Source organism: Eptesicus fuscus, chromosome 4, assembly GCF_027574615.1.
Source record: "Eptesicus fuscus isolate TK198812 chromosome 4, DD_ASM_mEF_20220401, whole genome shotgun sequence".
Lineage (NCBI taxonomy): Eukaryota > Metazoa > Chordata > Mammalia > Chiroptera > Vespertilionidae > Eptesicus > Eptesicus fuscus.
In genome coordinates, this window is record NC_072476.1 from 12,955,513 (window position 1) to 13,009,611 (window position 54,099).

General features: G+C 43.8%; 2 protein-coding genes and 1 long non-coding RNA gene across 11 annotated transcripts; 2 read left to right on the plus strand and 1 right to left on the minus strand.

Annotated features, from left to right (window-relative positions):
* Positions 1-662: 662 nt before the first annotated feature.
* On the minus strand, positions 663-7,873 carry LOC114231584 (uncharacterized). Of its 2 annotated transcripts, none has more exons than XR_008555771.1 (3): positions 7,476-7,873; positions 7,261-7,340; positions 663-1,024 (listed from the first exon to the last, which is right to left on the minus strand). It is a non-coding gene; the product is annotated as an uncharacterized LOC114231584 (long non-coding RNA). The 2 variants fall into 2 exon arrangements; XR_008555772.1 differs by lacking the exon at positions 663-1,024 and adding an exon at positions 4,841-5,176.
* Positions 7,874-7,925: 52 nt separating this feature from the next.
* ZNF75A (zinc finger protein 75A) lies at positions 7,926-31,212 on the plus strand. 8 transcript variants are annotated; one of them, XR_008555770.1, is made up of 10 exons: positions 7,926-8,155; positions 9,595-10,105; positions 12,029-12,221; positions 12,916-13,007; positions 13,300-13,426; positions 14,552-14,643; positions 14,922-15,048; positions 17,696-17,806; positions 17,985-18,825; positions 30,913-30,972. XR_008555770.1 is itself a non-coding variant. In XM_054714654.1 (10 exons), the coding sequence occupies exons 2-10, from the start codon at positions 9,695-9,697 to the stop codon at positions 30,984-30,986; spliced, it is 1,824 nt and encodes a 607-aa protein (XP_054570629.1). In that variant the 5' UTR covers positions 7,926-8,155; positions 9,595-9,694; the 3' UTR covers positions 30,987-31,212. The 8 variants fall into 8 exon arrangements, 7 of the variants coding, with proteins under 7 accessions (XP_054570629.1, XP_054570631.1, XP_054570628.1 ...); XM_054714654.1 differs by having other exon boundaries at positions 17,985-18,581; positions 30,913-31,212; XM_054714656.1 differs by lacking the exon at positions 17,985-18,825 and having other exon boundaries at positions 30,913-31,212.
* An 8,054-nt stretch (positions 31,213-39,266) lies between these two features.
* Positions 39,267-50,473, plus strand: LOC129148799 (zinc finger protein 75A-like). The gene is given in 7 exon segments (XM_054714660.1): positions 39,267-39,547; positions 42,476-42,588; positions 44,450-44,642; positions 46,578-46,669; positions 47,162-47,288; positions 49,445-50,036; positions 50,038-50,473. Coding segments are annotated over 6 exon segments (1,167 nt in total). The 5' UTR covers positions 39,267-39,547; positions 42,476-42,582; the 3' UTR covers positions 50,195-50,473.
* Positions 50,474-54,099: the final 3,626 nt, after the last annotated feature.

The following is a 54,099-nucleotide window of genomic DNA, read 5'->3' on the forward strand; positions in this document are numbered from 1 at the left end:
ATTTTATTGATTTTTTACAGAGAGGAAGGGAGTGGGATAGAGTTAGAAACATCGATCAGCTGCCTCCTGCACACCTCCTACTGGGGATGTGCCCGCAGCCAAGGTACATGCCCTTGACCGGAATCGAACCTGGGACCTTTCAGTCCACAGGCCGATGCTCTATCCACTGAGCCAAACCGGTTAGGGCTCTGGATCTATTCTTGTTTATCAAATTATGTTTATCATTATATCCCACATATGAGTGAGATCATGTGATATTTATCTTTCTCTGACTGGCTTATTTCGTTTAGCATAATGCTCTCCAGTTCCATCCATGCTGTTGCAAATGGTAAAAGTTCCTTCTTTTTTATAGCAGCATAGTATTCCATTGTGTAGATGTACCTTGATTATTTCTTGTTGCATCTCTTTCAGTGTGAAATGGAACCTTTGAAACTCAGGTGCGGTGTCCCAAGGAGATCCCGGGAAAGGATCTGGGGTGTTTGTTTAAGGCGTCCCTTGAGATAAACTTTAACTGTGCAGGTGTGGGACATTCAAGTAGTTGCTAGCGAAGAGATTGCTCTTATGCAAGCAGGACCAGAGTGGCAGGCTTAGGACCAAAAAGACCAAAGGCTTTAATTTAAATTTTAAGCGTACGCAAATTAATTAAATTAACTGCCGGAGGAATCACACCACATGAAGCATATGCAGTTGCAAATCACACAGCTTTTTATTACTCACACAAATTCCTGAGCTGCAGGTACTAGCTTAGTTAGGGATCCCCGTGGTGTTGTTCTCTGTGGTGGGGCAGCTGGGCTGGGCTGGTCCGGGTGCAGGGGCCGGCGTTCTTCTCCCAAGAGCTCGGTCCCGTCTCCATTGGGGATTACTGGCCGTTCTTCTGTCATCTGGCAGGAAGAGGAGCATGGAGCGGCTTCGCATGTCAGACCAACAAAGGGACGGGCCTTTGTAATGTCTCGACAAGACGAGCATCGTTGGCTGGCAGGGGTCCATATTTAAGGCTTGTTCGTACCCGCAGCAGCTCAGGTGGCTATCAATTATTTACATCAATGCACATTATGTTCATCTTAAACACGGCAAGGGGGCTAAGGAAAGTACGTCACTCAGGCAAGGGTTTATCTTGACACAAGTCACTTTGCGTCAGTTCAAGTCCTTATCTCGGGTACACACGCTTCAGGGCAGTGGGAAATGTATCTTTAATATCAGACTTTAAGTTTTAAGGAAAGTTAATTCAAACATTTTTAACTTTTCTCACATTCTTTAAGCATTTAAACATTTCTATATTTTACTATGACATGCGGCATCAACAAAGTCAAGAAGTAGTCCAAATTCTTTCTTACAATAGACGACTTAAATTCAGCACTATGCTCTTGAGCTCCTCTTCCTTTTTTAACAAATTCCTTTGTCATCCGATTTTTTTATTTTGGGGGACTACCCTTTTCATCATCATACCCACACCCTATCACAACCTAGCTTTGTTTCCAACTTCCCACATTTTTTGAGACTTTATAATCCCCATCTTCTAATCCTTGAAGGTCATATTCAGGTTCCTTTCTGTAAAGATTTTCCCACGCATTTGCTATGGTTATTTGTTCTACTTCATCCCAATTCTTTGCCCAATTAAAAACTGCACTTTCTATATTGTAGATTTTAATCTTGGAAATTCCTTTCTCTCCTTTATCTTGCTCATCATCACTTTCTTCAAAAATTACTAGACTCTCTTCAAGTTGCTTCCACCTATAAGGTTGTTTGCAACTTAAGATAATACCTTGCTTCATTAGTTGAATCAAGGTTGAAGTGTTGTGGGGAAAGAACATGCATTTTACTTAACCATCCTCACTAGTTAGTGGTTCAGCAGAAGGGTGAACTGGGGAATTGTCCAGAAGTAACAGGCCCCAACATCCTCTTCATGGAATCTTAAAGTTAAGTTGAAAATGCTTGACCTCGGGAACAAAATTTTGAAAGAACCATTCTGAAAATAATTCTCTGGTGAACCAAACATCTTTACTAGGTTTATATATAACAGGTAACGTACTTGTGTCCTCTTTCACACTTTTGGGCAGCTTTGATTTCCCAATAATGAGACTTTAATTTATGAGTTCCATCTGCATTTGCACATAAGAGAGCAGATAACCGTTTTCTGTGTATTTTCCTTCCAGGCAGGCAGCCATCTTTTCTACTTGCCTGAGTGTTCTCTGGCATTGATTTCCAAAAGAGGTCAGTCTCACCCCCACTGTATAGTTGAGCTAGACACAATTTCTCCTCTTTGATAAGCATGGACAATTTTTGTTGAAATGGCTCAAGTTTCTGAAACTGAACCTAGGACTTGCTCCACTCATATTTTTTGGTTTCCAATTGCATGCTGATTTCAAAATCGAAAAAGCCAATGGGGGAGGGGGAGGGGGTAAGGAGCGGACTGGAGGGGGTGGAGGGGGAGAAGGAAAGGGGGATATATGTAATACTTTCAACAATAAAAAAATAAATGATAAAAAGCCAACCAGTACTAGCTTTCAAGTCTGTTTGCCCAAAACACTGTGCAAATCTCTCTGCAGCAGTCTGAAGCTCCACACCTCTAACAGGGACACTAGCTGAGTGTTTCTGTTGATACCATATGTAGACGGCATTGTCCACATCACCACATTTGGTTCCTGTTGGCTTCTTTCTCTTCTCAGCCCAACTAATGGCATGCCCTGCTTCAGTACAAAGTCCAAAATAAATTCCTTATTCTTTTTAATGTCATAAAATGTTGATTTACTGCCCTGGCTGGTTTGGCTCAGTGAATAGAGCATCCGCCTGGCGACTGAAAGGTCCCGGGTTTGATTCTGGTCAAGGACATATACGTGGGTTGTGCGCTTGATCCCCAGTGCGGGGAGTGCAAGAGGCAGCCAGTCAATGATTCTCTCTCATCATTGATGTTTCTATCTCTCTCCCTCTTTCTCTCTGAAATTAATAAAAAAAATATTTTAAAAAAAGTTGATTTACTGATTCCAAATTCATCCTTTATACTTTTAAGAGATCGTCCAGCTTTAATCCTGCGTAGAATCTTCATTTTTATCCTCCAAATTCAATTCTGTATATTTTCCTCTCTTATTCATACTGAGTTTGGTTTTAAATAACCAACAGGAGAAAAGGTAGAAACCTTACTGAATTGGGGGGAAAAAAAATTCAAACAAAACAAAAAACCCAAAACTAGCTTAATGTCCTAGAAGGCACAGGCATTTGTATGGAAGGGTAATGAGCTAAAGGGATAAGGGCTCATAATTGAAGTGTTAGTCTAGAGGTAAAGGTACTATGAACTCAGAAAGCTGCCACTGCTAAAGTCCTCTCTTGCTTTCACTCCGGCAAGACATGGATGATCAGTTTTCAGAACCTCCCTGCTCCTCTGCTCCCTTGACAGATAGAGCAGAACTAGTCAGGAGTAACAGGAATACTTGCATACTATGTAAGTCAACACAGAAAAAGACACAAGGAAGAGAGAAGACAAATTGTGCTCACAAGTAAAGACCCAGGTGAGGTAAGTCTCAATAAAAAGTGGTGCTCATTCTGGCTAGTGTGCTCAGTGGTTAGAGCATCAGCTTGCGCACTGAAGGGTCATGGGTTTGATTCCTGGCCAAAGGCATATATCTGGGTTGCAGGTTCAATCCCCAGTGGTCAGGGTGCATGAAACCAATTGACATGCCTCTCGCACATGGATGTTTCTTCCTCTCTTGTTCTTCCCCTTCCCCCTTCCCTTCCACTTTCTCTAAAAATCAATGGAAAAAATATCTTCAGATTAGGATTAACAACAACCAAAAAAGTGCTTGAGGTGCTGGCCGGGTAGCTGAGCTGGTTAGAGCATCATCCCAATATGCCAAGGTTGTGGATTCCATCCCGTCAGGGCATATACAAGAATCAACCAATAAGTGTGTAAGTGGGACAACAAATCGATGTTTCTCTCTCTCCCTTCCTCTTTTATTAAAAATCAGTTAATAAATAAAACTTCTATTTTAGCCCTGACCGGTTTGGCTCAGTGGATAGAGCGTCGGTCTGCAGACTCAAGGGTCCCAGGTTCAATTCCGATCAAGGGCAGGTACCTTGGTTGCAGGCACATGCCCAGTGGGGAGTGTGCAGGAGGCGGCTGATCGATGTTTCTCTCTCATCAATGTTTCTAACTCTCTATCCCTCTCCCTTCCTCTCTGTAAAAAATCAATAAAATATATTTAAAAACAAAACAAACCTTTTTTTTTAAATGGTGCTTGAGAACATGGGAATGTGGAAGCTTCAAAGGCAAGGACAGAGTAATCTTATGTAGCAGAGATGCAGTAAGGCTCCTCCTCTTCCAAAAGTACCTGATCTTACCTCACTGCCAGAAAAGAAAATGGTGTTCATATTGCTCTGTATGTAGTGTTCACTGGGCAGCAGCCCATCCACCTGGATAGATTCCAAGCTTACCCTGACATTGGGATGTCTAGAGAGCTAGAATTCAGTAACGGTTATAAATATCTTTAAGTGAAAAAGAAAGTTAGTAGTTTCTGCTGTCCATATGAATAAAATCCAACTTTGATTACATTCAATATAACATTCTTAGACTGATCTTTAACAAAGTCATCTGTAAGAAGGTAAATAATTTATTTGTTACTGGCACCTTTCCACTTCTCAGATCTTCTTTGTGTACATCTAGTGTATTCGTAAGTATTATTTTTCAATGAAACTGTTTCATATGTGGGATATTAGCAAGTTTCAGAATCCTGGCAATTCTTAGAGGTGAGTATAATAGTTTTATAAATATTTCACCATAATTAAAAAGTTAAAAATTTTTTAAAGATCCATGTTTTGTTTTGTTTTTCCTAAATTTACATTAGGGTTTTAAATAATACACATTTTATATTTGAGACTTTATTTGGTTTCTCTTCAGTGTAGATTTTGTTTAATTTGAACCAAGACTCAATTTTTCCACTGTTGAAAAATTTAAAAAAGTTTCTCTACTGGTATTTCTGATCAATTGATTCCCATAAATCCTTCTGCTGGCAAAGTCTTCTGTAGCTCACCTCCCTCAAGTAGTCCATTCAGGTCCTCTTGGTGCTGCTCAATTCCATTTATTTCTTAGAAATGTCCTACTCTAGATTAATTTCATGGTTCTCATTCCAGATACAGAACTTCCTGGGAAGTAACAAAAACTACCACTTTTTTTCCATTCCAGGTGCTATGAAGAAAAAAAAAGTGTCAGAGAAATGATAAAAATGATTGGTATTTCCGTTATTTTCCCACTCCTTTAGGGAAGAGCCTGACTGGCTTTCAGGCATTCCTCAACTAACAGAATTCTCACAAACCGTTTATCTAGGAGTCCAGAGGAGCCTAACCTTTAGTTTTCCTCTAACATTGGTTGCAAGAAGTGCCAACTGGTTTATGGAGCACTAAGAAGACCATGAAAGAATATCATAGTTAATAGGGTGTGGAGGTAGTTGCAGGCTAAGAACAAGCCACCTTGTAAAAGAGGCAGCTATAACTAAGGCAATACTAAAAAAAAAAAAGATTTTCGCCAACAGTAGCACTATTAAGTCCAGCCAATTACCCAGCAAAAATACTCAGCCTGCTATGGCAGTTGGGTGGTATCTCAAAATAAACTCCATGTATTTGCTTTCATTGCTTCCCACCTGTGCATTCATCACTTTCTCAAACCACGCTCAGGTAGGAGAAGGTGAAATCAAAGGGAAGACTCGGAACTTTTATGGGCTCCACAGCAAGAAATAACTATGGCCTTAAATTTCAACCAGCGGTAATCATCAGTGGCCCTTATTCACTGTTCACCATTTTGTGCCTTGTTTTGTCTTCTTTCTTTCTCAGGGTCTCTTCTCCCACTTCCCTAACCAACTCCCTACTCATGCTAGGAATCAAGTCTGCCAATGACATCAAAAGGCACTGCTAATATAAGCATAAACAATGGACGTAAAACTCTGGGGGGGGAGGGCATGTGTGGGTGTGGGGTGGGGGGGGTAATGGTAAGATATGTACACATATAATACCTCAATAAAAAATTTAAAAAAAAAAAAAAAAAGGCACTGCTAGAAGAACTTCATTTATTCAATTCAGTAAGTTCCAATCATATGTTCAGCTTTGGGACAGCTGATGAGGATCTCAATGCTAAAAGCATCATTGTCCACTGGTTCTGAGAGACTGGAAACAATAATGACTTTTGAAGAAACTAAGTCCCAACCTGGCAGATACTAAGGAAATGGAAATGTTTTGAAACATGCAAGTGACTTAGGCAGATGTCTATAGTTATCACCTGTTTAATCTTTTTCTCACTCAACAAGGATCAAGATCTATGCCTCAGAGGAGTGTAACACTATTCTATCTAAAAGCAAATTAGCATAGTGGCCTGGTTAGTGGTCTCTTATTTTCATTTCCACCTTAAACTTACCTCCAGATGAACACCCTAGAAAGAAGCTCCCTCAAAAACCTTCAAATGATGCTCTGGTATATGCTCTATTAAAAGCATTTCTCTTCACTTCCATTAAAAGCACACAGATCTACATGAACTTATTTCCTTTCTTTCCCTAAATGTAGCAGTTACATTTAGTAAAAATACTAAAAATTTCACACACTAATCTCTGGCTTTTCAAGGCTATGCTTTTATGTTACCTCACTAATTTTCAACCTTTTTAATCTCACAGCACACTTAACTAATCACTAAAATCCTACAGCACACCAAAAAATGTATTATATTTATTTTTTTGCTAATCTGAAAAAATATTTCTCTGTCTTGGAGAATGAATTTTGACTCATTCACATTGGATGGCTCTTGTGTTGGCTGTTGTCATCTTTTTATTTGACAATGTAAGGGAAAACAGGTCAGGTCGATGCCCCTGACTAAATAGTCAGGTATTGGCAGATTTTAAAATTCTTGCAGCACATTGGCTGAAAATCGGTGCCTTACCTTCTGCTCACTCCCATCTGCTGGCAAATCCCTCAAGGTCTTCTATAATTTTCCCCAACCAAAAATCAACATCCATTTCCTTGGAATTTCTGCAGCATTCACCTAAGTCCTCCCCTTTCCTACCCTGTGATACTGATATTCATGAAATTGTCTGAGTACTTCTGCCAGATTCCTTCATTTAAAGACATTGTTCTATGAACTTTGTAAGACTGACTACACCTGGTAGACTTAAATAATTCTTTGACTGGTATAGACTAGTACTACGAAAACACTAGTAATTAGAACACAACCAAAACGAAATACTCAGATTCCTTTGAATATGATTTAGTAAATATTTGTGGAATGCACACCTTAATCAGGTAATTCGGCCAGGCACTGCAGGAAATACAAGATAAAAAGAAGGTTCCCATTCTACAGGAAGCACGCTGTCCTGAAAAAGGACAACAGGGAAACTAGATTACAGTCTAGGAGCTGCCAATGGTAAGTTATGTGACCCTCGCAAGTCACTTCTTAGCTCTCAATTTCTCTGTCATGGAGAACTAGAAATGTAACCTATTCCACATACCTCACAAGAAAAAACAATTGTGATGTGCACAGCCCAAAACGGGGTATCCTCAGGTCCGTTGATCCTGAACGGAACAAAAAGGCTTCGGGTACGGCCAGCTGGGCCAGGAAGGCCGAGGACCCTGCGAGGTCAGCGGGCGGCGACCTCTACCCGGCGGGGCTCCAGATAACGGCCGCAGGCCTCCTGAAGGGGGTTTAGGAACCACCCCGACGCTCTCCGCCTCACAGAGCCAGGCCGCGAGACAGCGACACCCACGCGCCAAGCAGCGCGCAGGGTCCTTCTAGGCTCCACAACCTGGAGACTGGAGCATTAACTCTTCCGGGCACCAGGGCTGAACCCCACAGGGGTTAGGTTCCTTCCGCGAAGCCTGGAGCCCCAGCGCAGGCCGGCTGACTCAGCTCGGCGGCAGAGCCAGTCGGGAAGTGCGCCACTTCCGCTTCCGGTGGGAGCGCGGGTTTCAGACACTTGCGTAGAATCGGCCCCAGGTGGGCGAGGCGTCCCGTAGGTCCGTCGGCCCTGTCAGGCCTGTGACCTAGAATCCGCACATCTCGGGTCTCTGGACCCCCTTTGAGTGTCGAGGAGCCGATAGCTGCGGTCCTTGAGAAGCAGCCGGAAGTGCGGCGACGTGCGGTTGAGCCGGAGGCTGAGGGAGCGGCCCTCAGGAAACTCAGCTGTCTGAGGTAACTAAGAATCGATTCCCCTTCGGCGTCGGCTGCGGAGCCTCAGAGACCTGCCGGCCTCTGCTCGAGGCCACTGCAAGGTGGTTGGAGGCGAGACGCTATTTCTCGTAGCCCAGCGACGAGAGCCTGTCTCGGGCGAGGCTGGCCATCAGGCTCCGGAGGTCACTCTTTCTGCCCTTTGCGCAGATAACGCCGGGGCCCGCGGCGGCAGCACGCTCGTACGCTGCCCGCTTGCACAGTGCTCACGAATCCCGAATGCCCTCCAGAAATGTCTACGTTCCCGCCTCTGCTGGCGTGGGTTTTGGTGTTTTTTTTTTTTTGTTTTTTTTTGGCCGGGGGGTGGGGTGGGGGAGAGCTTGGGGGCCATTACTGCTGATGTTAACCGCCAGAGAGCCGCAGTTCAGCCTAAGAGATCACTTTCTCCTGAGGCCAAAGTCCCCGGGCCTCCTGAGCCGGGGTGGACCGCGAGGAGCCGGCCATTCATTTGTGAATACCGTGGCATCCTGTACAGAATCTTGGTGCCGGTTCTGCTGCATCACCTCTGGGAGAGGGAGGCTTATGAAACTCCATAGGCTCCTTAGAAGTCTAAAAGACGCTTGAAACGTAAAGTCAGCAGAAGGGTCAGCTTAATCATCACCAACTGCCATTCTCACCCTTTTCATGACTTGGTATTTGGACATACATTTTGTAAAGAAAGGTCGGCTGTGATTTTTCCTAGTGGAAGTAAACAGACATTTTAAAATACAGGTATAAATCTTCTGCATAGTGCCCTTAATACGTCTTACAAAGAAGTGCCAAAAAAGAATGTTGAGCATCTCAGTTACTTAATTGGGGGATGTTTTCTGAGAAGAAAAGGCTACTTTTTCCCTAATTGTTTTCCTTCTACTCTGGTCTCACTGTCTCAGTCTCCTGCCAGTATTCATGCAAGTAAAGGAGTCTCAAATGTTCCACGAAATGAAGGCTTCAATCATCACAAGAGGATGGAGGGTCATAGAAGTTGTACCTCTTATTAAAAGCAGAAGGCTAGGGTGACATATTAAAATTTAAGAGAAACTCAGAATGTTTTCATAATCTTTTTTTTCTTTTTTTTTTTTTTTTACATGGTGAAGATATGATAGGAAGCACATCAATGAACTCTTTGGATAATCCCCAAACTCTTTGGAGTCATTGGGTGCCAACTTTCTCACCCACCAGTTTTCACCGATTTATTATTTTTTTAAAGGCAAAGTCATCAATTGACATTTGTCTTTTATGAGCTGTCTTATAGATCAACTGAATAATATAAAGAAAAGAAGAGAAACCAAGGGTCTGCCTGGCAGTTGATTTTAAAGAGAAGGCAAAGCAGGATGTTTTCATTTTTCTCTCACAATAAGTAGCAAGTAGTAAAGTTCATGTGATTTTCTTATTGACCTGCTTTTTTTCTGTCCTCGGTGCCTTAGGAAGAAGATTCTTTTATTGATTTTATTCCAGACCAGACTGGGCCTTAGTTGTCAGAGGTGGTACTGGTGGTGTGCCCACAGGAACAACTGTTCCAGCAGAATGATGATGGTAGATCTGAAAGTGGCTGAGTACCTGAACCCTCAGATCAGGGCTCTGTGGGAGACCAAGGAACCTGTGACAGAGAGCTCCTCTCAGAGTGAAAAATATACTGCACAAACGGACAGTCTCAGTCCTGAGAGCTTTCGCCAACACTTCCGGAATTTCCACTATCATGAAGCAGCTGGACCCCGTGTGGCTGTTGGCCAACTTCAGGAATTATGCCGTCAATGGCTGAGGCCAGATATACACTCAAAAGAAGAGATCTTGGATCTGCTGGTACTAGAACAGTTCCTGACCATTCTGCCCAGGGATACTCAGACCCAGATAAAGAAGCACCACCTACAGAGCATTGAAGAGGTTGTGGCCTTGGTAGACCACTTGCAGAGTGAATCTGGCCAAACGAAGAATGGGGTGAGAAGATTCCTGATTAACATACAGTGATATAGGATGAAAATGGATAAATGGGGTTAGGGGCAGTTAACTGAGAAGTAAGATGAATTAGATCAATGATCTGTTATTGCTTTAGGCCATCTAAGGCAGGACCTGAAACCACTGATCTGTAGCAATAGTCATTCCACAGGTTTTGGAGATTCTGGCAGAGACTTCTTTGGCCATAGAGAGAGTTGCATTTTTCCCTCTTTGGAGCCAGAATGTATTGAGAGTAATAAGCTTAGTCTGGCTTGGTGTAGGAGATGGGTCTTAAGTTCTAAGAAACAAAGGGCAACAAGAAATTGGAGAAGAAGGGGCAGATCAAAAAAAGGGAGAACATAAAGATGAAAGGAAAGGACAGCAAAAAGAAAGAGAGAAACAGCAGAGACCTTCCCCAAAAAGTTAGTAGGGAAGACTGCAGAGGAAGAAAGGATAAATTTAAAAAAATGGAAACAAAGATTTGGAAATCCCAACAGAGTGACAGAGAAGAAAGACAGAGAGATAGTGTCCTTCCTACAATAGACAAGAGCCTCCACTGCCCTCCCTTAGTGGTTGATCCTTGGCTCTGCTGGTTAGTGGGAATCCAGGGTATGCCCTTGGGCAGGTGGCAGCATATCAACTGGCTTTAGGCCTACTGTCAAGAATACAGGGCAGGGCATATGTTTGGTGTCAAGATCATCTGGAGAGAGGTTGAAGTCAGAATTATTCTTTCCCCTTTCTTCTCCATTTTATCCACATTCTCTGTAAAACCTTTCCTGGCCATGGAGAAAATCTGGTTGATAGGACAGTTAAATTTTTTAATCTTTTGAGGAAAGTATAAGACAAGAAATCCAGGAAGGATCTAAGTGAAGAGAGAGATGCTGTCAAGACAGCATGAGAATAGGCGGCCTGCACAACCCTGCTAGAGGTCTGAGCTGGGCTTTATATAGAGGAGTGGAGACTACTCTGATGGAGGGGTGGCAGTAGCCATATCTTTTTCCTTTTATCCTGACTTTCCCACATTTGTGGATAGTTTTTTTTTTTTAATCTTCACCCAAGGATATTTTTCCATTGATTTTTTTTTTTAAGAGAGTGGAAGAGAGAGGGAAAGATAGAAATATTGGTGTGAGAGAAACATCGATTGGTTGCCTCCTGCACACCCCCTGACCAGGGCCCGGAAAGAGCCTGCAACCAAGGTATGTGCCCTTGATCGTAATCAAATCCAAGACTCTTAGGTCTGCAGTCTGACGCTCAATCCACTGAGCCAGACCAGCTAGATAGCTCTTCGTGAAAAATTTGTGGCCCGTTATCTCTTTGTTTTTTAAGGGTTTTTTTGTTTGTTTGTTTGTTTGTTTAAAAATATATTTTATTGATTTTTTACAGAGAGGAAGGGAGAGGGATAGAGAGCTAGAAACATCAATGAGAGAGAAACATCGATCAGCTGCCTCCTGCACACTCCCCACTGGGGATGTGCCCACAACCAAGGTACATACCCTTGACCGGAATCAAACCTGGGACCTTTCAGTCCGCAGACTGATGCTCTATCCACTGTGCCAAACCGGCTTCGGCAAGGTTTTTTTAAAATATATTTTTTTATTGATGCCAGAGAGAAAAGGGGGAGGGAGAGAGAAGCATCAGTGATGTGAGAGAATCATTGATTGGCTGCCTCCTGCATGCCCCCCTATTGGGGATCGAGCCCACAACCTGGGCATGTTCCCTGACAGGGAATCAACTGTGACCTCCTGGTTCATAGGTCGATGCTCAACCACTGAGCCATGCCGCCTAGCCCATTATCTCTTAAAGTCCTTTTGTCATTTCCTTTAGTGTCTCATACTTTCCACAATCTGGACTCTGCTTTCTCCTCCCTCTTCCACAAGCCCCAAGCCTCAAGTAAGTTCTGGTAACATGGATGGGAATTATTTCTAGGTTGCAGTCCATGTGCTGGGAAAGGAGGCAGTGCTCTTGGGAGAAACAGCAGAGACCTCAGGCTTCAAACTGAAGCCAGCAGAGTCCCAGCCAGTGGGCAGGTCCCAGGATGAAGAATTTTGGAATGAATATCAGGATCTACAACAGCTGAGCAGGAATACTCATAAAGAAACTGAGCCTATGTGTGAGAGGGGTAAGGAGCTTCATGATAATTTCTTTCTGCTGGGAGCTGTGATCGTAATTTGTCCAGCCAGAACATTGTGGGCACTTTCTGGGTTCCCAGCTTTGTGGATGTGCAGATGTAGTCATGTTAGCAATTATGATTACCCCTAGCCCTCCCCTCACAGATGGCCTTAGAATAGACCAGTTGTGAAGGTGGGGATTGGCCTAAGGTACAGAAATATCCAATCCAGAGGACCCTGGTAATAACACCATGAACACTGTTCCTTAGAAAAGTGGAGGATTGGGCCACCCCATCCTTAAAACACAGAAGGAATTGGGATCACAAATGGGCTGTCAGTGGCAGTATGTGAACTATAATTGTGTACCATGAAAAATAAATAAATGATAAATAATACATCTCCTACTGTACACTGGAGTCCATGAGTATTTCATTTTCAAATCCGTTAAAATTTTCTTAACTCCTTAACTCGGAACTATTTATGTCATGAGAGAATGTTAATAGTTTTTGTTTTATTAATTTCACTCGTGAAAACTGGGCAACCTGTTCTGGGGGTTGATAGATACTTAGTTCTTACAATGATAAGGCCACTTCACACTTATAAAGGTTTCCCATCTACTGAAAGAATCAAGATTTTATTTTAGAAATGAGCACAAGATGTGTATAGAAGTGAGAGAAATTTCTGATGGCTCTTTTCCACCCTTAGCTGTGCCTACTCACCAGATCCTAGACTTTCCTGAGCAGACAAACATCAAAGACTGGACAGTGGCTCCTGAGCTCATCTTACCTGAGTGCCAGGTGAGCTGTGCTTTTGAGCTCTTTAGGGCTGCCTTTCCCTGCTGCCCATGACCCACACTGCCCAGCAGGTGCTTAGAGGCATTTAGCCCAGATGTTCTCCCTGGGTAATTGGACACCTCCCAGACAGTTTGCTGATCCCTTGCCTCCTTCCTTTCTGCCTTTTCACTTGAAAAAAAAAAATCATATATTGTTTATTCCTTCAGTGCCTGGCCTACCATGCAGTTTGTGGGCTGAATGTTAGGGCTGCTTCTGGAGTGGCCAGTACTGAGCTAAAGCCCATTCTCTTCTTTAGAGCTTATTGACATTTGAAGAAGTGGCCGTGTATTTTTCCCAGGAAGAATGGGAATTACTGGATATCAGTCAGAAGACTCTCTACAATGATGTAATGCAGGAAAACTATGAGACTGTCATCTCTCTAGGTAAAGATTCTTTCTGCCCTTTGTGTAGAAGTTGAGTAGTCTAATGTTCTTAGCTTACTGGGAATGCACTCTGGTTCCAGTTGCTAGTTGGTTCTCAACTTGATGGTGTGGGCAGGGAAAAGTGTATCCAGATCATCTCAAGCTTTTTACAAAGTTCATATGCTCATTCCTTATCCTAAAATTCTCCACTCTCCCCTACTCTTCACTCTTGCTTACAAATCTGCTCTTTTATCTTGCCATTTCCATAAATGCCACCACCATTTACCCAATATTTCAGGCCAGAACACCTGGGTCATCCTTTAGTCCAAGCATGTCAAACTTGCAGCCAATAGGCTGCATGCCTCATTTATGGCATGTGGCTCACCAGCCGCGAGTTTGACATGCTTGCTTTAGTCTGAACTTGCTATTCATATTCCACTACTCATGCATCACTAGATCTCTTGGCTCCACCTTTGCATCATAGCCTGAGTCCAACCATGTCTCATTGTCTTGCCCTGTTAGCATTCTGATCTAAGCCAGTGGCTTCTCTAACCAGTTTTGTAACTGATGCCCTGGCACCACTCTTACCTTTCCACGGTCTGTTTTCCACAAAGCAGTCAGAGTCTTTAAAAAAACCTGATGAGATATGACAGTTCTCTGCTTCAAAACCTTATGATAACTTTTCACATTCAGAATAATATCTAAACTCCTTATGAGGTATGTAGACCCCTCCAAGATCTAGCTCCTACTCACCTACCTGCCACTTGTACCCTGGCTCCGTCCACTTTTGCCACACTGGTCTTGCTGTTTCCTGAACTTGCTATGCTCATTTTTACCTTCCTCCTTCCTTTACTTGACACACTGGACTCTCCTACTTTTTCAGACACCTAATTTTTGCCCAACTCAGAATAATTTAGGTAATATAAGGAAAAAATGAGACTTCCTTTTATTGACTTCAGTCATGAAAACTGAGGACAGTCAATTTGGGAACTGGTTGTAGGGCTGATAGCCACTTCTAGTTACCACATAACACTTGTAAAGGAGTCCCATCTCTACTGAAAGAATCAGATCTTGTATATTTTAGGAATGTGCCCAGAATGTTCATAGAAGCAAGAGAAATTTCCTATGGCTCTTTTCCATCCACAGCTGTGCCTACTCACCAGATCCTAGACTTTCCTGAGCAGACAAACATCAAAGCCTGGACAGTGGCACCTGAGCTCATCTTACCTGAGTGCCAGGTGAGCTATGCTTTTGAGCTCTTTAGGGCTGCCTTTCCCTGCTGCCCATGACCCACACTGCCCAGCAGGTGCTCAGAGGCATGTTAGCCCAGATGATCTCCCTAGGGAACTAGACACCTCCCAGACTGTTTGCTGATCCCTTTCCTCCTTCCTTTCTGCCTTCTCACTTAAAAAAATTAATTCCTTCAGTGCCTTGCCTACTATTAATTTCATGGGCCAGATGTTAGAGTTACTTCGGGAATGGCAGGTACTGAGCTGAAGCCCATTCTCTTCTTTAGAGCTTATTGACATTTGAAGAGGTGGCCGTGTTTTTTTCCCAAGAAGAATGGGAATTACTGGATCCGGGTCAGAAGGCCCTATACAATGATGTAATGCAGGAAAACTATGAGACTGTCATCTCTCTAGGTAAATATTCTCCCCTTCCCTTTGTATAGAAGCTGAGTAATCTGTCATGTTCTCATCTTACTGTGAATAGTCCCCTGAGGGACAGTCTGTTCCAGTAGTTAGTTGGTTCTCAACTTGATGTTGTTTGCAGAGAAAAGGTGTGTGTCCAGATCACCTGGGAGCTTTTTCCAAGTACACATTCCTTATCCTACATAGAATTCTGGGTCTCTTTTCCTTAAACCTGCTCTTCTCATAACTTTTTCATCTCAGTAAAGATCAACTTTGTTCACTCAGTAGCTCAGAGCAAGACACATAGTCATTCTTTCCCATTATCTTGTCATCATACTCCACTACTAATACATAACTATTCTCTTGGTTCCATCTTCACAGTATATCCTAAGTCCAACTATGTCTCATCCTCTTCCCTTATTAGCATCCTGGTCTAAATCAGTATCATCTCAAACCAGGCCCATCTTAGTAGCTTTTTAACTGGCTGATGCTGCCAACACTCTTGCCCTCCAATAGTCTATTTTTTATGCAGCAGCCAGTCTTTAAAATCTGATCAGATTATGATATTTTCGTATTTCAAAATCTTATTATGACTTCTCACCATATTCAGAATAAAATTAAAACTTTTCCTTATCAAAGTTCTCAGGACCCTTCAAAATCTGATGTCTCTTCTCCTTTCTGCCTTCATCTTCTACAACTTGTGCCCCTTGTTCAGTTCTCTTTAGCCACACTGGTTTTCTTGGCAGCTGTTTGGTTTTCTGTTGTTGTTTTTTTTTAATGTATTTATTTTAGAAAGAGAGAAGAGGGGAGAAAGGGAAAGACCAGTTTGTTGTTCCGCTTATTTATGCATTCATTGGTTGATTCTTGTATGTTCCCTGACCGGGGATCAAACCTGCAACCTTGGCTTATTGGGATGATGTTCTAACCAACTGAGCTACCGGCCAGGGTTTCTTGCTGTTTTTTTAAATAACCATGCTCATTTCTACTTTCCCCTTGCTTCTACTTGACATACTTTTCTGCTATATGACAAAACTTGCACCTTTTGTTATGCTCAAATATCACTTTCTCAAAGAAGTCTTCCACATAGCCGTATCTCAAATAGCTTCACAGAAACAATCTTTTTATTTTTTATTTATTTATTTTTTAATATATTTTATTGATTTTTTACAGAGAGGAAGGGAGAGGGATAGAGAGTTAGGAACATCGATGAGAGAGAAACATCATCGATCAGCTTCCTCCTGCACACCCCCTACTGGGGATGTGCCCACAACCAAGGTACATGCCCTTGACCGGAATCGAACCCAGGACCTTTCAGTCTGCAGGCTGACGCTCTATCCACTGAGCCAAACCAGTTTCGGCAGAAACAATCTTTTTTTTCTTTTTTCTTTTTTTTTTGGTTTTGTTAATCCTCACCCGAGGATATTTTTCCATTGATTTTTAGGGAGAGTGGAAGAGAGAGGGAAAGAAAGAGAGAAACATCGATATGAGAGAAATACATCTATTGGTTGCCTCCAAACAGGGCTAGGGCCTGAGGAGATGGCAACCAAGGTACATGCCCTTGACTGGAATCGAACCCAGAACCCTTTGGTCTGCAGGTCAATGTTCTATCCACTGAGCCAAACCAGCTAGGGTAGAAATAGAATCTTAAATGCTCTCTTATCCTGCTTCAGTTTTTTTTTTAAAAAAATATGTATCATTTCCTGCCCTGGCTGGTGTTTCTAAGTGGTTAGCATCGACTCATGCACTGAAAGGTCATGGGTTGTTCCTGGCCCAGTCAGGGCTCATATGGGAGTCAATGTATCTCTCTCATATCGATGTTTCTCTCTCTGTCACCCTTTTTTCCCTTCCACTATCTAAAAGCGACGTGAAAATACCCTTGGGTGGGGATTAAAAAAACACATAGAAACATTTATTACTTCTTGATATTTCCTTTTGTCCGTTTTTTTTATGTTTGATTACCTCAGTTTCCCACTAGAAGATAAGTTCTATGAGATCAGGGGATTTTGGCTTATTTACCACTATATTCCTATTTCATAGAAAGTGTTTGGCATGCCATAGCCAGTTAATACATATTTGTTGAAATATTGAACGATGAATACTTCCCATCCTTGGAAATTTGTATGTATAAAAAGTCCACTAAATGATGCTGATCTGTTTTGTCCAATTGGATATGAACCAGTGAGCTGCAGGAGTGGTAGAAACCTTTCCTAGTGCAGTTTCTGGTGCTCAAGAGCGAAAGAAAAGGCTACTATAATTATGGCAGGAATCACTTGTGCATATGATTCATAATCCACTGACCTTCACATTGGCTCTACTACGCCTGTCTTATTCAGGTGACTCTTAAAGAGTTAATATGACTCTGACATCTCTGGAGTTTTAGTCCAACTTGGTCAAGTGTGCAGTTATTGATGGCAGAAGAGGGGAATATGCACAGAATTCCCATGACTATGTCCTTTCTATCGACCAACTAATCTCCACTTTGCATATCAACCTAACAAATGCAGTGTAGTATAAAACTAATAGCTGATATGAGAGTCTAACCATTTAACCATTTGGGGATAACAAATTGTAAATGTTCCTTACTCTTACTGAAATAATCTTGAATTAGTAAACCATTGTTAAGTTAGTGATCCTTGACCTTAGTTTTTTCATTTCACAGCCATATTTGTGCTCCCCAAACCTAAAGTCATCTCCTGTCTAGAACAAGGGAAAGAGCCATGGGTTCAAGGATCCACAGAGATCATGGACAGTCCTGGAGAGCTGCCTATAGGTAAATACACTATGGGAAGAGGAGAAATGTGCCTTAATAGGAATCTTTGCAAGGAATTAACATTTTAAGATTCTACTTATTACTACAAATCAGTGATCTTTGATTTATTTCCCTCTCTATTCCTGTGGTTTTCTTGCTGTGCCATTCAGTAGGTTGATTGTCATATTAATTCCAACAGGGTTAAAGCTCAAAAATGACACTGAAAATCACCAGCCTATATGTCCTTCTGACTTAAAAATACAAGCTCCTGGAGACATAATACCAAAAAAGGCCAGAGTGAAAGTTCCCCAGAAAACAGCAGTCAAAGAAAATCATGGTGATATACACAGGGTAAATATACACAGGCACCAAGACTTTACAGTGAAGAAAAGAAAGAAACTTTCAACCTGGAAACAAGAGCTGCTGAAACTTATGGATCGTCACAAGAAAGAACGTGCAGGAGAAAAGCCTTTTAAATGCCAGGAATGTGGGAAAAACTTCAGAGTTAGCTCTGACCTTATTAAGCACCAAAGAGTTCACACTGAAGAGAAACCGTATAAATGTCCACAGTGTGATAAGAGGTTTAGATGGAGTTCAGATCTTAATAAACACTTAACAACACACCAAGGGATAAAACCATATAAATGCTCGTGGTGTGGGAAAAGCTTCAGTCAAAATACAAATCTACACACACACCAAAGAATTCACACTGGAGAGAAGCCCTTTACATGTCATGAATGTGGGAAAAAATTCAGTCAGAATTCCCACCTTATTAAACATCGGAGAACCCACACAGGTGAGCAACCTTATTCCTGTAACGTATGCAGGAGAAACTTCAGCAGGCGGTCAAGCCTTCTTAGGCACCAGAAACTCCACCAGTGAAGGGAAGATCATCCAGTGTCCTCAGTCTGAACAAATTCACCAAGAGGAGTTCGACACTAAAGTTTATGAAAAAATAGAAAATTATGAAGCATGATTTTTTATCAGTGGGATATTGCACAAAAAGGAATTAAGTCCGACTCCGCATGGGATGAATTAAGGTTGTACTACTTACTGTGTTTACTTATAACCTACAGGGAATTCCATAGCAAGATTGGTGTTCTAGGAACATTCTAAAAATGGAAAAAACTGTTTTAGGATTGTACCTGCCAAAATATCAAATTCAGCTTCAGATAGCAGATGAAGTCATAAAATCAGTCTTCTGTGGTCATAGAGGTAAATAGTGTTGGTTTTTTATTGATCTGCCCAGCCACTCCTAAACACTTGTGATAGAAACATTTGTAGCATGGTCTTCCAAAACAAAAAGCAATAATATGCTTGTTTAATTGCATACCATTGTCTTCAAGGTAGCAAGCTTAAAAATTTCATTAGTTTCATGGGATAGAAATGAATTCTAATGTAAAGTTTCCTAAGAACCTAATTGGATTTTCTTCCTCTCTCATCATTGGACTTTGTGTGAGTTTTTTCTTGAACTTTTTAGAAACTTTAGCTCTTGAATCATATTAGCACAAATTTTACTTTGATGAAATCATAATTTACTTCACCACTAGGGAAACTGCCAGATAACTAATAATGCACTATCTTATGCATCTCATTGGTGGTATTTGAAAAAAAGAAAATCATTTCTAATGAGATTATATGTAAACTAGTGGCCTGGTGCATGAAATTCATGCACATTAAAAGGGGATTAATTAGAGGAAATATTTTAATATTGCTATTTGCCCTTTCTCTGTAATAGAAGTGTCAGAGATGAAAGAAAATTAGTAAATTGTATCTGAAAATCCTCCTGTCAGAGTCTGGGACACACCACAGGACCCAGAGTCAAGTCCCTGCCCACCCACGTGCACCTCAAAATCGTGCAAGACCCAAAACCCGGCCACCCCCCCCCCCCCCACCTTGTGCTAGATCCAGACCCAGCTGGTCCCACCGTTGTCAAGCCCCGCCAGGCAGGGGCACAGCCTTAGGTTCCCTGTCCTGGCGCCGGGGTAAGGGGTGTGGCCTGAGGTCCCCCAGCCCAGGCCGGGGCGGGGGCACACCTTGAGGTCCCCTGTCAAGCTCCACTGGGCAGGGGGTGTGGCCTGAGGTCCCCCAGCCCAGGCCAGGGCGGGGGCGCACCTTGAGGTCCCCTGTCAAGCTCCACTGGGCGGGGGATGTGGCCTGAGGTCCCCCAGCCTAGCACTGAGGCGGGGGGGTGCACCTTGAGGTCCCCAGTCAAGCCCTGCCAGGTGGGGGGCACGACCTTAGGTCCCCCGGCCTGGCGCCAGGGCGGGGGGTGCGGCCTCAGGTCCCCTGTCCTGGTGCCGGGGCTGGGGGGCATGGCCTGAGGTCCCCCATCAAGCCCCATTGAGCAGGGGCACAGCCTGAGGTCCCCCGGCCCAGCACTGAGGCGGAGGGGTGCATCTTGAGGTCCCCTGTCAAGCCCCACCAGGCAGGGGGTGCGGCCTAAGGTCTGTCAAGCCCTGCCAGGCGGGGAGCATGGCCTCAGGTCCCCTGGCCCAGTGCCAGGGTGGAGGGGTGCAGCTTCAGGTCCCCTGGCCTGGTGCCGTGAGGCGGGCAGGGGACGTGGCCTGAGGTTCCCTGTCAAGCCCCACGGGGGGTGGGGGGATTGGCATGCAGCCTTGGGTCCTGCTGATTGCTCACTAAGGCTTGTTACGGGAACTCAGCCTCTGCTGTGGGTGCAGCCATCTTGTGTTACAGAAACCCCACCTCCACTGTGGGCGCTGCCATCTTTGTGGCAGAGTGATGGCCAATTTGCATATTCCCTCTTTATTATATAGGATGGGTTGGAATTTCTAGCCATGGACTAATATATTAGATGTAAAGAAAAATTTTCTGCAATAATAGAAACTAGATTGTTTCCTCATAATGTCAATAGGATAATATAGCCATAAAAATTAGCACTTTCCTGAGGCCTAAAAGAAATGGGAGTCCTGGGTTCACTTCTCAGGATTTTGTTTGTTTTCTTTTTCATTTGGCTTTTGTTACTAAGAATCAGGAGAGATTCGTGTGTCTGGGAACTGGAACATGTGCTGCAGGCAGGATCCTGTGGTTTACTGTACATGGTGACCTAGGGATCCATTCAGCAGGGTACCAGGTTTCCAAAAGGATAGTTTTGGGAACTGATGCAGAGTGGTTGGCAAAAGTGAGCTAATCCATATCCATATTGGTTGTCTTACACTGTAAACTATTAGGCAGGGTCTACCTGTATCTGTTTTCTTCAGCATTTAACAGTAGTCTTGGTTGATGCTTAATAGACTGCTAAAAACCTATAGGCAGTAGATATTATAACTCATGCTTTATCTATTTTTACCTTTGATTCAGATGTGTTCTTGTTAGAGCTTGTAGGTAGTATCAGGAAAGGGGTTAAATTATCTCTTCCAAATCTATTAGTTTAAAAATGAGGAAGTTAAAGCACAAAGAGATACAGGGACTTATTCAAGGACCCATAGCTAGTGGGTCTTTGGGCTTTCACTTGGCTTCTTCAGTCAGGCCTGAAGGCAGGATTATCAGGACTTTGTATGTTATCCCTGTGGAGCCAGCCTAGATAACATTGTATTATATCTATTTTCATCTTATGAAACATTTTTGTTTCTTGATTGGTTATTGAAACACTCTTAAGTCTCCATTTTCTCTCTTTTTAAAAAATGTTTTAATGACATAATTGCAGAGGTCCCCCTTTTCCCCACCTCCACCCACCCCTGCCTTCACCAAACTTTGTCCATATCCGTGGGGTATGTATATATGTTCTTTGTTCCCCCACCCCCCTCCCCTGAGGCACCAGCCAGTCTCCATTTTCTCTCTGTATAGAAAAACACTCACCTCAGGGTTGATCTGGGGATTACAGGGATTGATGAAAGAAAAGCACCTACCAGCCTGGCCAACAGTAGATGCTTAATGTGCATTTCTTTCCCTTTCTTCTGCTTCCCAGATATATTGGGTGGACTGACTACATTTAAGGATAGATGCATTTGTGGCTCTTGCAGCTTCTTTCAGGAGTTGAGCACTGATTGTGGTAGTTATGCTGAATTAATTTGGTTCGTGGCTTTGGGTATTTTTTTTGTATATATCACCTGAGCTTTGGTCTGGCTTCTTCAGTGGGAATTATTTTCTTCCAAAAGTTGAACTACACCAAGTATTTTTTTTTTTTAATGATCATTTTTTTAAAAATATGTTTTTTTAATTGATTTTAGAGAGGAATGGAGAGGGAGAGAGAGCTAGAAACATCAATGATGAAAATCATCAATTGGCTGCCTCCTACTTGCCCCCTACTGGGGATTGAGGCTACAACCCAGGCATGCGCTCTGACCAGGAATCGAACCATAACCTCCTGGTTCATAGGTCCACACTTATCCACTGAGCTATACTGGCCAGGCCACCAAGAATTATTTCTTAAGCATGGCCAGCTCTGAAGCTTTAGTCTGAGTAGCTCTTACTCAACACCCTCAGCTTTAGACCCCTGGGACTCATCTCTTCTCTAAAGATACATGTGAATTTTTTGTTGGTAGTACATTCATTCATTTACTTAATTTAATGATGGCCTATTATGCACCTAGAGCAGTTCTAGACCAAGGATATAATAGTGAACAAGAGGGAAAAAAATGCATACCCACATGGAGCTTGTATTCTAGTGAACAGTAAAAAAGGAGAAAGGTTATGCTTTTCTCCTTGTAGTTAGACAAGGTCATCAGGTCATTTTTGTTCAATGGGTTGCTAGCAGAAGCTCACTTCTGGGCTGAAGCATTTATTTGTTGGTACAAGACTCTCTAGTGCTCTGCTCTCCTTTCTTACCTCAATCATGGAAGCGCATATAGAGAGAGGTGCCATGAGATCAAACCAGTCTAGAATGTTGAGTCCCTTACATGGTGGATCATCTGTTCTGTGAGTCCCCTAGGCCTATAATGGGCTTTGTGGGAACAAGAAATAAACGTTTGTGTTTAACTACTGAGATGTTGTGTGCTGTGTGTTTCTGCAGTATTACCTGGCCTGTTTTAATAGAAGTGGCTCTTATATTAGAGCTTTGAAATTTTTGGTTTGCCATTCTATTTGGCCTTTGGCCCTCAGGAAAGATCTAGCTTCCTCTAGGAGGATGCTCCATTAAACTGATGTAACACTGATGGGAACACTGAGGAACTTACAAGACTATAAGTAAAAATAAAAATGTAAATAAAACAACAAAAAGGACTATATAAGATATTTTAAAAGGACTCATTGCTTATCAGGGCACATATCCTAGGAGGTCAGTTTAAGTGGACAAGGCAATCTCCTCCCTCTGGCCTCATTCCTCTTTCCTTGTTCTTTGTTCTCTTGTACACCACTGCCCCATGTGCACAAGATGTGCTTCTATTGGTCAGTGAGGTAGGGAGAAAATAGGGGTTGCCTTTCATTCCTCATGTGAGTACAGATTTCAAGGAATGGTTTGGTAACTACCCCTGTGGAACCTTCTGTGAGTTGTGCCTCAAAAAAACAAAATGGGACATATGGCAAATCCTACACCCCTATTGGTATATAAAGGAGGTGGTTGCTCTTTCTGGGCTAAGGGGTGACAGTTGGGAAGAAGCTTGAGTAGGAAAGCAGGAGTAGGACACCAGTTAGGGAGTGAGAGTCTCCGGTGGGAATGTCCTAGCTTAGCCAATAGCCAGCAACACAATGTCTCAAAACTCCTTATGCTTGGAATTTGGGGTGGAAATTGTTAAAGGAACTTCTATAGCCTTGTCACTGGGATAAGAGCAGATAACTAAAAAAACATCCTAAATACAGAATCTATTGCTCTGGCTGGGTAGCTCAGTCGGTTAGAGCATTGTGTTGATATGCCAAAGTTACGGGTTTGATCCTCAGGGCACATACAAGAAACAACTAATGGATGTATGAATAAGTAGAACAATTATCACTTGCTCTTGCTCTCTCCTCCCTCTAAAATCAATAAATAAAATATTGAGGCTTGTTTTAAAAATGAAATCTGAGACATGACCCTATATTCAGTTTCCAATATTAGTATTAAAGTTCTCACAATTCTCACAAATATATCCTCCATGCCAAGATTTCTAAGACAAACCAGAAGGTGCTTTAGTTTGTTCAGATAACAGTCTCACAATGGCTCCAAGGCTGGTTTTGAGCACTGCAATTGACCCAGGCTAGCCCCCAAATCCTCAACCCCTCCTCTGCCCTAGTCTAAGTGGCCAGAGTGCTGGGCACATCCCAGACCCAGAGTTCTCCCACCATTAAGTGGACTCTGGAACCTGAAGCTGATCATAAGAACCTCAGCTATCTTAACGAGGGGAATGAACTTGGAATCAAACTAAGACTGCTGGGGTTTCAATCAGTTTTTGGAAAAGTGAAAACAGTTTAATTCCTCTGGAGAGCTTGAGAAGAAGGATGCTAAGCAGTCTTTTCCATCCAACTGGACAGTTGGAATAACAAAAAACTGGAAAGTTGGGATAACAAAATATTTGAACTCCATAAAATATTTTTTAAGCATTCACTGAGTCACTCCACTGACAAGTGCTTACTGAGCACCTGCAGTTTAATGGATCATGGCTACCTGTTAACTTTTCTCTTAGGGGCTTTCCCTCTAGTACTAGAACGGATTATTTGCTGAAGTTCTCTGTACTTTAAAAAATAATTACCCTTTATCATCTTGAGAATGTTCCCTTCTATTCCTAGTGTGTTGAGTGCTTTTATCATGAAAAGGTGTTCAATTTTGGCAGATGCTTTTACTGCATCACTCAATGATCATGTGTTCTTTCCCTTCATTTTAGTGTATTATATTAGTTGATTTTCTTATGTTGAACCACCCTTGCATTCCTGGAATAAATCTCACTTAGTCATGCTATAAAATCTTAATGTGCCTTTAAATTCAGTTTGTTAGTATTTTGTTGAGGATTTTTGTATCTGTATAGATAAAGGATATCGATCTGTAGTTTTTTCCCTTGTGGTATTTTTGTCTGTGGCTTATTTATTTATTTATTTATTTAGGTTAATCCTCACCTGAGGATATTTTTTTCCATTGATTTTATTTTATTTTTTAATATATTTTTATTGACTTTTTACAGAGAGGAAGGGAGAGGGATAGAGAGCTAGAAACATCGATGAGAGAGAAACATCGATCAGCTTCCTCCTCCACGCCCCCCCCCCCCGGGGATCGAGCCCACAACCAAGGTACATGTCCTCAACCGGAACCGAACCCGGGACCCTCCAGTCCACGGCCCGACGCTCTATCCACCGAGCCAAACCGGTCAGGGCTCTATTGATTTTAAATAGAGTGGAAGGGAAAGGGGCAAGTGAGAGAGAGAGAAACATCTCCTTGGAGATGTTATCTTTACCTTTTACTTCTTCTTCCTCTTCTTAAAGAATACACTTCAGCATTTCATATAATACTGGTCTGGCAGTGATGAACTCCTTTAGCTTTTTCTTCCCTGTGAAGCTCTTTATCTGACCTTCAGTTCTAAATGATAGCTTTGCTGGGTAGAGTAATCTTGGTTGTAGGTTCTTGCTATTCATCACTTTGAATATTTCTTGCCACTCCCTTCTGGCCTGCATAGTTTCTGCTGAGAAATCAGCTGACAGTCGTATGGGTGCTCCCTTGTAGGTAACTAACTGTTTTTCTCTTGCTGCTTTTAATATTCTCTCTTTGTCTTTTGCTCTTGGCATTTTAATTATCATGTGTCTTGGTGTGGTCCTCTTTGGATTCCTTTTGTTTGGGTTTCTCTGCACTTCCTGGATTTGTATGTCTATTTCTTTCACCAGGTGGGGGAAGTTTTCAGTCATTATTTCTTCAAATAGGTTTTCAGTATCTTGCTCTCTCTTCTTCTGGCACTCCCATAATTTGGATGTTGGTTCGCTTGAAGTTGTCCCAGAGTCTCCTTACACTATCTTCATATTTTTGGATTCTTTTTTCTTTTTGCTTTTCCAGTTGGGTATTTTTTGCTTCTTTGTATTTCAAATCTTTGACTTGATTCTTGCGATCCTCTAGTCTGCTGTTGGATCTCTGTATATTAGTTTTTATTTCAGTCACTGTATACTTAATTTCTAGTTGGCCCTTTTTCATATCCTTGAGGGTCTCACTAAATTTATCTGCCTTTTCTAGAAAATTCTTGAAAAACCTTATAACCATGGTTTTGAACTCTATATGCAGTAGTTTGCTTTCCTCCATATCTTTCATTTGTGACCTGTTTTTTGTCTCTGAATTTTGGCTGCATCCCTGAGTTGATATAGTGGCTTTGTGTGCTAGGTGTCCTATAGGGCCCAGTGGCTCAGCCTCCATAGTTACCTGAGGTGGACACTCTTGGTGCACCCCTTTGTGGGCTGTGTGCACAGTCTTGTTGTAGTTAAGCCTTGATTGTTGTTGGTATCACTGGGAGGAATTGACCTCCAGGCCAATTGGCTGTGAGGACTGGCTGTGTCTACAATGGGAGAATTTCTGTGCTGGAGACATCCTTATGAGGCAAGACTTGCTTCAGTGGGGCTTTGGTGTTCACTGAGTCTGCCCCCTGAGTGTGTCCCTTATGGATCTGAGGAGTTGTAATCTGGATGGTCCTACTCTGACCCCTGGGTACACTGGCTCTTGGATCACCAAGGAGGTGCTAATTTAGCCTCTGCCTGAGGCCACCCAGCAGGAGCTACAGAGAGATCTGCAGATTCCTCTTCTTTGTTTGGGTTTTGGAGGTGCCCAGATGAGGCCCAGCTGTGAAGCAATGCAAGCTGCTGTGGGGCCTTGGGCCTTCTTTTGGATGTTCTGGGTCTCTCTGACTCAGCTGCAGTTTTATAGGTAAGTTTAGATTTCAAAGGACCAGGCCTCTGTGCACAGCTTGGATGGGGTGGAGTCTCAGGGTGGAGCAAACAGCAATGGCTTCCCGTCATCCCTGCCCTAAGAGGCCCCCGGGTCTCAGTGTCCCTTGGTAATCGCTGCAAGAACCTCTGAGAGAAAGCCACCCTCGAGTTCCGCCCGATGCCAGACAGTCCACTTTCTCCCCGTATGTGTCTGGGTCCCCAGAGTCTCGCCCAGAACTGGAGTTCAGAGCAGTTGAGAGCTTGTGTCTCCCTCCGGCTTGAAAAAGCCAGCTGCATACTCAGTTGCCAGCCCTCTCCGTGCGTGCCTCCGTACCTGTGCACTTTACTTCCGCAGCTCCTCTGAGTCTCGGTGTGCTTTTCTTTTCCCTTCTAGTTGTAGAATTTCCACTTAGCCAGCCTTCTTGTGGTTCTGGATGATGTCCATTTTATCTTTTAGTTGTAGTTTTGAAGTGGTTGTGCGAGGCAGCAAGTTCAGGTATTTATCTATGCCGCCATCTTGGTTTCTTCTCCTAAACGTCACATTTTTTATGTGTGGTTTTTAAAATTGATTTGTAGAGAGGAAGGGAAAGAAACATGAATCTATTTTTCCACTTATTTATTTATTGGTTGATTTTTGTATGTGCTCTGACTGGGATCGAACCCAAAACCTTGGCATATGGGGAGGACACACTGTAGAACTAAACTACCCAGCTAGGGCCATATTTTTTCTTTATGCATATCTGTAAAATAGGATATGAGCCCATTCAGGGATGGTACAAGATCCACGTGGTGACATAGGAAAAACGACCTTGCCAACACGACAGTAATGAACCAATAGGAGAGATTAGAAAACGCCCAAGTCCAGGGCCCCGGATTCTCAAAGAATGTCATTGGTCCCAAAAAATGAAGGAGAGAGGATCCTGCTCACTCATTGGCAAGGACTGCTGTAGATTAGCAGAGGGCAGAAAGCAGAGGGAAAGACAGTCCTTTAGTGAAGCGCTTCTTCCTCACTCCTTGCCCATGCAGCTGGGCTCCTGGAGCCCAGCTGGCTCCTTGCCCAGCTGGCTTGCCCAGCGGCAGCTTCTGGCTTAGTGTGTGGAGAAACATGGTGTAGTAGGTGAGGGACCAGCTCATGGCAGGCTTTTGCTGTTGGGGTGGGTCCTGAGCCCTGCGACTCCCCGGTAAGCACTGCGTTGGTCTCGTGACTTCATGTATAGTTAAGCCAGGACCTCCTCACCGGGTAGGGAGGCTCGGGAACAAGGTAACCTGGTGTCCTCCCTTGCACCCTTGTGGCTCTGGTCCTTTCTGTTTCCGAGTGATGACTTACTTGAAATTTATGCTAGTATAACCCTCGTTCTCTGAGGCCTTATTGCCTCCTTGTGAGCTCTTGTGCTGCATGATGGGGACACAAAAACAATTCAGGAACGCCCCTGGTCCTCAGCTCCCAAACTGCCTGAGTAGATAAACCCACCAGAAACAAATTCTGGTATTAGGTGGCATGAGATAAGGCGCCCTAAGAAAGATTTACAGACAGAGCTGAAGAGTTCAAAGCATTAGGAGGCTTCCAGAAGGTGGTGGTGGTGGTGGTGTTACCAGTCCTCATCCTGTGGGTTCCAGAGGACATAAAAGTTTCCTTGTTTTTACATTTCTAATGCCTAGACTCAGATACCCTTCCCTGGTTGGGAGGGATGGAGACTGGCAGCCCCTTGTGTTCAGTATAAATAGAAAGAATGAATCTGGCCTTGATGAAAGTATATTCAAGGCAGGATACTCTTAGGGCTGGAAATCACAGAGCTTGTTCCAGGACCTGGGACCAGTTCGCCTTTGCTGGATTATAGGATGTGTATAGGGTTGTGGGTAATGAGACTGAGGGATAGGTTGGGCTTTGAATGCCAGGGAGATCCTTGAAAGCTTGAAGATCTTGGCTTATTTTAGTGGCAGTAGATAGTCTTGGAAACTTTTGAGTAGTTATACAATTGGACTAGTGGCCCGGTGCATGAAATTCATACACAGGTGTGGTCCCTAGGCCTGGCCTGCGATTGAAGTGCGAGTGTCTGGTGTGGAAGGGCAGGTCCCAGCTAAACCTCTGGGCCCTGGGCAGCACCTGGGCCCCCAGGCCCCCGTGTGCCTCCCTCCACCTGAGTCATGGTGCCCAAGTCCCCTCGTGGAGATGTGGTGAGTGGGCTGGGGCACAGCATGGGCCTCTGGGCTACCCAATGGAGCCGCATGGAAGCCGGGCAGACAGCATGCTCTGTCCCGCCCAGCCTTGCAGACCAGCTCCTGTGCAAACGAGAGCCCTACTGGCCCCTGTAGTCCCAGCTGCTGTGGCCCAGCTCACCCGGAAGAGGCCACGGGGGTGCGGGGCGGGCTCCTGGTGGATGCCCAGGCGGGGAGGGGGGAGGGGGCTTCCCCAGTGCTCGAGCCCTGGCATCCCAGGGGGAGAGTAGCAGGGAGAGTGAGGGCAAGCTCGGTGGTGGACACCCCACATTGGATACCCTGCATTCTCACAGTCCCTGTCACACTGCCCCCAGGTAGCTGGCGAGAGATCGCAGCCTCCCCTGCCCCTCCCCGACCCCCCCCCCCCACATTGCCGATGCCCACCATGTTCCATGCCGCCCCCTGGTGGTCAGCGTATGTCATAGCGAGCAGTCGAACTCCCTGTGGAATGACCGCCTGAGGGGACAATTTGCATATTAGGCTTTTATTATATAGGATTAGATTTGTAGCCCTAGCTGGTTTGGCTCAGTGGGCTCGATCCCCAGTAAGGGGCATGCAGGAGGCAGCCGATCAATGATTCTTTCTCATCATTGATGGTTCTGTCTCTCTCTCCCTTCCTCTCTGAAATCAATACAAATTTATATTTTTTTAAAAAGTTAAGAAGTCCATATCTGCTCTGTAGAAAAACCAGGTAGACAGATGGAAGACTCTTATACAGCCTCGTCTAATGATATGTACCTAGACAAGGGGTGATTTTGCACCCCCAAAATCTTTGGCAATGTCTGGAGTCAATTGTGTTGTCACCACTGGGGGATGTTAATGACATCTAGTGAGTGGATTCCAACGATGCTGGCAAACATCCTATAATGCACAGGACATGCACACACACAACAGAGACCCATCCAGCCCAAAATGTCAATAGTGCCAAGGTTAAGAGATCCTGCCCTGAAGCAATAGTAGTGGAAATGGACCAGATGAGATGTTAGAGACATCTCATCCAGAGACCAATCAGTCTCCTTTGGTATTCTTTATAATGTTTAAATCAGGGGTCCTCAAACTTTTTAAACAGGGGGCCAGTTCACTGTCCCTCAGACCATTGGAGGGCCGGACTATAGTTTAAAAAAAAACTATGAACAAATTCCTATGCACACTGCACATATCTTATTTTGAAGTAAAAAAAACAAAACGGCAAAAACACCCGCATGTGGCCCGTGGGCCGTAGTTTGAGGACGTCTGGTTGAAATACTTGACACCCAGTCAATCAGATCTCATGATTCCAGTCTTCCTTGTACTTTTTTACCCATTCATTCATTTGGCAAATATTTATTTAGTACCAAGTACTATTCGAGGTGCTGTGATTTAGCAATGAAGAAAGAAATTCCTGCTGTCTAAGAATCTTACATTCTTTCAGGGGATGACAGACATTAAACCTATAAATGCATATCACAAGACTTCCCTTAAGATATTAACGTTTAGTTATAAGGACTGCATGCAGATGTTTCAAAGGTATTGTTAGCTAGAAAGAGTTTTAGGAATGAAAGATTGTGTTGTCCTATACACTAATAATTGATTCCTCGTTAGGGCACATACCTAGACTGTGGGTTTGTTACCTGGTCAGGGAGCACATGGAGGGCAACCAATCGATGTTTCTTTCTCACATTGATGTTTCTCTCTCCCTTCCTTTCTCTCTACAATCAATAAAAACATCCTTGGGCAAAGATTTTTTTAAAAAGATTATTTTTTAAAAAGAATAAAAGACTGAAATAATTAAAGGTTTTCAAATTGAGTTCACCCATGTTCAAAATCCAGTCCTTTTACTCTAGTTACTATGCAAGTCACTTACCCTATGATAGTAGGTATGTCTTGGGGCTACCAGGGAATCTAGACTTTACTTGCAATTCTCAGTAATCCCAAACTTATGCAAAACTATATAGTACACTAGAATAGTCAAATATATGGGAAATGATTGAACAGTTTCAGAAGCACAGCTACCTCCAGATGACAGAGCAGGATGGCACCAAGTTAAAAAGTTTTCAGGCTAATTACCTTAGCACACAGAGTGGGAAAGTTACTTGTTAGAGTCTTATGTTCTCCACAAGAAAAAAAAAAAAAGCTCAGTACTTCTCTTTTTCTCTACCAAAAAGCTAAACAAAGGATGAGCAGCAGGAGTGCAAGAAAACTGCAGCTGATAATGGTGAAAGCACGGATTTGCCTGTGATGAAGTCAGAGATGAAAAAGCTGGGTTATCAGAACTTGGATGCTTTGAAGGGAGGCCCTGAAGATCTGGGATTCAGATCTTGGAGTTGGTAGCTAGGCGATGCTACCTGACATATGCTGATATTTCTGAGGCATCCAGTGAGACTGGTTCTGAAAGATACATTGTCTACTTCATTCACTGATTTATATCTGCTTCCTATCTAGCACATTATAGGCAATAAAATATTTATTGAATGAATAAATGTATTCTGCAATTTCTTACCTGTCTACTACAGATGATTCAGAGTAGCTGACAGGCAAGTCAGTTACTTGTTGGGAGCTCCAATACTCTGTTTCTTTTTCTGCTCAGCAGGCTAGAGGATAAAGCAATTTGGAGGGTGGGGACAACCTAAAAATACAGGAAGGTCAACAATTGCATCACTGTTTCCCAGGCCACAGCAGACCCAGGAGTGTGAGGAGTCTACTAGTTGAGTATCTCCATTTCCTTAGAATTTTGCTTGACTTTCAGTGGCTCCTCATTTATCAATTCCAATTTCTTTGAGCTGGTATGCAAACCCTTCAGTAGTCAATCCACCCAGGCAATCTCCCTTTTCCAGACCATAAATCTCCAATTAAGTCACGTTGTCCCAAAGAGGTCACAATGAAGTCCAACACTTTGCCTTTGTCCAGGATTTTGACAGATGTTCATTTGTACCTCTGTGTAGAGCAGGCATTAAGTATGTGGGAACTGGTCTACATAGCTTGTAATAAGGGCCATGCTTAGTGTCATAAGGACACTGTATGCAAGGAAACCTGGAGTGACCCCAGCAAGGCTCAAACTGGGGAAACACTGAAGTATATTCCTTTTTTATCTTCCAAATAAATTTTATTTCTCAACATGTTACCTTTCTAATTCAATAAGTATATCACTGTACGAGTGGTGAATGCATAGAGTCCTTGCTATCTTTTTATGTGCTTTATGTTTTTTATTATTTATTTACCACAAGTAAAGGTCAGGAATTATCTTTCTTTGAGTCCTTGCTATTTTTTCTTTTTTTAAAAAAAATATTTTATTGATTTTTTTACAGAGAGGAAGGGAGAGGGGTAGAGAGTCAGAAACACCGATGAGAGAGAAACATCCATCAGCTGCCTCCCGCACACTCCCCACTGGGCATGTGCCAGCAACCAAGGTACATGCCCTTGACCAGAATTGAACCTGGGACCCCTGATTCCTCAGGCCTACGCTCCATCCACTGAACCAAACCGGTCAGGGCAGAGTCCTTGCTATTTTTAATGTAAATTCCTCATGTTTTGGATTTTACTCTTTTTAACATATTTTAATTTCTATTAGTTCTAAATATGCTACACTAGAAAATGTATGAGTCATTAACATATTGAATGAAATCTATTAATTCTAACCTTAGATTTTTTTTAAAAAAATTCTCACCTGAGGATATGTTTCTATCAATTTCTGGAGAAAGAAGGAGGGACAAAAAGAAAGTGGGAGAGAAATAGAGACAGGGGGAGAGAGAGGAGAAACATTGATCAGTTTGCTCCTGCAATGTGTCCAGACCAGCAACTTCTCCCCAGTGTGGGTCCTCTGGTGGACAATGAGGCTGGAGTTCTGGTTAAAGCTTTTCCCACATTCCCCACACTGGTATAGTCTCTCCTCTGAGTCCTCAGGATAGAACCAGCAATTTTTTGGTGTATGGGATTGAGACATCTGGTCAGGGCTAAAGTATATTCTTCTGGCCTATGTTGGCTTCTCCTGCCCCAAATTTAAAAAAATAATTTTTTTTGAGGTAGAATGTACATTATTTTTGCTCATTTAATTCCTCAAAAAGGCAGGGACCATGTCACTTGCTTTTCACCATAGCTTAGCCAAGGTACTAATAGCTCATGTGCATGGGGGCCAAGGACAATGGACAATGTATCAACTTTCTGCCACTTCATATACATGGATATTTCACAAAAGCTTAAATTTTTATGCCTTGTTGTAGATTGGTAAGTTTTAATTTGGTTCTACTGCTCCTTAAACCTAGCTTTCCTTTCACCTGCAGTCAGAGCCTCCCCCAGTTCCTGCATTTTCCTTATACCTATGATCTCCATTCTTGGTGATAGCTCAAACCTATCCAACCCAATTCTATTCCTCCTTTCCCCATTTCCTGTCCCTTATTTTGTCTCTGTATGTCCTACTGCCCTGAAGCAAGTTCTACACTTAAATCCTTATCAGGACCCTGCAGGCTTCAACATGAGTGTGAGGTTTCTAATTGAGAAAACTACAACCAAAGGCCAAGGAAGTGGAGGGAGAAACTCCTTTATTTTAGTCAGTAATAATAATAATTATAAATTTGTAAAAAAAAAACTTTTTAAGGGATAAGAAACCAGGAACTGGGTTGGGGATGGTGGTAAAATGAGAAATCTTACAAAATTATATATTATGCTTGCTAAAAGACTATGTTGAATAGATTTAGTATTACTCAATGGCTTAATGTATCCTTCCTTCCTGTTGTTCCTTTTTTGGTGGTGGCTGTGTTGTAGAATAGTGATCTTCCCTGAAGGTCAAAGTAGTATATAACAACAGTAAGTGCCTAGAAGTCAATTATTGGTTTAGAATAGATCCGGGCTGTTAAAATTCTGGATGTGGTCCCCAGGAGAGGGGAAGAATTTCTTCCCTGATATGGCCCAGAAAGTTCTCAGGCCACTAGCATGCATTCTTTGTTCAGAGCAAGAATACTCTAGTGTCCCAGCAGGAATTATGGTGGGTTTTTAAAAAATATGTTTTTATTGATTTCAGAGAGGAAGGGAGAGGGAGAGAGAAACATCAATGATGAGAAAGAACCATTGATCGGCTGCCTCCTGCATGCCCCCTACTGGGGATCAAGCCCACAACTCAGGCATGTGCCATTGATCAGAATTGAACTCAGGACCCTTCAGTCCTCAGGCTGACGCTCTATCCACTGAGCCAAACCAGCCAGGGCAATTATGGTGGTTTTTCAAAAATCTATTTTTAACCGAAACCGGTTTGGCTCAGTGGATAGAGCGTCGGTCTGTGGACTGGAAGGTCCCGGGTTCGATTCCGGTCAAGGGCATGTACATTGGTTGCGGGCACATCCCCCGGTGGGGGGTGTGCAGGAGGCAGCTGGTCTATGTCTCTCTCTCATCGATGTTTCTAGCTCTCCATCCCTCTCCCTTCCTCTCTGTGAAAAATCAATAAAATATATTTAAAAACAAAACAAAACAAAAAAAAATCTATTTTTATTGATTTCAGAGAGAAAGGGAGAGGGAGAGAGAGACAGAAACATCTATGATGAGAGAGAATCATTGACCGGCTGACTCCTGCATGCCCCACACTGGGGATTGAGCCTACAACCCAGGCAGTGCCCTGACCAGGAATCAAACCATAATCTCCTGGTACATAGGTTGATGCTAACCTACTGAACCACACTTCCAGGCAGGAATTATGGATTTTAGAGCCCAGTGATGGCGAACCTATGACACGCGTGTCAGCACTGACACGCGTAGCCATTTCTGATGACACGCTGCCGCTGAGGCGGCCGCATGCCGAGGATGAAACATTTGCTGCTCCTGAGGATGAAACATTTGCGAAATAATGTTTTTTCCTCAAAGTGACACACTACCCGAGTCATGCTCAGTTTTTTGGCGAAGTTTGACACACCAAGCTTAAAAGGTTGCCCATCACTGTTATAGCCTTTTCTCCTTCAAAGCAAAATCGAAATCCACAGTGAGACTGGTCAGGGCACTTCCTGGGTTGTAGGCTCGATCCCCAATGTGGGGCATGCAGGAGTCAGTATTGCCTGTATTTAGCTCAGAGTGCCAAAACACAGTGAGACAGGATTGTGAAGTTCTGAGCAGAAATAGAAAGAGGCCCGTGCATTCTTAAGCTGATTCCTATTCCTGGACATGGTTCTTGAGATCCAGTTGTCAAGTTTACTGCTGAGCCAGGGATTGGCTATTAGAACTATCCACAGAACAAGGAAGCTCTCAGAAATACATGTTGACCTAAGGAGTTGATGTCAGGTTTTCTACATATTTGTCACATCTCTTGCTTCCTGTAATCTATCTCTTCTATGTATATCCCGATGGCAGATGAGGGAAGAGTTCTTAGTGAAGCTTTTCTCACACTGGAAGCACTTATGTGGCTTTTCCCCTCTGTGAGTTTCCTGGTGGGAGCTGTTCTTGGAGCTTTTCCCACACTGGGCACACTGGTACAGGTCCTCCACCATGTGGACCTGCCAATGAGTGCTAAATGGGAATTTGTTGACTCTCTTCCCACAGACAGTGCACTGATAAGGCTCCTCCCCAGTGTGAGTCCTCTGGTGGACAATGAGGCTAGAGCTCTGGCTGAAGCTTTTCCCACATTCCCCACACTGGTATGGGCTCTCCCCTGTGTGAGTCCTGAGGTTGGAGTGCTCACTGAAGCCTTTTCCACATTCACTGCACTTCTGAGGCTTCTTTCCTCAGTGAATTCTCTGAAGCCAACAAGATAAGAAACTCGGCTAAAGTTTTCGCCCATTTTGTGACATTTGAAGCTTTTTCCAGTTCAGGGGCTGGCTGGTGATGAGAGGAGGGAGAATTCTGAGAGCATTCTCTCCCACACAAGAGATGTATCCAGGGTTTCTCCTAAGTCCAAAGTCTCTGGTGACATATCCTCTCCTGGGATGGAGCTGTCTCCTCATTCTCCCCTGGACAATGTCAAGTTGCTTTCCTGACATTGGTTCACCCACCAATGTTTTTCTAAATGCTAACCTACTGAACCACACTGCCAGGGCACTGGTCAGGGCACTTCCTGGGTTGTAGGCTCGATCCCCAATGTGGGGCATGCAGGAGTCAGTATTGCCTGTATTTAGCTCAGAGTGCCAAAACACTTTCCTACTAGAATTTCTCCGTAAATCCTTGTACATTTCTACTTCTTCTGAATCATCCCATTTTAGATTCTCTTATAGTCCCATTCTTCATCTCAGAATCTGAAAGAATAAAATTACATTGGACTCTTCTGAAGAAGGAAAACAATGGAATGAGGAAAGAGTTACAAATAAACTACCATAAAGAAGGAATACCTAATTGGAATTCTTCATGTGACTCAGTCACAGTCAGTCTTCTGCTAATGAAAAGCCTAAATTTTATTTTCCAATTATAATACTTTTTAGCTCCAAATTTGTGGTCACTGGTAAATATACTGTACACCCCACTATTTTTCTCCTATTCTCTATCTTTTGGGATATTCTGACATAATGACAAAACTGAAGCAAAGACTTAAGCTGTCAATCTGTCTGTAGGTGTATTCTCAATTCTTGAATGGCCTAGCTTCTGGGAGCAGAATCATAAAAGGCCACTCTGAGTTTGGGCAGCTGAAACAAGAATAAAGCAAGTGCCCTAACCGGTTTTGCTCAGTGGATAGAGCATCGGCCTGCGGACTCAAGGGTCCCGGGTTCGATTCTGGTCAGGGGCATGTGCCTTGGTTGCGTGCACATCCCAGTGGGAGGTGTGCAGGAGGCAGCTGATCGATGTTTCTCTCTCATTCATGTTTCTAGCTCTCTGTCCCTCTCCCTTCCTCTCTGTAAAAAATCAATAAAATATATTTTAAAAAAAGAATAAAGTAAGTTTCTTTGTGTGTGTGTTAAATATGTTTTTCTTGATTTTGAGAGAGAGAGGAAGGGAGAGGGATAAAGTGATAGAAGCATGGATGAGATTGGCTGCCTCCTTCATGTCCTCTACTGGTGATCAAGCCTACAACCTGGGCATGTGCTCTGACCAGGAATTGAACTGGTGACCTCTTGGTCCATGGGTTGATGCTCAACCGCTGAGCCACACTGACCAGGTTAAAGCAAATTTTTTCATATCTGGCAAGCACAGACTTAGGTTATGAAAGGAGGGCAGGGGAGAGAGTCTGAGCTGGAGGCCTAACTGGCAATCTAAGGAAGGAAAGTAAGTGAAACTCCATGAAGAAAAAAAAAATGACATGGACCCTGTGAAAGAGACCAGCAAATGTAAAATCTGGGCTCTAAAGTGCAAGGAAATTAATACGTAAACTCCATGAAAATTGAAACTCTCTGGCCTGTATATGGTCATTCATCAAGAAGATGACAAGGCCAAGAGCAGAAACAACCCTATCTAAGTATACTTTCCAATCCTTTGACCATCAGAGCCAAGAGTCTTACAAAGTATGTTTGGGCACAGGACTGGCAGGTCAACTCCCCTAACCTCTTTGCCAGGCCCCTGTAGTCCTTTTCATCCCTGGCTATATTATCTTTAGTGGTACCTTGTCCAACCTCTGTGGACTCCCTGTTCTTCTGACTCAGCTCTCCAGACTCCATATAATTTCCCTCTTGGCCAGAAACAACATATTTGCCACAGGAGGTGCAGAGGAGCTTGAAAGGGCATCCATTTCCTCATAAAAGATACAAGGCTCAGGCAAATGATCTCGCCTCACTTTGCAGTAACCTGACTATAGGCTTTTGAATTTGGTGTGACACTGCTATGGGGTCCCCAGAAAATCCTGCTCCTGGAATTGTACCTGCATAGCCTGTAGATCTGGGTGTTCTGCAGATGGGTCTGGAGTTATGAAACAGAATTGCTGGGAGTGGCCAGCAGTATTTTGGTCTCATTTCCCCAGTGTATACCTGCACCAATGGTCAAAGAACACAGGGATCATATCAGAAAGGACTGGATACCTAAATGCAGAGTTTTAGCAACCCAATATACAAGTTTCTCAAACAATGCTACAACTGGCTACCATCATTCCTGGAGGGTATCTCACTGTGGGCATTTTTCATACAATTCAACTAACATATTTGATGTCCATTATGCTAGTTTCAGAGAAATGCAAATATGAATATGACATGGAATCTGCCTTCAAGGAGGCCACAGTCTGGTAAAAGTTTCTGTAACATGAGACGTAACCAGATGTTTACTAGGTGTACCGGTTAATAATGCGGATTTTTTTTAAATAGATGGAGTTACACATATGTTGATATATATGTGATTTGATATGTATGCTATTTTGTTGTATTGACAGCAAGCTTCAAAACTTCATATGTCAAATTTTCTGAAGGTGCTAACATCATATTTTTATGCTTAAAAATGTCAAATTTCGTGCCAAAAAAAGAGCAAGCTTCTGGGAAATGGTTTCCACGCAAGCATTGGCTTCCATGAATAGTTTTCTTCTCTTTGTGACAGGAGACCTTTCCAGGCCATCTGCGTATTTGTCCAGGATTTTCTCCAATTCCTCACTAATTTTTCTGTCCTGCAGGTCTGAAGGAGGACAGTCTCCCTGATCCTCCAACTCTCTGTTCATGTCCTTCTTATGAGTCCGTGGCATCCCGCTGTGTCCCGGGTAGTCACGGGTCTCCTGAGCCTCCAGGCTGCGTTCTCAGCCCGCCTCCTCACGGACTCGGATCTTCACTCTATTGATATGGTATCTAAATGAAAGTAGTGCAGTTAACTAATTTGAAATCTTGCTCCACTTGCTGAACTCTCTAATCCATTCTCATCTACACAGAATCCGGTAGAACTTTTAAAAATGTTAAGATCATGTCCATCCCTGTTAACACTCTAAAGTGGCTTCCCACTGCACACAGAATAAAATCCAAACTTCTCTTCCCAGCCTGAAAGGCCCTGCATAACGTGGCCCCTGCCTTCCTTCTCTCCCTTTCTCTCATACCACCCTCCTCCGTGATCCTGGAGCTCTAGCCACAAACCCTCCACTCTCTTCCAAACATGCAAAGTCCTCTCGCACCGGAGGCTGAGTGCGCTGTGCCCTGGGGCTGCAGGCACAACTCTTGGCACAACCAGCTCAAACGTCTCGGCACAAACGTCTCCTCGAAATGCCCTTGCCCCACTACTGTCTCCCCCAGGTCGATGTCTACTAGGATCAGGAGCCAGTTCCTTACCTCGCGGCACCCTAACGGCTTGAACGGCGCGACGCCTAACGGCTCACCGCGAGAGGGCGACACGCGCTGCCAAGCCGCACGGAGGCTGCTCTAGGCGCGGCGGCTGGGCGACTCGGTGGCACTCATTCTAGGCTGCCACGGTGACCTGGGGGCGGAGCCCGATTCTTCCAGCGGGTCCTGGGGTCGCGGCGCTGGCGACCCCGCGGAGCTGCAGCGGCCCTGGCCGGAAGCACTCGGCTTTCGCTTCCGGTAGCAGCGCGGGGCCCTGGACCCGGAGTAGTAACGGCCTCCTGCGGGCGAAGGGGGCTTGTGGGCCGGCGCCCCGACCCTGAGCTCACGTCCCAGCTCGGCCCTCGCGGCTCCCCGAGGATCGCGCGGCGGGTTTCGCGGTTGAGCCGTAGGAAGAGAGAGTGACCTCTTAGAAACCGAGCTACCGGTATCCCAGGTAACCAAGAATCGCTTTCCCTGTGGCCTCGGCTGCGGAGTCCCGGAGACCGGCCGGCCGCTGCAGGCGGTTGGAGGCGAGACGCCATTTCTCGTGGCCGAGCGGCCAGGGCCAGACGCCTTTGCGCAGAGAACGCCGGGCCCGCGGCGAGGGCGCGCCCGCACACTGCCCGCTCGCACAGTGCTCACGAAGCCGACTGCCCTCCACCTCTGCGGGCGTGTTTTGGTTGGCTTGGCTGTTTTTGTTTGTGGGGGTTTTACGTGTGTGTGTGTGTGTGTGTGTGTGTGTGTGTGTGTGTGTGTGTGTGTGTTGCGGACTGACGTTAACAGTCGGAGAACCTTACTTAGTTCAGCGTCACTTGTCACTTTCTCCTGACGCAAAAGCATAGGGCGTGTCCCCGGGCCTCCTGAGCCGGGTGGACAGCGAGGGGCGGCCATTCATTTGTGAATGCCGTGGCCTCCTGTACAGAATCTCGGTGCGGCTTCTGCGGCATCTAAACGACCCTTGAAACGTCAAGTCAGCAGAAAGGTCAGCTTAATCGTCACCAACTGCCATCCTCCCCCTTTTTATGACTTGGTATATGGGCAGACTTTGTCAAGAAAGATCGGCTGTAATTTTTCCTAGTGGAAGTAAACATTTTAAAATACAGGTTTTAGATCTGCATAGTTCCTTTCATATGTGTTTTTTTTTTTTTTAATTCTCACCCAAGGATATTTTCTCCCCATTGATCTTTAAGGGAGAGACAGAGAGCAACATCCGATGTGTATGTGGGTGGGGATGAGCCTGCAACCAAGGTCCGTTGGAATCGAACCCACAACCCTGCTCTAACTACTGAGCCAAACCAGCTAGGGCCCCTTCATAAGAAGGTTGAGCATCTCATTACTTAATTGGGGGATGCTTTCTGAGAAGAAAAGCTACTTTTTGCTTGATTATTTTCCTTCTACTCTGGTCTCACTGTCTCAACTCTCCTGCCGGTATTCATGAGAATCTCAGATGTTCCATGAAGTGGAGGCTTCCATTATCTCAAGAGGATATGGGGTCATAGAAGTTGTACCCTCATACTAAAAGCAGAAGACTAGGGTAATATTTAAAATGTAAGAAAAACCCAGTATGTTCAAATCTTTTGACATTGGGAAGATGAGATAGAAGACACATCAATGAATTCTTCTGCTAATCCCCAAGCTCTTTGGAGCCAGTGGTTGCCAAATTTAACACCCACCAAACTTTAAAAAAAATTTATTGATTTTAGAGGAAAACATTTAATTGTTTGTTGTTCCACTTATTTATGAATTAATTGGTTGATTCTTGTACGTGCCCTGACCAGGGATTGAACCCACAACCTTGGCTACCCGGCCAAGGCTCACCCAACAACATTTTTTGAAATTTATTTAAAGTACTAGTGCTCCTCGCTCCCCTGGCCACCAGCAGCCCCCCTCCCTGTACGAGCTGCCCTCCCATCTCCCATGTGAAGGGAGCCTGCCGGACCTTCGCTGCTGTGCCGGGCCCTACCGCCTCCCCAGAGCAGCTGTTGTTCCGCGAGTGAGCGGTAGAAGTACTTTGAGTTGGAGGTGCGGGTGCCCCAGGCCAAGGGCCCCCCCAAGCACGTGTCCCTGGTGGGTACCGATGACCTGTGGAAGATGCAGGAGGAAGAACCAAGGAAGCTGCAGCACAAGAGGGTGCAGATGCTGCGGGAGGCGGCGGACGTGGGGCTCGTGGACTGGAAGGCCCCGACAGCGAGGAGCCCGAGGGCCAGCCTCCCTGGGCCAGCGCCCCTGATGCAGGGCTGGTCCCCGCGTCCCTGTCCCCCCCTGGGAAACAGTGCTCTGGTGCGAATGGCCAAGGCTGAGCGCCATCAGGAGCGGCTGCGTGTGCAGAGCCTGGAACTGCCGGTGCCTGAGCGGGCCCTGTCCCCTGCCGAGCGCCGTGCTGGAGGCTGAGAAGCGAGTGCTGTGGAGGGCGGCTAGGATGAAGTCCCTGGAGCAGGACGCCCTTCGCGCACAGATGGTTCTCAGCAAGTCCCAGGATGGCTGGAGCCGCACAGATGGTTCTCAGCAAGTCCCAGGACGGCTGGAGCCGTGCCCACCCCATCACCCACCCCCTGGAAGACCTTGGCCCCCTGACCAGCACCTCCCCGGAACGTGTGTCCCCAGATTTTGCTGAGGAACTGAGATGCCTGGAGCCGTCTCCCAGCCCTGGCCTGCAGGAGGAGGATGGAGAGGTGGCCCTGGTGCTTCTGGGCAGGCCCTCGCTGGATGCCGTGGGCCCCGAGGACGGGGCCCTGTGTAGCAGCCAGGGCTCCGAGGCCTGGGCCCAATGCCCTCCTGGAGGGCCGGGTCCCTTCCCCGGGCTTGGGGTGGCTGCACTGCCAGCACCAACACCACCCTGGCCCCAAGTCTTTTAACCTGGGTGTTAGCATTTTAGAGACCCCTCAGGAGTTCTGGCCACCGACTAACAGCTCCCTCCCCAGCCGGACCTCTTGGCAAGAATGTAACTAGTGATGTTTGTACAACCAAAGATTCTCTTTTGTTGTTTAAGGAAAATAAAATTGACTACGTTTAAAAAATAAAGTATTAGAGGCCGGATGCAGGAAAGTTGTGCAAGGGCCTTGGCCCCGACCCCCGCTCGCTGGTGGCCAGGGCCCTCTGCAGCCTCTGCCTTGCCCCCGCCTGCTGCGGCTTTGTCCAGAAGGAAGGACATCCGGAAGGGCGTCTGGTCTAATTAGCATATTATGCTTTTATTATTATAGATATTTTTACTGATTTGAGAGAGGAAGGGAGAGAGAGAGATGGAAACATCAGTGGTGAGAGATTGGCTGCCTCCTGCACACCCACTACTGGGGATTGAGCCCAGAACCTAGGCATGTACCTTGACTGGGAAGAGAACCAGGATTTCCTGGTCCATAGGTTGATGGTCAACCACTGAGCTATGCTAGCTGGGCATAAAAATTTTTTTATTTTTTAAAGTAGTCATCACTTTGCATTTGTCTTCAGTGAGCTGTGCTATAGTTCAGTTAAATAAAAGGAGAGAAAGAGCCTGGCAGTTGATTGATAAAGAGAAGACAAGGCAGGATGTTTTTCCTTCATTTTCTCATAATAAGTAGCAACTAGTAAAGTTCATGTGACCTTATTACCTGTACTTTTTTTCTGCCCTCAGTGACTTAGGAAGAAGATCCTTTTTTGTTCCAGACCAGACTGGGCCTCTGTTCTCAAAGTTAGTGCTCATGGTGTGTCCAACACAGGAGCAGACTGTTCCAGAGCATAATGACGGTAAGTCTGAAGGTGGCTGAGCATTAGAATCAGGGCTCTGTGGGAGACTAAGGGACCTGTGACAGCGAGTAAGAAATATACAGCACAAACGAACACTTCCAGAGCTTCCACTATCATGAAGCAGGTGGCTGTTGGCCAACTTCAGGAATTATACTGAGGCCAGAGGTCTACTCAGAAGAGCAGATCTTGGAACTGCTAGCACTTCCTGACCATCCTGCCCAGGGATACCGAATCCCAGATAAAGAGGCACCATCTACAGAGCATTGGAGAAGCTGTGGCCTTGGTATACCACTTGCATAGAGTGAATCTGCTCAAATGGGAAATGGGTGAGAAGAAAAATTACGGATAAATAACAATGAAATAGGATGAAAGTAGATATTTGGGGTGTAGGGGCATTTAATTGAGAAATAAGATGAGTTAGGTCAGTGATCTCTTGTTCCTTTGGGCCATTTAAGGCAGGACCAGAGACCACAGACCTACAGCAATAGTCATTCCACAGATTTCAGAGACCCTGGCAGAGACTTCCATGGCCTTAGAAAAAGAATTGTTTTTTTTCCCCTCTTTACAACAGGGTATATTGAGGGTAATAAACTTAGTCTGGCTTAACCTATGGGATGGATTTTAAGTTCTTAGAGACAAAGGGCAACAAGGAGTTGGAGAGTAAGGGGAGAACAAAAAATGGATTATACTTAGAGAACAGAAGAGAGAAGATAACAAAGAGGAAAAAGAAAAAAGGGAAATCAAGGTTTGGAAATTCCAACAGAGTGGCTGAGATAAGAAAGATGTTGAGGGCCCTAACCAGTTTGGCTCAGTGGATAGAGCATCGGCCTGCAGACTGAAAGGTCCCAGGTTCGATTCCGGTCAAGGGCATGTACCTTGGTTGCGGGCACATCCCCAGTAGGAGGTGTGCAAGAGGCAGCTGATCGATGTTTCTCTCTCATTGGTGTTTCTAACTCTCTATCCCACTCCCTTCCTCTCTGTAAAAAAAATCAATAAAATATATATTTTTTTAAAAAAGAAAGAAAGATGTTGAGGGATAGTGTCTTCCATACCATCGTTAAGCCCTCCACTGCCCTCCCTTAGTGGTTGGTCCTTGGCTCAGCTGGTGAGTGGGAATCCAGGGTATGCCCTTGGGCAGGTGGCAGCATACCAACTGGCTTCGGGTCTATTGTCAGGAATACAGGACAGGCCCAACTGGCATGGCTCAGTGCTTGAGACTCAACCTAGAACCAGGAGGTCACGGTTCGATTCCCACTCAGGGCACATGGTGGGTTGTGGGCTCGATCCCCAGTAGGGGTCATGTAAGATGCAGCCGATCAGTGATTCTCATCATTGATGTTTCTATCCCTGTCTCACTCTCCCTCTCTCTGAAATCAATTTAAAAAAATACATATGTATATTAAGAAAAAATTTAAAGACTACAGGGCAGAACATATGTTTGGTGTCAAATCATTTGGAAGGATGTTGGAACCAAGTTCATTCCTCCCCCTTCTCCATTTTATCAACATTCTCTGATCATAGAGAAAATCTGGTTGATAGGACAGTTAAAATTTTTAATCTTTTGAGAAAAGTATAAGATAAATCACTGCAGTAGAAGAGAGAGAGGCTGTCAAGACAACACGAACACAGGCCTCACAACCCTGCTAGTGGTCTGAGCTAGGCTGTATGTAGAGGGGTGGAGGCTACTCTTGGAGGGCTGGCAGTAGCCACATCTTTTTCCTTTTATCCTAAATTTCACAGACTTTGTGGAAAATTGGGGTGTTTTCCCACTTCCCACAATCTAGACTATATGCTTTCTCCCTCTTCCACAAGCCCCAAGCCTCAAGTAAGTTCTGGTAACATGGATGGGAATTATTTCCAGGTTGCAGTCCATGTGCTGGGAAAGGAGGCAGTGCTCTTGGGAGAAACAGCAGAGACCTCAGGCTTCAAACTGAAGCCAGCAGAGTCCCAGCCAGTGGGCAGGTCCCAGGATGAAGAATTTTGGAACGAATATCAGGATCTACAACAGCTGAGCAGGAATACTCATAAAGAAACTGAGCCTATGTGTGAGAGGGGTAAGGAGCTTCATGATAATTTCTTTCTGCTGGGAGCTGTGATCGTAATTTGTTCAGCCAGAACATTGTGGGCACTTTCTGGGTTCCCAGCTTTGTGGATGTGCAGATCTAGTCATGTTAGCAATTATGATTACCCCTAACCCTCCCCTCACAGATGGCCTTAGAATAGACCAGCTGTTGTGAAGGTGGGGATTGGCCTAAGGTACAGAAATATCCAAATCAGAGGACCCTGGTAATAACACCATGAACACTGTTCCTTAGAAAAGTGGAGGATTGGGCCACCCCATCCTTAAATCACAGAAGGAATTGGGATTACAAATGGGCTGTCAGTGGCAGTATGTGAACTATAATTGTGTACCATGAAAGTAAGTAAATGATAAATAATACATCTCCTGCTGTACACTGGAGCCCCTGAGTATTTCATTTTCAAATCCATTAAATTTTTCTTAATTCAGAACTATCTATATATATAAAAGGCCATTATGCGCCCTGGCCGGTTTGGCTCAGTGGATAGAGCGTCAGCCTGCAGACTTAAGGTTCCCAGGTTCGATTCCGGTCAAGGGCATGTACCTTGGTTGTGGGCACATCCCCAGTGGTGGGTATGCAGGAGGCAGCTGATCGATGTTTCTTTCTATCCCTCTCCCTTCCTCTCTGAAATCAATAAAGATATATATAAAAAAAAAAAAGGCAAATATGCTAAGTGTCCCTCTGATCATCTGACTGGTCTCTATGACACTCTGACCACCATGGGGCAGATGCTTAACACAGGAGCTGCCATGATGCACACTGGCCATTTACAAAGAAATGGCACCACAGACCTGGTGCTGACAAACCAACACTCAGCTTTCCCCAAGTGGGACACAGGCCTTGCCACCATGCTGGAGCAGTACCCCACCAAATAGAAGCCAACACTGCCAAGACCCCATGGCACAAAATGCAGTCCACAGCCCAGCCCAGAAACGGTCGCTGTGGGTGCCAGGTAATGATATCACTCAACGTAGCAACGCCCAGCTTCATCTCCCTAGCGACTAGCCTCCTTGGAGTTTCTTCCGCCCAGGAACACGACTTGCTTTAGAGCCAGGTGCAAACATTTTACACTTTAACCAAATGTCTGTGAAGTGTTTTCCTGTGCCTCCTCTCATTTGATCCTCACAGAAGTCCTGGAGTAGGTAGATAGGAGACTTGGTGGAATCCTATTTTCTTTTCATTAGCTGGAAAACAGATTTAGAAACTTGACCCAACTAAAAAGAGGTAAGAAATGGTGGACCTTGAAAATGACTTCAGGTTTTCTCACTGTGCAGAATATAGTCAAACACTGCTGCAGTTAAGTATTTTACCGTTCTCCCTGCATTATCTACAATAATAATCTGCTTTGTGTTGATATTTACTGCTGTGTTGCTGACAATTACCTGAAAGAGAAGTTGGGGTGCTTCACTGGGCTGGAAAAAGTAGCTAAATCAGAAAGCAGGTCTAATTAAACAAGCTTATTCTATATATATAAAAGGCTAAGTTGACTCATGCATGCACAGTACATATAAAGCTCTTTCTCATGCCAATCGCACGCATGTATTTCGATCTATCATTGTCGATCGTGAATTTGATTGACACTTCTATTATAGAGAAAGAGCAAATAGCAATATTAAAATATTTCTTCTAATTAATTTCCTTTCAATGTGCACGAATCCATGCACCGGGCCTCTAGTTTGTCATAAGAGGAAAATAAGGTTTTTTGTTTTAACTTCATGAAAACTAGGCAACCTGTTCTGGGGTTGATAGATATTGCTTCTTATTAACAATGATAAGACCACTTACGGTCACCACAAACACTTGAAAAGGTTTCCCATCTACTGAAAGAATCAAGATTTTATTTTAGAAATGAGCATAGGATATGCATAGAAGTGAGAGAAATTTCTGATGGCTCTTTTCCACCCACAGCTGTGACTACTCACCAGATCCTAGACTTTCCTGAGCAGACAAACACCAAAGACTGGACAGTGGCACCTGAGTTCATCTTGTCTGAGTCCCAGGTGAGCCATGCTTTTGAGCTTTTCTCTGTTGCCCATGACCTACACTGCCCAGCAGGTGCTCAGGGGCATGTTAGCCCAGATGTTTTCCCTGGGGAACTGGACACCTCATGGATTGTTTGCTGATCCCTTGCCGCCTTCCTTTCTGCGTTATCACTTAAAAAAACACACACACAACAAAATATGTGCTGGGCCCTGGTGGGGTTGTTCAGTTGTTTAGAGTATCATCCCAGTATACCAAGGTTCAATTCTCCGGTTAGGGCACATACAAGAAGCAATCAGCGAATGCATAAATAATTGGAACAGCAAGTCAATGTTTCTCTCCCTCTCTCACTTTCTTTTTTCTCTCTCCAATCAATCAATAAAAAATTTAATAACAAAACAAAACAATCATGTGCTGTTAATGCCTTCAGCCTATCATGCAGTTCATGGGCCAGATGTTAGAGCTGCTTCTGGAGTGGCAGGTACTGAGCTGAAGCCCATTCTCTTCTTTAGAGCTTGTTGACATTTGAAGAAGTGGCTGTGTATTTCTCCCCGGAAGAATGGGAGTTACTGGATCCCAGTCAGAAGGCCCTCTACAATGACGTAATGCAGGAAAACTATGAGACTGTCATCTCTCTAGGTAAAGGTTCTCCCCTTGTGTACAAGTTGAGTGATATGTCATGTTTTCAACTTACTGGGAATGCACACTCTTGTGAGAGTGTCTGTTCCAGTAGCTGGTTGGTTCTCAGCTCGATGGTGTGGGCAGGGAAAAGGTGAATGCAGATCACTTCAGAGCTCTTTTCAAGTACACATTCCTTATCCTGCATAGAATTTTTTACCTCTTTTCCCTCTTCCCTCACAAACCTGTTCTTCTCATATCTTTCTCTACTCAGTAAAGGGCACATTCATCCACCCAGTTGCTCAGAGCAAGAAAAATTCAGTCATTGTTTACTCTGATCTTGCCATGATATCCCACTACTAATGCATCACTAGCCCTCTTGAGTCCACATTCACAGTATCATGTGAGTCCAACCATGTCTCATCTTCTTGTGCTATTAACATCGGGTCTAAGCCATCTCTGACCAGGTCTACCTCATTCACTTCCTAACTAGCTCTTCCTGCCATCAGCCTTGCCCTCCCATAGTCTGTTTTCCATGTAGCAGCCAGAGTCTTAAAACCTGATCAGATTATGACATTTTCTTGTTTCAAAATCTTATGATGACTCCTCATCCATTTAGAATAAAATAAAGCCTCCTTATCAAGGCTTCCAGTACTCTCTCAATCTAGCCTCTCTAACTTCCTTGCCCTCACCTGTTCAGTTCTCTTTAGCCACACTATTCTTAATGCTGTTTTTTGAACTTGCCATGCTCATTTGTACTTTCGGTTTCCCTCTACCCAGCACACTTTCCTGCCACATTGCAAAACTCTCAATTTTAGGTCAATTCAAATATAACTTTCTCAAAGAGGCCTTCCACACAGCCTTATCTCGAATAGCTTAATAGAAGCAGAATCTTTTTTTTAATGTGTGTGTTTTTTTTAAATAATGTTTTCATTGATTTTAGAGAGAGAGGAAGGAAGGGGGATAGGGAAACATCAATGAGAGAGAAACATTGGTCGTCCCCCACCAGGGATCGAGCCCACAACCTGATCTGGGAATCAAACTGGGGACCTCTTGGTTCATGGGTTGACGTTCAACCACTGAGCCATACTGGCGGGGCGGGAAGTAGAATCTTAAATGCTTTCTTAGCCTGCTTTTGTTTCTCTTAAAACATTTATCACTTCCTGGCATTTCATTTGATTATTCATGTTTGTCTCACTCTCCCACTAGCAGATAAATTCTCTGAGATCAGGGAACTTTGGCTTATGCATCACTAATCTGTCATTCATAGAGAGTGTCTGGCACACCATGGCCATTTGATACACATGTTAAAAGACTGAATGATGACTACATCTCATATTTGATAATACATAGTTACAAAAAGTCCACTAAGTGATTCTAGTTTGTTTCATTCAATGGGATGTGAACCAATGAGCTATGAGTGGTAGAAATACCAGTTTAGTGTCTGGTGTTCAGCTGCTAAATAAAAAGTATAATTATGACAGCAGTCACTTATGCATATGATTCCCACCCCACTGGCCTTTACATTGACCCCGCTAGACCAGGTGTTGTTCAGGGTGAGTCCTAAAGAGTTGATAGAAACAGCCTGCATTCCCTGCAACCTCTGGAGTTTTATTCCAACTCAGTCAAGTGTGGGGAATTATTGGTGGCAGAAGAGGGGAAAATGCACAAGATTCCCATGAACTGTGTCCTTTTGATCAATCAAGCTAGCTAGTTTTTTTTTTTCTTAATCTCCACTTTGAATATCTATTCACAAATGCAGTGTAGTATCAACCTGATATGAGAGTCTATCCATTTAACCATTTGGGGTAACAAACTGTAAAAGTGTTTTTTGTTGTTCCTGAAATAGTCTATAATTAATGGACATTGTTAAGTTAGTGGTCCTTGACCTCAGTTTTTCCATTTCATAGCCATATTTGTGTTCTCCAAACCTAAAGAGAAAGAGCCATGAGTTCAAGGATCCATGGAGTTCAAGGACAGCCCTGGAGTGCTGCATATAGATAAATACACCATGGGAAGACGGGAAATGTGCCCTAATAGGAACCTTTGCAAAGACTTAACATTATAAGATTCTACTTATCTATATTTTAAAATTGAGTGATCATTGAATTTTTGTCTCTATTCTTGAGGTTTCTTTCTGCCATTTAGTTGGTTGATTTTTATGTTTATTCCAACAGGGTTAAACCTCAAAAATAACATTGAAAATCATCAATCTATATGCCTTTCTGACTTAGAAATGCCAACACCAGAAGACATAGTTTCAAAAACGGACAGAGTGAAAGTTCCCCAGAAAACAACAGTCAAAGAAAATCATGGTGATATACACAGGGTGGGGAAATGTCACCAAGACTTTTCAGTGAAGGAAAGAGAGAAAGTTTCAACATGGAGACAAGAGCTACTGAAACTTATAGATCGTCACAAGAAAGAACGTGCAGGAGAGAAGTCTTTTAAATGTCAGGAATGCAGGAAAAGCTTTAGAGTTAGCTCTGACCTTATTAAGCACCAAAGAGTTCACACTGAAGAGAAACCATATAAATGCCCACAGTGTGATAAGAGATTTAGGTGGAGTTCAGATCTTAATAAGCACTTCACATCACACCAAGGATTAAAACCATATAAATGCTCATGGTGTGGGAAGAGCTTTGGTCAAACTTCAAATCTACACACACACCAAAGAACTCACACCGGAGAGAAGCCCTTTACATGCCATGAATGTGGGGAAAAATTCATTGAGAACTCCCACCTTATTAAACACCGGAGAACCCACCTATAGCATATGCATGAGAAACTTCAGCAGGTGGTCAAGCCTTCTCAGGCACCAGAAACCACCAATGAAGGGAAGCTTGTTCAATATCCTCAGTCTGAAGAATTTTACCAAGTGGAGCTTGACCTTAAAGTTTATGAAAATGCAAATTTATGAAGCATAAAAAATTCTTCATCTGGAAAATTTGGGGATATAAACTTTCACAGGAAGGAATCAAGCTGGACTCTGCAGGGGACATAGTAGTTATATTATTACTGTTTTTACTTAGCCTTCGGGGAGTTTCTTAGCAAAAGGTGTTTGAAAAACAGTCTGAATGAGGGAAAAATCTGTTTGGGATTGTACCTGGCAGTATAGCAAATTCAGCCTCAAATAGTACATGAAACTATGAATCATCTGTGGTCACAGACATAAATATTGTTGGTTTTCCCAACTACTCTTAAACATGTGAAGCCTCATTTCTGGACTGAAGCATTAATTTGTTGGTGCGGAACTCTAGTGCTCTCCTTTCCTTGCCTCAATGGAAGCACATACAGAGAGAGGAACCATGAGATCAAACCAGTTTGGAATGCTGTGTCTCCCACATGGCAGGGCAGCTGTTCTGGAGAGTCCCCATGCCTATAATGGGCTTTGTGGGAATGAGAAATAAACTCTCGTGCTTAACCACTGAGACATTAGTGCTGTGTGTTTCTACTACGTAACCTGGCCTGTTTCAAAAAGTTCAAGGTCTTAGTGACACAGTCATCATCTTGATCTCCATGGGCTTGACCCTTGTCACCTGTGGCAGTTTTGGCAAAGCTAACCAAGTCTGATTCTTTTCACAATCAGACTGCTCTTTCCTGTCAATGCAACCAACGACAGAGAGAAGCAAAGGCTTTGGTCCTGAATTTTTCAGGTGGTGGTGGTGGATTACTCTTTAGCACAGTCACTTGACTAAATCTACCCTAAGAATCGCTACTTTCTTAATCAGATCAAGTTCCTTATCTTTATCCTGTTTGTTTTTAATCCTCCCTTGGGGATATTTCTTTTAATTGATTTTAGAGAAAGAAAGAAAAAAAAAAATCGATGTGAGAAACATGGATCTGTTGCCTCCTGTACCTTCCTTGGAGCAATAGTTAAACCCATGCTCCACTCTCACTTGCAGCTTAAGAAACACACCTTAAGGGTGCACTGCAGAAGTTTCTAGGTGGCTGAGAAGATACATGACAAGGGCTGCAGAGAAGCACTGTTCTGCCCCTGCTTCTTTTCACAGTCTGCTCTTTCCTGTCAATGCAGCCATCTAGTTACATTGCCCTCTGAATAGGGAGACAAGATACCCTAGAAAGTTCATGACACCGGAGCCAAAGGTACTTGAGCATTTTGTTATATTCTGCAATTATGGTAGTCAGTGGATCTCTCTAATACTGTTTCACCACCTGTAAAATAAATATAACAGCTTGCAAATATGTTGCAAGGATCAATGTAGATAAGTGTGCTTAGAATAAACTGCTCAGTGTTATGCTTAATCAAAAATGTGATACATAACCTAAAGAGGTGTATCAGTCTATTTCACATTTCACCTCCCTCCATTTATATCCTGATGGACTACTCACCTTCATTGTGCAGCAAGTATTTAGAAATGATTGAGGGATGAAGGGGACAGAATAAAAGACCATGTAGGAATTGCCACTATTTTTTCCCTTACACTAAACACCCTAACTCATTAGCTCCCTCTTGAATATATATCCAGAATATTTCAATCAAGAATAACACGATTAAGGAAAGTGTCATATCAAAGGGAAATTATTGAAGATTGAATATGTTGCAGTACATACCTAAATGCAGCAGTTTGTGGGGTTTTTTTTTTAAAGATGAGGTCAATATATTGAAATAAAAACTTAAAAAGATAGTACATGGGCATAAATACTAGTACAGATTAAGGTCCAGAAAGTTCTATACAGTACTAATCATTTCCTCTGAGGAGTGTAATTTTTGAAGTAAGAAAATGACGAGACTTTATTTTTAGGTGAGAATACTTTGCAGTACCTATTCAATATTAATAACAGGATAAAACATTGAGTTAAGAAAAGAGTTTTAGTCCCACTTTTGGCATTAGGCACTAAAAGAATGCTCAGTCTTTCTCTTATCTCTACCCAGAAGTCAAGCCAGGATGAGCAACTGGACTACAAGGAGGCTAGAACTAATAATGAAAGCAAGGATTCATCTGTGAGCAATGAAATGGGCACTCCAGTTCAGGATACCAGAAGTCCTGGGCTGTTCTTAAACTGACTGGCAAAGAATCCCCTTACAGAAGAAGCATAGAAGAGGTAGCAAGAGCAAAGGAGAGTGGGGTAAGGAGGTTTCAGGGGCCTAGCTCTGCTTTGGCTATGACCACCCATCCACCACCTTAGGCTGAGGAAAAAGGGTAACAATCAGTAGGCTTTGCCCTACATTTCTCTGGATTATAGTGAGAATATCTGATCCAGTCTATGGGATATGGTTAGGAATTCTTGGAAAAAAGAAAGTGTTGCCCTGCCGGGTGTCGCTCAGTAGTTGAATGATGACCTATAAACCAGGAGGTCATGGTTCGATTCCGGGTCAGGGCACATGCCCAAGTTGTGGGCTCTATCCCCAGTAGAGGACATGCAGGAGGCAGCCAATTTATGTTTCTCATCAGTGTTTCTCTCTATCCCTCTCCTTTCCTCTCTAAAATCAATAAGAATACATATTTTTAAAGTAAAATAAAAGGAATAGTGTTGCCGAAACCGGTTTGGCTCAGTGGATAGAGCATCGGCCTGCGGACTCAAGGGTCCCAGGTTTGATTCCGGTCAAGGGCATGTACCTTGGTTGCAGGCACATCCCCAGTACGGGATGTGCAAGAGGCAGCTGATCGATGTTTCTCTCTCATCGATGTTTCTAACTCTCTATCCCTCTCTCTTCCTCTCTGTAAAATATATTTTTTTAAAAAAAGGAATAGTGTCAATTGAAAAATTTAACCAATTAAATGTTTAACCAGTTAAAATGTTTCAGTGATGGAGATACTAAGAAACCATATGAAGAACCCTAGTAGTTAATTTACAGGGGGAAAATCTGGCTTCTTAATGAACATCTGAAGGGCTGAATCAAACCAAGAGGATATTGTTACACATCTGAAGAACTCTATAGACTTGGGAGTGTTGCCTTTTGTACAACCTACTTCAAATTCATTCTCAAGTGGGTAGTGCACTGAGGCAATGATACATAAACACTAAGCTAATAGAGATCATAACTATAGGAAGCACCATACAAGGGTTTGGGAGAATACAAGAAAAAGTCTGTGTTTATCAGAAATTGGAAGCTTGGAAGAGAGGCCTGCAGAGCTGGCATTCAGATCTTGGGGGATTGGTGGTAGGTGGTGCTGGCAGACTGGCACTGATATTTCTTTTTAATATGGTTTCATTGATTTTAGAAAGGAAGAGAGATAGAAACATCAATAATGAGAATTATCTGTAGGCCTGCACCCTGACTGGAAATCAAACTGTGAGCACCTGGTTCACAGGTCATCGCTCAACCACTGATCCACACCAGCCGGGCATGGCACTGGTATTTCTGAGGTGTCCAATGAGGATAGTTCTAGAAGATAATGTCTTTGTTCACTGCTTTGTATGTACCTCTTACTATAAAACCTGGTACACTATAGACAATCAAATACTTCCTAAATGAATGTATTCTCCAATTCTTACGCGTCTACCCCAGACCATCCAGAATAGCTCACAGGCAAGTGTTATGAGCTCTAGTACTGTATTCCTTTTTCTGCCCAGCACACTCGAGAATAAAGCACGTTGGAGGGTAGAGGCAAACTAAAACTGCAAGGTGGTCAACACTTGCATCAGTTTTCCCTAGCCACTGCAAACCCATGTGGGGGAGAACCCTGATAGTGAGGCCTCGTTAAATATCTCCACTTCCCTGGCATTTTCATTGACTTTCACTGGCTCTGCTCAGTCATCAAATCTAACTTCCTTTAAGCTCATATCCAAAACCCTTCAATAATATATCCATTCCATGCCAGGCTGTCCCAAACAGGTCACATTCAAGCCTAACTCATTGCCTTTG

Coding starts and splice junctions, on each gene's coding strand:
- ZNF75A (XM_054714653.1), top strand. CDS start 9,695: ATGATGATGGTAGATCTGAAAGTGGCTGAGTACCTGAACCCTCAGATC. Junction 13,427..14,551: donor TGAGACTGTCATCTCTCTAG/GTAAAGATTCTT, acceptor TTCCATCCACAG/CTGTGCCTACTCACCAGATC. Junction 15,049..17,695: donor TGAGACTGTCATCTCTCTAG/GTAAATATTCTC, acceptor TTCATTTCACAG/CCATATTTGTGCTCCCCAAA.